This window comes from Salvia miltiorrhiza, chromosome 3 (genome assembly GCF_028751815.1).
Source record: "Salvia miltiorrhiza cultivar Shanhuang (shh) chromosome 3, IMPLAD_Smil_shh, whole genome shotgun sequence".
Classification (NCBI taxonomy): Eukaryota; Viridiplantae; Streptophyta; class Magnoliopsida; order Lamiales; family Lamiaceae; genus Salvia; species Salvia miltiorrhiza.
Window position 1 is genome coordinate 3713319 of NC_080389.1, and position 71247 is coordinate 3784565.

Genomic DNA, 71247 nt, shown 5'->3' on the forward strand with positions numbered 1-71247 from the left:
TTTTGGTGTTATTGTGGCTGTCCCATGAATATGATTTCTGTATTATTTGTGAGATAAAGTTTGGTTTATGCTCATGTTGTGGTTATGATTTCTGTATTACTGGTGAAGTTCTGAACTTCTGATACGTCTTGTTGGAGTCTCGACTTGGCATTGTTTTAGGCTGTTCGGTGCCTGCTGCATAGCTGTGTTTCATGCTTTGGTTTCATTATTATCTTGTGCATAATAATTTGTCCAGTAGCTTAGTGCAACTTAGACATTCCTGCTTTGGCTTCATTACCATCTTTCGCCATGTGCCGAGTGCAGGTTGACAGCATACTTGGCGCCCGTGGCGATGCTTTTGAGCATGAGGCAACTAGAAGAATGCGTAATGAATTTATGGTAGCTTGGGATGGCTTGAGGTCAAAAGACAACCGGAGAATCATAGCAGGTTGATTAACTAGTTCTTGAGGACTTGGTGCTAGAAACATTGTATGATAGATTTTTGTTTTAGCTATAAGGTAGTTGGTATTTTCAATTTTGAATCGGAATATGCAATGATGATGTATACTTGATATTTGGTTCATTCGTATAATAATGTATGAATATTTTGGATGATATATAATATTGTTATTGTTGATTTTATCATTTTGTCGTTTTATAAAAATTGCAAAATTTAAAAATATACTACAATTATAAAAAGTGCAAAAAACTGTTATAAAAGGTGTAAAAAATCGTTATGTATTCTAATCAAAGATAACGGTTAAAATCGTTATAAAAATTGCAAAAATCGTTATAAAAAGTGCAAAAAATCGTTATAAAAAGTGCAAAAAACCGTTATGTATTCTATCAATGATAACGGTTAAAACCATTATAAAAAGTGCAAAAAACTGTTAACTATGATAAAAAAAAAATAAAAAAAATTAATGCATAACGGAAAAATCTTAATACATAACGGTGAAAAACCGTTATGTATTCTATCAAAGATAACGGTTAAAACCGTTATAAAAAGTGCAAAAAACTGTTAACTATGATAAAAAAAATAAAAAAAAAATTAATAGATAACGGAAAAATCTTAATACATAACGGTGAAAAACCGTTATGTATAACCTTTATAGATAACGGTTGCGTACTGTTATGTATGACGCATCGTACCGTTATCTATGCTACTATACATAACGGTTTTGAAACTGTTGTGTATGACGTATAGAATAGATAACACCACTATACACAACGGTTTTTTTGCTCATAGATAACGGATAAAATCCGTTATCTATGAGCGTTTTTCTAGTAGTGTCTGTAAATTGGATATCCATCTTACCTTGTTGTGTGCTTTCACAATATGGTCGTGGATAATAGCATTTGTATTTTCCTTTCACCATACAAGGATTATTTAGATTTTTCTCTCCACAAGGTCCATGCATCATATATTTTATCACCAATATTTCAAACAATTCGGAATTGTTTTCTTCATCGGAAAGTTCGACACTTACAAACTTATCTATTTCACCTGTTGTATTCAACTTATACGCAGACTTGAAAATTATCAGTATATGGACATGTGGTAACCCTCTTTTATGAAATTCAACTACATCAACATGTGCAGCTACATGTTCAAAAAATTTCCTCTTAAATAATTTATCTTCCAAGTCTTGCAGTTTTGCTCGAAATACTCATGTGGTTAAGTCTGGACGATCTTGAGCTGTTTGACAATCATATAATGCTTATTGAATTTCTTTCCACTCTGGATTGCAAGTCATTGTAATGAATAGATCTGGTTTTCCAATTTTTTGTACTAATGTCAATGCATCAAGATATCTACGACGCATATCTCTTGGTCCTCCTATAAATGTTGCTGGTAGAACAATTCTTTTTCCAACTTCATTCCCTCTTAATTCTCCATTAAAGACAGTATCCACAATTCCTTGATACAATTATGCTCTCGTATTTGATTGGTTTTGACGAAAAAAATCATGTCTTGTTGTCTCTAATTTTATATACATATCCACTATATATTGCTGTAATAATCTTCCAGCTAATAAAAATATGGATTGTCTTGGATTTCTAATCTATATCTTATAGCAAATATATTCTCTGCACGATATATTCTTAACGTTTTCTCTTCTAACACCTAAAAACATAGAAAAATACAATATAAAAATAAAAAAAGTTATATTATAGTGATTAGTGAAATAAAGTAAATATAACAATATACAAAATAAATATATATGTCAACAATTGCTTAATTATATAAAAGAATCTCAAACCAATTAACAACTATTTTCCATTTAATCTATGTTTAGAAATTTAATTAAATGTACTCATTATCACATAAATACTCTAACTACAAATCAACACTTTATCGATTCAACTCATTCATAGGTAGGATTTATAGATTATATATGATTAAGTAGGGATTTCTGTAACACCCCGCCTATTTATATTAAGTTTAGAATTTATTTTAAGAGTAGATTAACTAATTTATGCCGGGAAATAAAATGAATTTATTTTTAATGCCAACAAAATGATTTACAAAATCTTTTGAAAAATTCATGTATTCAAATCTTTATGCATTTCATATTATTTAAAGTGATCATATGTGATTTATCTCCATGATTAAGTATTTATGTGTACATGATTTAATTTAAGTTTATGTTGGATTTTAACTATTTAATTGTGTTGGGCTTGATAGTTATTTTTTTTTATTTGGGCCTTTTAGCTAAGGTTAGTTGATATATTTATTTAGCATTTAATCCATAGCCAAGCCCAACCCCATTTCTCTTTATACCAATACTCCCAACCCAAGTACAACAGCAACAACAACAGCTACGCAGCTCACCCCATGCGCCACTCCTACAAGTCATACAAAATCCCCTAATCTCAGGGATTTTGGGTAAATTTTTCAATGCTCACTTCCCTCTTTTCAATCCTTCACGCATGCTTCAATTCTCCTATAAAATATCCTCCTCATTCATCTTCTCTTCTTACCACAACAACACAACTTCTACGGTAAAGAATTCTTCTTGTTTATTCAAACCTCAAACCCCTAAAGGTTTCATCTTTTAATACCTGCTTATTTCATTTCACAGTTTGATTAAGAAACTCACTTCATTTTGTGTAAAGATTTTCACTGCAAGCAAGAATCACACACATACTTTCATCTCATCATTTCGGTGCATATACACATTTCATAAAGAGCAACAATTTCTTAAAATCACCAAGTGTTAAGGCATACAATTTATGTGCATATAGATACATACATGAAGCATGCCTGTTTTTAAAGAAAAGAAGGAAGAAAGGTTGAGTCTTGGTTGTGTGTTTACTGTCGAGTCGAGAATCGAGGGAGGCAGGGCACGGCGGTTGTGCCGCTGCTGCCCGGCCACGGTTGGAGAGAAGGAGGTGGGCTGGTCGGAGCTGGTCTGGGTGGAGGGCTGAGCGGAGGACGACGACGGCTCTGCCCGCTGCTGTCGGCGGTGGCGTGGTGGCCGCGACGCCGATGGATGGCGGCGGCTTCTCGCCGGAGAGAGAGTGGAGAGTTCAGCGCGGCGGTGGCGGATAGCTACTGCTGCTGCTTTCCGGCTGAAACAGAGGGAGTGGGGCGGCAAGGTCAGAGAGAGAGATGGGGCGGAGGCGGCGTCGTGTGTGGCATCGTCGCTGCCGGAAATTGAAGCTCGATCTAGATTTTGGGGATCTAGGGTTGGAGGCGGTGGTGGCCGGCTCTTCGCTGCTGCTGCCGTCGTCTACCGGAGTCGAGAAAAGGGAGGTGGCGCGGCTTACGGCTGTGTCGTCGCCGGAGCAGCAGGAACAGCGGCGCTCCTCGCCGTTGAAGAAGAAGAGGGAGGGGGGGTCAGAGTTGTGTGTGTGTAGGAAAGAGAGAGAGAGAGAGAGAGGGGGGTGGTGGCGGCGGCTGCCGTTGCTCCGCTGGGAGTTTGGAGGCGGCGGCGCTGGCTGAAGAAGGGAGTATCGCCGTTGCCGTTCGAGGAGAGAAGAGGGCAAAAGGGGGGGGGGCGACTGTGTGGGGGTGTGCGTGTGTTGTGAGAGGTGTGTGTGTGTGCGTGAGTTGTTTAAGAAAGAAGAAGGGGAGAAAATAGAGTTGGGGGTTTGGGCTTTGTTTGGGCCGAGTGTTTGGGCCGGGTATTAATTAGTTTTGGGCTGCATTTTTTTATTTGCTTGGGCCGATTTTAATTTGAATGTTGGGTCTTTGTTTTAAATATTAATGGGCCGATTTTTATGAGTTTTGGGCCGAGTCAGTTGGGCCATTTTCAAATTTTAGCTGGGCCCTTATTTATTTAAAATTTTGGGCTGTCTTCTATTAATTTATTTGAGCTATACTAATTTAATTAATTTGACTATCATTAGTTTGATTAATTATTTTAAAGAATAATTTGCATAATAATATTACATTATTATTATGTGCATATGTTAAGTGTGATTACTTATTATATGATTAAGCCTGAAATAAATTTGCATATGCATTTTTGCAAATAAAAGTATTTATGATTTAATTAGTTTTAATTATAATTCCAATTATTAAAGAAAGTCGAGTAAGAATATTGTTGGTGTTCTTAACTCAAGAGAAATGTTTTCAATTATTTATTCATTAAATTTTGAAAACCCGGCTAAGTGAATCATAGAATATTAAGCACTACACCATGACTTAAATATTAGATTCAGGAGACCTATTAAGATTATAGATTTCTTGTAGGCTTTGTGGATCGTGAGAAGTAGCACTGCTATACCGATTCAGAGTTAAGAATAAACGACAGGCATTGCCTAATCAGGTGGGCTTATTTTCCAAATGTATGGTTTAGCTATTGAGCTTAAATGTTTCAATGAAATGAAAACTGTTTATCCGATAAAATATTTTGTGCACTCTGCTCTGTTTAAGGCTCGCAACAATGAATCGATCGAGGTTCTCTCTTGACCTAACACGTTATTTGAGAATTGTGTACACCTATTAGCTGACCTGGTGGGTTGATCTCCATCGGGCACTAATCATGTATGAGGCGTTATAAGGGTGCTCGACGGGATGTGTTCCGGAGCATTGGGTCCCAAATGGGAACTTGGCTGGGTTACGCCCTCAGTCCAAGTAAAGCAGGAGTAATGGATCCGTCGGTGGCTAAAAGGTCCGGGATCACAGCGAGTAACGGAAAGGGAGTGTGACAATTGCGCGCAATATAATAAAATGTTTTTAGCATGCTTAGAAGTTATTTCAATTTAAAAACCTTCTAAGTCATGTCATGTATAATTGGATAAACTGCTCTTATGATTATGAAATGTTTATAAAAATGCTAGCCCACTAAGTACATTAGTACTTAGCCCAAAATTACTTTCAAATGTTTTCAGGTTGATTGGTCGGTGCTGACGGGGCAGAGCTGAGGCTAGGGTTCAACTCCGTATTTTGTCTTCCGCTGTTGCATTAGCTCTTATTTGTCTTATGTTTCTCTATCTTAAAACCTTTATGTTAAATTATGAATTATGTTTCTTATCGAGCGTAGACTCTCAACTCTAGCACTATGTTATTTAATATTGGTTATCAGAAGCATGAAACCAAACTTGTGATCCTAAGATTTAGAATGTTATTAATTGATTACTATCAGTTGATTTATGTCTTTCTTCACTCAAAGGGCGTTGCCCGACTTCTTATCCTATTATTTGAATTTCACAAGGTCCTTCCCTTGTTCATTTCTATGATTTTAGTCGCAACCCGATTATAGTTTATTCCTTCAAGAATTGGGGTGTGACAATTTCATTGAGACATATGCATAATGAGAGAAGTAAATAGCCTTAAGCTAATGTGGTGAATAAATATTTGCAATTTGTAATTGTAAAATTCTGAAAATCAATTTATATAATTGTTTATATGATTAGTATGCTACAGTTAATGGGTGGGAATGATAAGAATGTTCTCTACTCATAGCGAATTATAATCTCATGATTGGAATAATATAACTTTAGAAGAATAAAATTATCCAAAAATTTAATACTACAACTTATCAAATTAATAAAATCAATTATAAACATTATACAATCAATTTATAAAAAGCTAATAGAGATACCTTATTCTTCATTGGAGATAATATCGCCTGCAATTATGGTTCTTGCTAATAAAGTAGAAGTAGAAATAGAATTTGTGTTACGAACCAAAGACGTTGGATCAATCTTTCTAATGTTTTGATGCCAACCTGTTTTGCCCATTGAAAAAAGAAGTAGATATTGCAATGGATCATAACATCCATAATAATGCTTTATTCTATGTCTATCGCCGGAATGAGCATGAACTACAATATCCCGCTCCAATGGGATATTTTCATTATTTCCCTCATCCCATATAGCCGCAACTTGATCTGCATGTGGAGAATTATATACTCGTTGATCTAAGTTGACATCTTTAGAAATATGAAGCTGAACATTGTCCATTGAAGGATAATCTTTCAATCTTCGAAAGAATTTTGCGTACGGGTTGATCTCTAAAATTTTCATGAGCATTTGTACAACTGCTTCTGACAAAACTTGACTTTGCATTATGTTAATTTTGTTCTCAACCTCACTTTATGTGTCATAAAAATATAGTTGAAAAAACATTGGAGACGTATATTGTGGGATCAATCCAAGAAGATCAGCATAAACCATGCCTTGTGTTGGAAAAAAATAAACTCCCAGTCTTGCAGATGCCAATTCTTTATCCAATTTTACACCGAACGAAGTAAATGAAAATATACTATTATAAGCACGAATATTCTTTCTGAAATTAATAGCTTCTTCTGACTGGGCTGTAAACAATTCATCCAACTCCGGATGAACTTCAGAAAATGCAAGTTTAATTTTTACATTATCACAAAAAAAAGTATGAGGTTCATATTCAAATCTTCTTGCACCATAATGAATGCAATCAAACACATTTTTCAATTCATGTAGCAATGAACCTAATAGATAAACAATATAATTTAAAAAATGGTTAATTCGCTCTAAATCCCTAAACTATAGTCATTTTCCCATTTTCCCCTCAATCTTTGAACTTTCCATACAAAACACCAACTATTAATTTCTCCTAATTTTCCCATGACGGATTTTCCAGCCAATTTCGATCACACGTGGAATCGGAATTAACTGACGTGGACACGCCGGATACTTAATAAAATGACATAGTATCTAATGTACATAAACGGCGCCGTTTGTCGCTTGTTCTTCTTCAATTAAAATTAGGGCTCGCGCAAGTCAACCCTCATTCAACAAATCTCACGAATTCCTTGAAATCTTGTAAGGATTGAAGAAAATTTCTTATGCGTTTACTTTAACTGAAGAATTCGCAGGTATTTATGGGGTTGAATCGCTCTTTCGGCAACTCCACCACAAAATACGATTTTGAGAGAAATCAACAGAAGATGTGTAAATGCTTGTTGCCTGCCGTGATTTTGAGGTCGAGGACGACGGCCAATTCGTTCTGACGTTATTATTGTTGTGGGTATTATCACCAGGTGAGTTATTAGCTTGAATTTGTGAGCAATTAACCTAAATAGATAAACAATATAATAAAAAAATATTGATAGTTTATCATAATATATTAAACGTATTTTTATCTTAAAAGATTATATTGTAATACATACAATTCAAATCACTTGCATTTCGTTTACGTTTCTTTTGGCTTTGTAGATTTTTTTCGTTGTCTATATACCTCATTAGCTGCAATATATAAATATAAGATTTGGGGAATGGATCAAAAAAGAAAGGTAAATGTAGGAAGAATAAAGAATTAATCCTATTCATTGATGCACGATGATCATACGGTCCAAATTGGCGGATTTGATCTCTTTTTTTTTGGCGATAAGGGTTAAAATGTAATTCCCTTTTTCAATCTAACGTGTTCCTATATTTAAGTCAAACATGATTAGTTTATTTTTGGAAGATATTATGCATGCCTATCATTACGTTTTTAATTGTTTGTTATTTTTTTATTTTTATTTTCATTCAACATACTTTTTTATTAGTAATAAATTTAATTTCAACAATTCTGCAATTCTTTTTTTTTTACTAATATTTCGCTTATTTGTTTTAATCCGTAAAACATTGTTTTTTATTCATCCAAATTTTCTTTTTTCTTCAAATAATTTTAATGTGTAATCACAAACTAATAAAATCTTCCCCTAATTTATATATATTTTTATCCATTAATTAATTATGCATGCAGAATTTAAGTCCTAATCGCTCAAATAAAATTAGTAATTTATGTAGCATTTTATTTTTCTTATTAGTGTGTTTGTACCATATTAACTTTTTCATTAGTATGTTTGTGTATCAAGAGTTATTTCAAAACTTGTAAATATTAATTTTCGTTCTTTATGCAATAAATAATACTAATTGTATTGTATTGTTCAAAATGTACCTAAATAAGAATTATTTTTGCGAATAAGGATATTAATTTGCAGAATAATTTTCTTTGTGCGATAAACAAAAATTATACATTATAGAATATTGTTCTAAATGTACCTAAATAAGAATTATATATTTGCGAATAAGGATAGTAATTTGTTGAATAACTTTCTTGGTACGATAAACAATAATTATATTCTATTTGAATATTGTTAAAAAACGAAGAAAATAAGAATTATATTTTTGCGAATAAGAATAGTAATTTGTTGAATAACTTTCTTGGTATGATAAACAATAATTATATTCTATTTGAATATTATTCAAAACGTATCAAATAAGAATTATAGTTTTGTGAATATGGATATTAATGTGTTGAATAACATAATCGTGACTCATAAATTGTGAATAAGAAAAATAATTTGTTGAATAAAGTAGTATTATTCATGAATATATCGTATTAGAATATTGTTCAAGACGTATCGAATAAAAATCATATTTATGTGAATAAATTGTTTCTGCCTCAAATTTAATTATATAAATAATAAATAAACAAACAGGACATTACCACACATAATTTATATACATTATAGAATTATTAAATGAATAAAGATCAAATTTATTTGAATAAACTACAAAAGTTAATTAATATACTTGGAAAATTTAATAATAAACTACATAATATCCTGATAATAATTAATATTATTTTTTTTAGGTGCAAAATGATTTATAATAAATTTCGCAAATACAATTATAAATTATACTGAATAAATATATAAATTTAACAAATAAACTACAATATATACTGAATAACACATAAGCTAATTGTATTATTCACTAAAATTATAGTGAATAATATTGAAATTTCATCAAATACCACTGTGTTATTAATTGAATAAGTAAAACAAGAAACTGAATAAATTAACTAATACAACGAATACAGTACAAATATGCATCATTAACATATGCTCTCTCTATTAGCAAAGAGTGAACTTCATTACAGATACTGCTATTAATTAATATTTAACAATGAAAAGCAACACCATACACCTTTGGAACTATAATAATACATAAAAATGATTTCGTATATTCAATCTCTCGTTCGAGACAAACCAATTGAAGGACTACAAACAAGAAATAGTTAATGTAAAATTCAATGCCCTATGATTATGAGAAGACAACATCAAAAACCTTTCAAATAAATGCCTGGCAAATTTAGAAAACACAAAATCGCATAAAGACACTTAGAAAACCAAAAACAACAATATATATGTTATTTTTAAAATAATCGACGGTGATGAAACGACGATTGTACTGCTCCGCTGCTTGTGAGCGCGGCCACGGGGATTCATTGTCTTGCCTTGCTTGGTGAATTTGGGGTTCTATCCGCTCACCTTCCGAGCGCGAGCCAACGATCGGTGTACCTTACCTGTAATGTAGCTTGATTTTTTTCTGACTGTGAGTCTGTGAGAAATTTCTCCTTCTTCGATATGAATGGCTTTGACAGTGAGGTTGTAAAATGATGGAGAATGTAAAAATGATATGGGCTGCGTGAAATTAGGGATTGTGATGAGAGAGAATGTAAAATAATAAGAGTAATTGTACAATTCTACCCCAATATAGTGTGAAAACGGAAATGTTGACTATTTAATTGTTTGCTCCACTTATTTTTCTTATTTATTAGTAGCCGTCAGATCAACATTTATCTAGGAACTAGATTTATTCTTTAATCTCTACACTAAGAGGATTCTTTATAGATCTCCACCCTAAGATTTGTGCTCATGTTGTGTGATATGTGGTGATTATAACATAGACAACTAATATATATATATATATATATATATATAAATACTTAGAAGCTTGTGCGCTCATGCTATAGAAAATACCTGAAGATGAGCTTGGTTTGGGCAATGTAACTTCCATGCTCATAATTACTGTATATAAATTTTAAAATCCTGCAAATAAATATTTGTTCTGTAACGCGACAATAATAAATAATAATAAACAAACAACAACAAAAAGGAATGTTAATAATAATTATAAGTATAACTCTAATCAAATAAATATAAACATATTGATATGACAGCAAAACAATTATATCATTGTATTTTATCAAAGCCTAACTATCTATCACCAATTATTTATTATCATCCCAAACCATCATAGTATTGTATATGAGATTAATCAACGGAAGAAAAGATTTGTTCTCGCGGGTCGGAAATTTTGACTTCGATGTCAACAGAAAGAGGATCAAGGTGAAAATTCTCAGCCTTTGATTCATCATTTCATTTGTATGTAAAAATAAAATGTTGATGAATCTGTACCGGCAATGCAGCTGTCATTGGAGAAGAAAGGATGGTCTTCAGAGAATAGTTTTTTATTTATTTGAACACCACCCAAAATTCAGTTACTTCAATTTAGTAATGTCATTGTATACTTCTACATGTTATAATGGATTCACCGGTTTCAAGGATTCTTCACATAGAAGAGATATTACAAGACATGCTTAATGATAAAGGAAGTTGAATATCAAAAAACACAAAAGATTCCAGCGAATATATAATAAAAATAAGTAATAATAATAATACAACTAAATTATATAAAAAATAAAATATAATGCATGGAATAACACAGCAAGGATTCTTGACCGGCCTGTAGCATCAGACAAAATGCAGTCATATTAATCCCTTCGGTATAATAGCACGAGAGCCTTAAAAGATGAAAAACACACATATATGATACTGATATACATATCCCTACTCAGAACAATCACATGAATGTACCAATGACCTCAAATTATAAATTTTACACAGCAGAACAGTTTTAAAGCCGAAAAACATAATATACAAAGGACTTAACTTCTTTCAAAATATATAATTGGCTATCATAATAATGTGCACATAACATATCTCAGAAACATCCTTGCTGCTATAGTTATCTACATATCAGAAACTCAATGGAAGGAATATAGCTATAAATTCGAAAAAAATTAAATATTCAAACACCAGATTACAAATAAACAACATGCCGATCGAACCTTTGGTTGGCGAAATATAAAACAAAGAGAAGGCGATGCTACGAATGGTATTGAAACGGTATCGAAACTCTTGCGGTGAATCTATAAAGTAAACGAAGCGAGAATCAAAACTAACCTCAAATTAACGGCCTTCGAAGAGGGGAGGCGGCGACCAGAAAAAGACTTAGAGCGGTGGTGAAGCACGGCGGACAGAAGGCTCAGAGCAGAGGCGAGGTTGTATGCGATCGGAGAAAGACTAAGAGCGGCGGTCATTATGAACTCTTTTGATCATGCTATTTATTCAGGAAGCAAATCCAATGGTTAATATGTTGTCGTCTTCTCATCTCAAAGATAAAGATTTTGATATATATAAATATATACGGATATATACAATTTAAAATATACAAATTAGAGTGAATATCATACACATTGCACCTCCAAAGTTACAAACGCGATTAGCTCTTACTTTCTTCCTAGCACCTTTCTAGAGTTTTTAATTTCAATAGCGCAACCTATCCTCTAATAACAGAGAGCAAAGAAGAGGGCAGCTCAATTTGAGCACGCAGCTTGTGGAAACAGCTCTTTCGAGAACTTGTGCCTAGCTCAATCAATGAGATCAAGAATTAAGCCAATATTTACGACAACACAAAACTTGAAAAATTTTACACTAAACTTCGAATGGAGAGAAATACAATATGCAGAAAGAGGCTAATGTTAAGGATTGCAAGTCGACCTTTTTTCATATGCAAATTATTGTTTTTGTTTCTATTTCTACTTTGTCCATGTATCGAACTGTCAAAGGAACTACTCAAATTATGAAGGACGAAACTTGAAAAATTTTACACTAAACTTCGAATGGAGAGAAATACAATATGCAGAAAGTGGCTAATTAATGTTAAGGATTCCTGGTAATGCTTTTGTTAATGCTACAAACAACTTGTATCAGAGCACAAGAAGCTTAATTTTTTCGTTGTACCCAACAGAACTAAATACATTCTTTCTCCGATTTGAACCCGAATAAGAAAGGTTAGATTTAGTTTACCAGAAATAATTATAAACATACGGAAGGATTTATATAATAGATTCAAGGAAGAGAATTCACTCTATTCTAATAATGCTTATGAACAGATGGAGCGAGAATCAAAGTTGACATCCATGTACCAAGAGAAACTAAAGTGATAGTAGCTACAGCTTGGGCCAATTCCAACGCAATGTTTTGCTTCTGCACCAGTAGATTTTGCCGGTATGTTCGCCTGCGCACGCCAACACATAATCATCATGGAAATCAACATCTGACAAAAGAGAAGAACATATGAATATCTACCTCAGATCAGCAATGATAATACTGATGTTACCTTGTGAATGTCGGTCTGCGCGACCATAAAAAAACTAAGAGAAGTTCAACATAACAAAGTCGAGCATAATGAGAAGAACAAATTGAAGTGCAGCAGTTATTCAAGCAAAGCCACACTGCACCAGCCATACACCTCTGCAATTGCAAACATCATGAGTTGTGTTAGTTCGATCGAATCTTTAAGCTAAAGCACATACACATATATATATTCGGAACTTAATTCCACAATGAAAAAATTGAGCCTTTAGCAAGGCGAAACAATATTTACTTACCATCAAAACAATTGAGTCCATTGCTATGCTTTGAAACTTGAACTCGTAATTCTAGCCTAAATATATATGCATTGAACATATATAGACTATTATGGTTAATTACTATGATTCTTTCAAAAGTGTCTACCTCAGATCAGCAATGATAATGCTGATGTTATCTTGTGAACGTCGGTCCTGCGCGACCAGAAAAAGACTAAGAGCGGCGGTGAAGCACGGTGGACCAGAGGCTCAGAGCAGCGGCGAAGCACGAATATCTGCTGATTCTCTTGTGCAGTGCGTCGTGGAGATCGGAAGCCGAAGGGGGGTGGGTTTTGGCGAGGAAGAAGAGGATGTCGTTCTTTGTGGAAGATTACGTCTTGCTGTATAACGTGGTTATAGGGTAGAGGAGATTTGATTTATAATAATATAGTATTAAATAGATGAAAACAAAAGGGATTATGTTGATTTGATTGAATTGAGGGATTATTGATGGAAAGCAGCAAAAAGAAATCTGGTGGCGTTGAAATTCGATGAAAACAAAGGGGATTGTGTAGATTTGATTGAATCGAGGGATTATTGATGGAAAGCAGCAGAAAGAAGTCTGGTGACGTTGAAATTCCTAAGAAAATATAATATGTAGAGGGGTAAAATAGGCAATCCACAAGTGGTGGCGTTGAAATTCGATGAAAACAAAGGGGATTGTGTAGATTTGATTGAATCGAGGGATTATTGATGGAAAGCAGCAGAAAGAAGTCTGCTGGCGTTGAAATTCCTAAGAAAATATAATATGTAGAGGGGTAAAATAGGCAATCCACAAGTTGTCCCATATAATGCTTAGGCTCTTTTTCTATTAGTATAGATAAAGAACACACTAATCTTTGTCTGTTGGTTGATCGTGTTCTTGAAAATACTATACACAAATTACTGCTTTATTGCTTTTGATAAGAAGGATATCATTTTCACAAATAAAATACTATACACAAACTACATTTGCAATATAACAATGGAAAATTATACAACAATAATCTTACTTTACTTCACATAAAGGTAGCAATTTCACTTCTTTAATAGGATTCGGCACTACAGTATGTCTTCTGCTTTCATAACTGTTCGTGTTCTTAAAAATATTATAATCTAGTCTACTTTTATTTTCTTCTAGATGACATTAGAAAAATGAAAAATCAATCAAGCAAAACCAGTTTTTTGGATGCCACAACTTTTCAAAATGATCTGTATTGTCATTTTCACAAAAAATACTCGATGAATACTGATCATCATCAATCCTGCTGTTGTTAGTCTTCCTTCATTTCATTTCCCAAAAACTAAAACAAAAGAAACCAAAAATTGTCCCTGAGAGATGGCCTATGCTGCTCTTGTCTCCCTCACAAACACCATAGATCGATTCCTTAATAGCAATTTATATTCCATCTCTGTTGAAGAAGAACAACAAATTAGATCTCTCCTTGAGTATGTTACCCCCTTCCAAGACTTCCTCGATAAATTTCCAGACAAGTTCAAGAGTTTGGAAGAGCGGATGAGGGAAGCGGCAAACGAAGCAGAAGATATCTTAGAATATCTTGTGTTGGAAAAGGTTTTCTTGTCTTCTGATGAAGAGTCTGAATTACACGATGAACTCGACCGAGGCACTGTGATTAAGGATATTAATTTGAAGATGGAAAACATGTGGAAGGAGTGCGGCCAAGATTTTCCAGACGACGAAGCTACAGACAACAGTTTGAAAGGACGAATTCGCAACGTAGTAAATGAAGCAGAAAAAATCAACAGCTTCTTAAAGTGGGAGAGAAATCACATTCGTTTCAGAGACAAGTGGAGATTTTTACCACCGAGTTCGCTATGTTCAAGTCCAGACTCCACTTCATAAACCACTTGAAAAAGATGGGAAGTGAAATTGACTCGATCATGGCGGAGGCAACTGCCGTGAAGTATAACAACAGCGACAAGGCTGCTTCCTCATCTGGACTTGCACCGCCCGACAGGGTTAGTGATGATGAGAAGCAGGAGGAAGAGGAGACTGACTGCTACCGTAGTTCAAAATACGAACTCCAGATGGAAAGGGTGATGGAGGAGATTGCTTTGGTTGCTGCACAAGTGAAGGAAATCAAGGATAGCTCCAGCAGCAAAGACGTTGAACGTGGTGGTGCTGACACTCCTGCTGCTCCTAGTTCATCACCCATCCACAAAGATTCCATGGTTGGTTTTGAAGATTATGTGTTAGACGTGAAGGATCGCCTCTGTGGAGAGCCATCCCGACTCCAAGTCATCGCAATCTGTGGTATGGGTGGCATCGGCAAAACTACTCTTGCCAGGAACGTTTATGATGATCCATTAACGGTGGGCCATTTTCTGATTCGTGTTTGGGTCACAATATCACAAGATTACAGTGCACACAGAGAATTCTTTCTAGCCTTCTGGAGTCCTTGAAGGAATACAACACAGGTGGATTGGGAAAAAGTGATGATGAAAAAGTGCACAAAATTTTAACTCGGAGGAGATATTTAGTTGTGATGGATGATATGTGGAGTGGTGAGGCATGGGATGTCGTCAGAAGGGTATTTCCTGATGATGGCAATGGAAGCCGTGTTGTGCTAACCACGAGGTTGTTTGAGGTGGCTTCTTATCCGGATTCTTCAAGGCTTCATGAGATGAGCTTGTTGAATGCAGAGCAGAGTTGGAATTTGTTCAAGCATAAGGTGTTTGTAGATAAAGAATGTCCTTCCAATTTAGAAGATGTTGGGAAGGAGATTGCAAGAAGCTGCAAAGGTTTGCCCCTCGCGATTGTGGTGATTGCGGGGCTTCTATCCACAGTTAGTAAGAATCCATCTTCATGGCAGGAGATTGCAGAAAAGGTGAAGTCTGCAAAAACTACAGAGCATGACCAAATCGAGGAGATACTATCTTTGAGCTACGTCGAATTACCTCAATATTTGAGGCCATGTTTCTTGTACATGGCTACCTTTCCGGAAGATGATGAGATCCATGCAAAGAAACTTATCAGATTATGGGTAGCTGAGGGCTTTGTGAAATATCCAAGCAACTCTGAAAGCTTTGAAAAGGTGGGAGAAGAGTGTTTAGATGAACTCATGAAGAGAAATCTTGTTTTGGTCAAAAAGAGGAAGTCTGATAACAGAATCAAAAGCTGCAGCCTCCATGATCTGATGAGGGACTTGTGCATAAGAAAAGCGCATGAAAGTCAGTTTTTCTTGAATCTGATGGATAAGCATGTTAAAAAGAAGCCTTTTAGAAAAAGGATAAAGAATCAACGCCGCGTAAGCATTAAATCTTCTCGTCTAAGATACCTTTCAGACGATGATGATTCAACCATCCATTCCATCAGATGCTCGGAATATGATTTAGTGAAACTGAACTTTGTCAAGGGTGTGAGGTTGCTGAGGGTGTTAGATACGGTACCTGCTGACGTGGAGAGCTCACCATCAGTGCATCAACTATGTGAGTTATTTCATTTAAGATATCTTGCTATTAACTATATGGAATCTATTCCTAAGGGATTATCGATGCTTAAGAATCTGCAAACCTTAATCATTGATAGAGAAAGGCGAGAAAAATTCTTAATTGCAGTAGTTCTTAATCTTGTGTTGGGTTGGGACACGCCACAATTAAGACATGTTCACTTTCACGGCACAATCTATTTTGAGGATCCAAGTGAAACAACTATCTCTCTAGAGAGGCTTCAAACACTGTCACTACTACAAAAACGCTCATAGATAACGGATAAAATCCGTTATCTATGACCCCAAAAAACCGATAAGTATAGTGGTGATATCTATGATATAGTCATACATAACGGTTTTTTTACCGTTATGTATAATAGTATAGATAACGGTACGATGCTCATACGTAACGGTACATAACCGTTATCTATAATAGTTATACATAACGGTTTTTCACCGTTATGTATTAAGATTTTACCGTTATGTATTAGAATTTTTTTTTGTTTTTTACCATCATAGTTAACAGTTTTTTGTACTTTTTATAACGATTTAAACCGTTATCTTTGTAAGACAAACATAACGGTAGGAACCGTTATGTTTTAATATTTTTACCGTTATGTATTAGAGATATATTTATTTTTTTTCATCATAGTTAACAGTTTTTTGTACTTTTTATAACGGTTTTAACCGTTATCTTTATTATTTAATATTTAATATTTTTTTTCAATTTTATGTTATTTATCTCAAGAAATAAATAAATAACTTATAAACAATAAAATGATAAAATCATCAATAACATATATTATATATAATACAAAACATTCATACATTATCATCCAAAACCTTCATACATAATGTTTTGAGCCTAACTCAAAAAAAAAAAAAAAAAAAAAAAGAAACTTCACAGAAGCACCTTCATGCTCCAACTTTGATGAGTTTCAGCAGCTCAACAACCTCTCTCAAGCTTCTAAGGGTAGAACATGTGACTCAACAAAGTGCAAGTTAGGATCAGTGCAACCAGAGAAAGATGGATTAGCATTAACTTAATAAGTAACCTGCAAGTTCTTCCTGTGAAAAGATATAGATAACGTGGATTAGTATTAACTTAATAAGTAACATGGATATAGATAACTAACAGCATTACGATTTCTAACAGCATTACGATTTTCTTTTTCTTTTCACCCGTTCCTCGACAATTTTACCTAATAGCTGGAAGGATGCATGTCTCCCAACACATAAGCATCAACAAATTCACTAGTAATAACACTATAACATTCAGAATCAACTAAATAGAAGCAACACAAACTCAAGTTTATATCTATGACATTCAAGTTCATGGTGAAGATTATATGCAGTAGCAAATTCACTAGTAATAACACTATGACATTCAGAATCAACTAAAATTGAAGCAAAACAAACTCTCAAGTTTCAGGCAAATAATCTTCACCATCAAGCATTCAAGCTTACCCATCAGGAGTCGCGAAACGCGCAAATTGGAAATGCAAAACAACACAAGTACTGCTGCTGCTGCTGCTGCGGCCGTGGTCGCGGCCCCTGCCCCTGCCCCCAAGAACCATGTAAAACAACAAACATTGAAAAGGAATTGCCTTCAGTCATATCCAGTTCACCAAACATAAAAGGTAAGATTGTAAATATAGCACATAACTAGAGACTGGTGATCACCTCCACTATATATTGCAGATAACTTTTGGGCTCAATTTTAGGAATTCCCAGTAAAGATTGAAAACAGATAAGTTAATGCACCAGATATAGGCAAGATAAGTAGCATGATAGCAAATATGACTCATAAAATAGAACTTATAACTCATAAGCTCACCAAAAAACCCCCTACAGATTGCTTTTATCAAACCATATTCCACTTTATGACATATTCTACTTGAGCACAATCACATAAATGCAACCTTTTCCACTATACACGTCTAGAAATTCAGGTGATACATCAGGCAAGAATTCAATGGAAAGAGACTGAAGGAAAATGTTCTTGACATCAACCTTGTTTCCACAAAGCACAATTGGTATAGTGAGTCCGATTACAATAGAAAATGTATAAACGGGTAAGGAACATAATTTATTTGAATTTTAAACAATTCAAATAAATATTTATTTATTATCTATGAATATTCACATAAGCATCCGTTCCTCGACAATGTTACCTAATAGCTGGAAGGATGCATGTCTCCCAACACATAAGCATCAACAAATTCACTAGTAATAACACTATAACATTCAGAATCAACTAAATAGAAGCAACACAAACTCAAGTTTATATCTATGACATTCAAGTTCATGGTGAAGATTATATGCAGTAGCAAATTCACTAGTAATAACACTATGACATTCAGAATCAACTAAAATTGAAGCAAAACAAACTCTCAAGTTTCAGGCAAATAATCTTCACCATCAAGCATTCAAGCTTACCCATCAGGAGTCGCGAAACGCACAGCATAAGTCTTCGGCTTCGCTTTATCTCCATAGAGGGACAGTCCAGCATTATAGTCCTACAAAATCCAGTAACACAGCAATCTATGAAATCAATCAATAAAATGAATCTATAATCCAGCAGGCATAAAATGCAGAATCTCTTGAACCTGAAATGAATCTATAATCCAGCAGGCATAAAATGTAGAAAGAAATACATAATCAAGCGAAGAAGCTACCTGAAATGGAAAAAATAGAGGGGAATGCAAGAACTGGATCTCCCAAACTGGAACTGAAACATGATAGTAATTCTAGGATGTCCAAATTGATCAGAAATCTTAAACATGCTGGTTTCTATTTCTTAGGTTGTCTAAGCTGCGAATCAAGCAAACAACTGAATCCCAACAACAATTCTCACAAAAAAAAATGATTGTTTATGCAGTGGAAAATATAATAACTAGTTCTAACCCATATTAAATCAAACAATTTTGTTAATAACTTTGAATCTAGTAAATTAGGATACGCTTGCAGAATTGCTCCAAGAATGAGGGTTACAATGACTCAAAGTGGCAGACAAAAAAAAAGTTTCAATCTTGCGGACAATATGTCATAAATTTCCATGTAAAACTGGTAAATCAGTGGAAAATTAGATGAAAAGCAAAGGCAAAAATAGCAAACCATGAAATGGTCGAGGTCCTTGTCGTGGAGGGGCTGGTGGGCGTGTCCGAGAACAGAGTACTTGGCGAGCATCTGGTGCTGGGCGAGCTGGGCGTCAATCTTGGGGAGCTGGTCGACGGGCGTGGCGATGCGGAGGCAGGCGACGTGGGCGGAGAGGAGCTGGTCGTAGAGAGGGTGGGAGAGAATGTCGGCCTTGCACCGCTCCTTCTCCCAGGCGCAGCGCAGTGGACGGAAACTCAGGCGGTGACGAAGGCGCGCAGGATGGAATAGAATCGAAAGAGAAAAAATATCAAAACCCTAGAGATTTAGGATTCTTGAGATTTAGGAAAAGAAGTAGAAAATGATGGAGGAAAAGAACCACCACTCCCATCACCGTGCCGGAGGCGGCGAGAACCGGCGATCTATGCGCAACCCCGCGCACCAATTTTCGATTGCGCGCTCGTCGACGGTAAAGGACGAACCAGAGCAAGCCCAACACTCGCCTTGCTCGGCCTGCTTTGGTGCTGCGAACAGAGGGCGGCGGTGGCCGGCGTCTCTGACGGCGATGAGAGCTGAGAGATAGAGAGGGTATTGGGCGGCAGCGGCTAAGTGAGAAACAAAGAGGGTTCAATTTGGGGAAATTTGGTGGGGGTTATTAGGGTTTTGATATTTTATAATAAAATATTAAATTTAAAAATAAATATAAAAAATACTAATACATAACAGTATTGAGGCGCTCATATATAACGGTTAAAACAACCGTTATAAAAAGACGCTAATAGATAACAGTTGTCTTAACGGTTCGATAATACCGTTATGTATGCAACTAATAGATAACGCTCATACATAACGGATTCACTAAAACCGTTATCTATTTCCATGGACAACACTACATAGATAACGGTTTTTTGTCAAAACCGTTATCTTTTCAAAAAATGCGCTCATACATAACGGTTTTCTAAAAAACCGTTATGTATGAAGTGTTATGTATGTGTAATTTTGTAGTAGTGTGTCCTATGTGTCACATTTGAGTTGCACTGAAAGGATCTTGAAAAAGATCCCAAACCTTAAGAAGTTGAAGATTGATTGTTCTGGGGGTGGTCATCATGAAGATGCAGCGTGTTTGAATGATCTGGTACATCTACACCAGCTCGAGAATTTGGAAGTATATGCTGGTAGACGGGTTGGATCTCGGCCAAAGCACTACAAGATTTCTTATCCTAGCATGCTGAAAAAGTTGAGTTTGATTGATTTGAGACTTCCTTGGAGCCACATGATTGTTGTTGGTTCATTGCCAAATCTACAAGTACTTAAACTAAAAAGTTGTACTTGGGTCGATGGTGACACATGGGAAACAATCGAAGGAGCATTCCCAGCGTTGGAAGTTCTTCTAATTGGAGGTTCAGGGTTGGAGAATTGGACAACTGAAAGTAGCCATTTCCCCAAACTCAAACGGCTACTGCTTCGTTCTTGTTGGGATCTCAATGGGATTCCAAATGATATTGGAGACATTTCAACTCTTGAACTCATTGAGGTTACTGGAAAAGTGAAAGAGTCTCTAATGGAGTCGGTTGAATTGATACGAGAGGAGCAAGAAGAATATGGAAACAACATCCTTCAAGTTGTCTGCAGTGCTAAGACCTAAAGATGTGGATTTGGATAAGGTACTGCCTTTCATCCCTTGAATTTGCTATTGGTCACAACTTTCCAAACTTAGTTTTTATATGATAAGATACATCTAGTAATTAAATTTACTATTGTTTGCTACATGCATCTTATCCTATTTTTATTCAATTTTGGTTATTTCACAGCCGGTGTTATGTGTGTTTTGTTGGCCGATCATCGGGTTTCAAGCTTTCAGAGTTTTGAGTTGATGATGATGATGACAAAAACATGCTGATGTATCTTTCTCATTATTCAGATTGAAAAAGAAAAGAGGATGGGAATGTGTTCTCATATTGAAGAGGTCCTCTTAAGCAATGAAGTTTGGAACTTGTTTTGATTTGTTAGAAGTTTTTTTCGCGTGTGAGTGGATAATGTTTTGAAGAGTGATAACATTGTGTCATTTATCATGTGTATATGTCAATGTTTTTAGAAAGAATGTTGATATTTCATATTTAGTTTCTTTTTTCCAAGATACTTTGTTGCCATTCAATCAACTAGGGTCCTTTATGAAGAATGTTGACAAAGTTAGAAATATCTCAAAACAGAGGTGATTGCTGAAATTGAGGGAAGAGAGTGAGGGTCATCTAATGACTTTGCATATTTCAGTTGATTATAATACATGTTGTAGGCTAATTAAATCATCTACTTGATGTTATAGGCTTAATCTTCTCTATCTAAGCATGTTGAGAATATGAAATGATACTGATATGGGCACTTAATTTGTAAGATTCCATACTTTCACTTTGTGTAGTTTTGTACCATCCTTTCTAAAAATAATTCATATGATAAATCTCATTACTCATTCTTGTTCATAGGATATTAAGTTAGCAATAGGATGTGAGAATTTTCTAAGTAATTAAATCACTAAATATGAAGCAGTTCATTGGATATCAAGAAGCTCTAACCTGGATAGGAAGTCGATTAATTCATTGAAGCAATTCCTCGAACACTTGCAGTGCACTGGTCTCGCAGCCTCGAGTCCTCTATCTGGCATTTTCTCGAACACCTGGCCCTCAATCAGATTCCAACTCCGATCCTCATTCATCGGAATTAGAAGGCTCTTCATGATCATAATCCGTAAAAAACTCCAAAATTCCATGCCCAAATCTCAGACTTAGCACAATTTTTCGGCTCAGAGTTATAAGCGCGTGCTATCTCAAAGTATATGTAGGAGTATTTATCTCAATCTTAAAATAACTCCAATTAAAAAAAAAACACAAAAAAAATCTTAAAATAACTCGTTTAGTCATTGTATACTTTATTTATATATTAAAAAAAATATATTAATTCATTAGATATATGATTACTTGATCTCATTTATCTCTAATAAACCATGCTATGTTCCAACAAAAACTAAGAAATAGTGTGCGTATGTTGGTCTAGCGGTAGGTGATTAATGTCTAAGGTGAAGTTCTGGGTTTGAGTCCACCGTAATGCGGTCATTAAATTTTTATATATACTAGCAGAGGAAACGTGCGTTGCACGTGTTATGCTTGATATTTAATATTATGCTAAAATTTAACATCCTATTTAATGTAATACTCAAAATATCATTGTAAAAATTATTATATACCTACTGAATTTTAAAAATAAATAATCGATTGCACTGCTTTGCTTTGCTTGCTCTTGTTTTTAGCCTTTAGGTGAGTTGGATGTTACAATATGATAATCAGATATTGTAGTTCCTGCTTCACATTATTTATAGCCTATGCATTTTCGGCACAAAGATTAAGGAGAACAAAATTAAGATAAAGATGTGCGTGTCATACATGTTTAGTATTGTGTTTAAGGAATTTTTTATTGTTCTTAATCTTACTGAGGAAAATGAATTTTTTTCCCTTTCACTTTACTTTTTAGTTATATTTTCAGATTATTTAATTATTGTATTTTCGAAAATACAACATGGCAATTATATGAAATTTAAAGGAATCCGCACACACTGAAATTTAAAGGAATTAAAAAAAATAAACTGAAAATTTTCATTTCATTATGGCGCTAGTTTTTGGCTGCCATTATCCCCAAAACCAACAAAAAGAAATCTGCCAATCTCTAAAATTTCATTCAAACAACTTAAAATTTTCAAATTTCCCACAATTTATATGTTTTGAAGAGTGATAACATTGTGTGCTTTATCACGTGTATATGTCTATTGTTTTATGAAGAATGTTGATATTTCATAGTTAGTTTCTTTTTCCCAAGATACTTGGTTGTCATTCAATCAACTAGGTCACTCATACAAGAAAAAAGCTGTCCATAAAAATCACAAAATGGGTGTTAAAATGAGACAATGTTAGAAATATCCCTAAAGCTTATGGATGAAGAGCAAGTTAGCGAACACTAAACAAAGGTGATTGCTGAATTCGAGGGATGTGCAACTTTTATACATTGAGTAATTTTAAATAGTTTAAACTTATTTAAAAGTGTGACTGGAATGAGATTATTGTATGTGTGTGATTAGAATAATATTAATAATATGATATTATTACATTATTGGCCTTAAAATAGATTAAAAAATAAGGAAATAATAGGCAAACTAAATTTGGTAAAACCAGACACTTTTATAGTAGGTATAGATTATAGATACTAATTAAACATATGATTTTATGTTGCTAAAAATTAAAAATAATTAAAAACAAGCTAAATATAAAGTTATAAGGAAAATTAATCACTCAAATTAGTATATTCCCACATGCAATTGAATTCCTCATCACATCAAACTAGACGAAAGTTGGGATCAATTAACTATAACATGAAAGTTGGGATCAATTAACTATAACATTAAACTACCTCCATTTGACTACACGAAAGCTGGGAGTTGCCAAACTCTGCAGTTCTTGGCTGACGTAGTATGACTCAACTAGAACATGAAAGGATGGGTTCCCTTGTAATTCCTGTTGTTCGTCTACTATCTTTTTCAAAGACACAACCATTGATTCACTGCAATACTCCAATTGAATTGATTTGAGTGTTGCTATTTCTCCAATTTCTGAAGGGAACTCCTCCAACGACTCCATCCCCCAGAGATGAAGTTGCTCAAGGCGTGGCAAGCAGGAGCCCTCTAACGTCCAACATTCCATATTCATACACTCGTACAACCACAAGTATTTGAGGCTGGGGAATTGGCCTTCAACTATTTCCCAACTGCGTGTTGCAAACTGCCCTTTGCTCAGTTGGAGCTTCTCAAGAAGTGGTAATGAACCTATCTTTTCCAGAATTTCCTCCCAATGGAACTCTTCGCAATAAAGAAACAGCTTCTTGAGTGAGTGCGGGAAGCTAATACTCTGCAGATACTCACCACATCCATCTTCAATAAAGCACCTCAAGCTTTCCAGCTTACTCAGACATTGAAGATAGCTGAGGCACTTCACTCTCTCCATTACTTTATGCATGTATCTTATATACAGTCTCTTGATATTGGGAATTCTCTTAACCATTTCTTCATTCAAGTTGAAATCAAGCACTCCTTTGAGCGTCTCTAGATTCTCCATCATAACATCACTATGCCCGCTCCGAGGATCTGGGAGATACATTCCTCCTAAACCTACGAACTCGACATGCTTAAGCTGATGCATTTTCCAAATTTCTACTGGTGCAGTTGTAGGTTCACCGTCACAAGTAACAATTAGTGTGTGTAGATTCCAGAGCAGACTAATTGAAGAAGGCATTTGGAACCCCTCCCAAAATTCAGCCGAAAGATACCTCAAGTTCACCAATTGAAACACATTTTCTTCTAATAACCCTCTGGAATAATTATCTGTAGTCAATATTGTCCTCAATAGTCTAAAATTTAGCAATTTTTCTGGCACTTTATAATTATGACTTATGTAAGAACGAGCACATGACATAGTTCCCATGGCATCCGTCTCAGAAGTCCATCTGCGAATAACAATGCGGCGTTGGCTATTTATCCCTTGAGGACAATGTTGCCCTAAGACATAATAAAACCTCTGCTTTTCAGCTTCTTTCAAACATAGATCTCTCAGCAAATCATGCATTTTGCAGTACTTTATATTCCCAAGTTTCCCCAACTCATCAACTAGAATGAGGTTTCTGTCAATTAGCTCCTTCAAATACTCCTTGGCAATTGTTTCCAAGCTTTTATTGATTACTAGCAGGAAGAACGTGCGATGCACGTTGAACACGTTTGATTTTTACTATTTAAATAAAAAAAAGGAACCAATGCAACTATTAATGATTAAATTTAAAAGTAATAAAGTAATATTCATACTTCTAAATAAAAATGCAAAAAAATCTATGAAAAACATCCTAAATTATCTAAGTAAGGAGTAAGACGAATTTTAAATCTTTTCTTGTTTGATTTTGACGATTGGGGAGCTCTTCTTGTTATTTTTGGTTTGCAAAATGCTGTTCAGCGGCAGATCGTCGTCACTTGTAATGTCAATGTAGTCATGAAACTTTTTCTTGGTTATCCTTCTTTTTTTCTTTTGCGATTCGGTGGGCTGCAACTCCATCGTAGATTTTTTCTTTCTAGACGGAATTTTATTTTTTGATTTCTCGGGTGAATGTTTCTTTTCCTCCACTTCAGTCGGCTCTTCTTCAATATCTCCAACATCGATGCTTTCCATTGGTTCCATTTTTTCGATTGCATTTGCTACGATATTGAGATTTCCTCGTTGATCAAATTTTATAGACTTGAGCATCGTCATGAAGCGCATTTCTGTGTACGCTTGTGTGCTTAGTCGTCTATAGTATGTGGATTCTGTTTCACCCTGTGAAAATATATAATTGTTATAATTATGTAATATTGAATTTTGTAATATTAACAATTTAAATTATAGTAAGTGATTAAGTAAGAAATCATAATTTACCTCTTTGATTGAAGAAAGATATTCATCCACAGAGCATCCTACATATACCTCTGCCACTTGACCGAATAGTGTAATACGTGCATTGCAGTCGCCTTGTATAACATTTATTGTGATTCTGTATCTAGAATTATATAAAATGATAAAAATTAGTATATTTTTGTTATTGTGTCATTAACTAATTTTGAATTGGTAGTAATTTTAAATTTGATATGTACCTGGGCGACGTCTCAAGAACTTCTTCATTGCATTTTTTGCATATTGCACTCTCATCAATTTTGGAGAAAGATGTGTTGCAATTTTTACAAGAATCATACCATATTGTTGCTTTATTTTCAACTTTGTCGATAATTCCCGTAAAACAATACGAAACACCCTAATATATGATAAAAAAAATAATAATATTATAGAAATAGTCGATTATGTACTTTTGAAATGCATCATTAATTATTTAAATATCGTACCTCTGATAATAAATGTTGATTGTCTCTGAGATCTTTAAGAGTGACTTGCTTTGCTTGTTTTATTTTTTGTGCCATTGCTAATTTAGCAATTGCTAATGCATCATCATCAACATCAGAACACCTGCATATAATATTAAATGATATGTTTGATTTTTTTTAAAACTATATAATTTATTTATTTTTTGATACGTACGATTGGATCAGCTGGATCTCTTTGCATGTTGGTGTAATTTGCAAGACGGATCTCATTGTATTTTGCAAGAGTATACCACCTAAATAATATATATATAAGTAGTTTACAAATAAAAAAAATGAAGTATTTTTTTAAGAAAATATATATAATATGTTTGTTACCAAATTTCCTTTTTGCCACGACATAGGAATTGCAACAGTTGGCTTGCCTCCAGTTATTTGTTCAAGGTCATGTCCTTCATTTTTCGCCATATCTTCCCATAAAGATATCTCTACAAGTTCAGATCTACGAGAAATATTGAGTAAATTCAAATATAGTTATTTTTCTAAGGTTATGAACAAATTATAGTATATGCATGAAACATTAAATAAAAATAACATATGCCTATATATATATATATATGCATTGGAAATTGAAAGATGGATTCAAATAATAAATAAAGAACTTACTTTTTGTTCATGAGAGTTATGTTTCTCACAGCCTTGTTCACTCCTTTGATAGGAATCTGTTGACTTTTTTGTACTTGTACTAACATTCCAGAAATATCTGTGACAATTTTTTTGTTTTTATTTATATAATTATATATTTAGAGTTTAATGTATGTTTTATTTGAAGGAATATTTTAAACTAATTTCACTTTCCAAACTCTTCTTCCTTGTCAAGCTTTTGTTCCACATCGTTGAACTCCACAAAATTATATGGTATTTTATACTCTATCTCGTCGAATGCTTCCTTTATATCAGAGTATCTATTGAGTATGATCTCTTTTTCTCTATGGATGCTTGGATACATAGTATTAACGTTTCTAACCTCTCCATTAGAGATTAAATACGTTTTGTTGGATTCAAACTTTTTTCCAAATTTGCTTATTTCATTATTGAACATTGTCACTCCAATTTGAACACCCTGCAAATTGAGTGATAAATATATAAATTGTAAAAATTAAAGTTATAATTAAATTTGTGACTTACCTCTTTGTCAACCATTATCAATTTCCAGATTTTTGTGCTTAAATTAGGTTCACAATTTACTTCGTGGCCTATTCTCAAAGCCTTCAATGCAATTGTAAATGATCCTTCATTTACTTGCAGAGTTTCAATTGTCGTCATTGTTGAATATTATATATCCTACAATAAAAATAATAAAATTATGTATATATAACATCTCATTTAACGTAATATAACGCGACAATAATAAATAATAATAAACAAACAACAACAAAAAGGAATGTTAATAATAATTATAAGTATAACTCTAATCAAATAAATATAAACATATTGATATGGCAGCAAAACAATTATATCATTGTATTTTATCAAAGCCTAACCAATTATTTATTCACTTTTAATCTGTATTTTATTTTATCAGTGTATTTACGTATTTATTTATTTTAGTGTTCTATATATGAACTTAAAAACTAATAATTAACTTAGGGTTTGGCTTATCTTTTAGCCTAAATTACAATTCACACGTATTCATGCTAATCTTAAATTATAAAGATAAAGAAATCAATGCTTAGATATGCAGGTAAGCACGAATTCATTACGGATAAATAAATGCACACATTCATAGACCTCTAAAATTCGATCAAATATTAAGCATGAAGAAAATCAAAGAAATAACTTCAAGATAGGGAAAAATTTTACAGTAAATTCGTCGAACACGTAAGAGTCAGAAGGAAGAAACTAATTTTTCTAGAACTATGAATGATAGAACTTACCAAGAATTCGTTCAATCGCAGAAGATAAACAAAAACGCAGCAGAGAAAGAAAATTAGAGGCGGATATGTTGTAATTTGATTGTGTACAAAAAAATTATACACCATTATATAATGTGGATTCGAAAGTTTGATTCCTATTACAATTCTAATTCTAATATTGTAGATTTCTATAACAAGTCTTTGATCTATTAAATTATTTTTATCCTTATCCTAACCATATTTGAATTACTGTCTAACTCGGTTATACTACTAACTTTTGGGTGAAAATTGCAATTCTTAATCAACTCGGTTATACACCATGACCCCTTTATTTTTGTTTTTTGTTTTTTTAAATATTGCAACATCATATTAGAATTTCAATGAGACAAAATAATTTCCTCATATTAAAAAAATGTATATTAAAAGCAACAAATATTTTAAAAATTAACAATGCATATTGCTATCTCGAAAACAACATAGACAATTAAAATGATGAAATTCCAGTTGCGTACCGAGTGTCTTGAACACAATGCGAATCATCAATTGCATCTTTCTGATTCTTCATGATTTTGTTGTTCTGTTAAACACGTAAATATAATATTATCAATGCAAAATAACATCATATAAATTAAATTTTAAATTAAATAATTACCTACGATCAAAACTTGAGTGTAGACAACATTTTTCGTCAACATTTTTTGTCTTGTATCTGTTGTGTTTGGCTTAATCAACACTTTAGTAGTAGACATTGAAGTTCCTCGTGATAGAGCAACATATAATTGTCCGTGAGAAAATACCGGAGAAGGCAAATATACACCAACATTTGGTATAGTTTGTCCTTGAGCTTTGTTTATTGTCATTGCAAAACAAAGTTTGATTGGAAATTGTTTTCGTCTAAACTGAAAAGGATATCCTTCATTTTCAGCTGGCAAAAGAGGAATTCTTGGAATGAAGACATGCTTTCCCATATATTGGCCAAGCATTATCTCTGCGTTTATGACGTTGCCCTTAAAGTCCTATCTATCATCTATTGTAAATATTATCTATATAAATACCACCAATGAGAACATTAGAAGTACAAAAATATTGAGCAACAAATTACGACTGCCGAAGAACGCATCTCTGCCATCCTCAGCCGGAATCCTCCGACGACCGCATCTCTGCCATCCTCAGCCGGAATCCTCCGACGACCGAGTGCCCCTCCAACAACAGTACACATATTTTGCCCGTGTTTTTGTTTATCTCTCTCGAACGCACTTATTTTCCCTAAAGATGCGTATTTGTTAGACTTAAAAGAATTATTGGACAATTTTTCTTCAAGGCCAACTTATGTGGAGGTAATCCATTTGGAGTCAAAGAGTTCAAAAAATCGACGTCATAGTTTATGTTTGTCTGGTCAATAGCTTCATCGAAACTGTTGAAAATTTGTTCTTCTCCAGGAAACATGGATATCAACTTATCATTCAGCTTATCCACATGCTCATTTTTTGGCGTTACTATTGCTCGATTCGTCATGTACTCCGCCGAATATGCATTCCTTGCTAAACTCGGAAAAATGGCTGCGATAAGTCTTTTCAAAGAATTTTCTTCATTGTCATACTCAATTACCATATCATCTGGAATTTTGATATTACCTTCATCATCCATCGGTTCTTCACCATTTCCAACACTTAGTAAGAATTTGATGAATTGTGGATCATTCTTTGATGATCTCATATTTATGGACAAAGTGATCTTTTTCATTCTGCCCCATAAATAAGAATTAACCAAACTTGCTAATATAGTCTGGTAGACTGTAGCTTTAGGAACAACCGGCAATACTTGTCTGAAATCTCCTCCAAAAACGATGACTTTTCCATCAAAATCTTTATCATTCCCCATGACATCTTTTAACAACTTATCTACATTTTCAATTGCCCATTTTTTTGCCATCGGTGCTTCATCCCATATAATCAGTTGTGCTCTCCGCAATAACTCGGCAGCTGCACTTTGTTTTGAAATTGAACATTCACTTGTTTCATCAGAATTTATAGGAATTTTAAAGCGTGAAGGTGATAGGACATCCAATTTGGAAACAAATAAATGTTTAAAATTCATGCTGCAAAGTTTATGTTCTTGAGAGAAGTTATGGAGATATAATTTTGAGAGAGTCTGAATCTATATCTTAGTTTATTATTGGGATTGATAATCTTAGATATTGAGCAATGAGAAATACAAACCATCAAATACCATAAAATCGCAAACTATTTTGTAGCATATTCATACTGAAAACAAAATATAATCTCCTGAAATTTGAATATAATATCATAGGCGTACCCATGTGCGGAGGAAATTATGAAATTCCAGTCGACGGCGGCGACCTGCGGAGCAAATTGGCAAACAAAATATTGCTTCTTTAATCCATAATAATGTCAATATATCCTTCCATGACCAAAACATGGATATCCTTACCTTGATAGATCACCTTCAAGCTTCTCTGCCCGACTAATTAAGCGAGAAATTGAACGGAATGGTTCTCTTCGAAGTGTTTAACTTGTCGGGTGACCTGGACATATTATAACCAGAAAAGTATTCAAAGGGCGAGCAACATTATAAGCTCGCTGGAAACTTATGAGGAGTCCATATGCCAGCATATGGTTAGAAAGCCTAAAACTCTTTAAGTCAGTCTTATCTTGGTAATGACAGTGAGAAATAATGCGATGCTATTGGTTTAACTCAGCCTTTTGTTTTATAAAAGCTATAACATCAACTAAATTAACTACAACTTTAATACATATATAAAAACTTTCCCAACAGTTCAAACCAATAATTTATTCACAGAATAAAATATCCGAACTCAAAATTTTGACATAACCAAATTTTTTTGACAGCCGCAATTGAGAATATTGCTTACGAATGCACGACGCTTGCTTCGGTAGTGAGGACATGCATGCTCAATTCTCAAACAAATTCTAAAAGCTGATATCTTTTTAGATATTATGATAACTTGAACACATATACTTATTTTTTTAACATTCCAATTAGCCTGATATCTTTGAGAACAATCAGTAGGACCATAATAACAAGCTTTATTAACACCTATGATATTTTATAAGGATACACAAGAATTTACTTGGATCTCAATTCAACAAAGACAAGCTGCTTGCTTCTCATAGTGGCGCTGGTGTAGACGACATACGAAGCGAGAATCAAAACTAACCTCAACCGGCCTTCGAAGAGGGGAGGCGGCGACCTGAAAAAAGACTAAGAGCAACGGTGAAGCGCGGCGGACCGAAGGCTCACAGCGGCGGCGAGGTTGTATGCGATGGTGCGGAAGGATGGCTTTGAGGTTAGTTGCGAGGAGATAATTGATTGAGTTGGAGAAGAATTAGAACTTTAATTAATTTTTATTTATATTTAGAGTTTAGTTTAGTTAGTACATAAGATAAAGATTTTGATATATATTAATATATACGGAATTAGAGTGAACTTCTTCCATAGATAATTATATTATATCCCTTAATTTAGATAATTATGAAGTCAATGGATTGAAAAATCGTGAGTCATTCTCTTTAAAAAGGCAAAAAAAGAAAGGAGTCAAAATTAATTGAAAAATCGTGATGTTGATAATTATTAATCTATACTAACAAATTTATATTTTAGGGGTAAAATAGGCAATCCACAAGTTGTCCCTTAAATTGTCATTCGCTCTTTTTCTATTAGTATAGATTGGTTTAAGAAAGCCTTCAGAAACCCATAGGCCCATGAGTCTTGAGACCCTAATTTTCTCATCTTCCCCAAACATCCCCATGTACAAAAAACAAGGCTTCAGATAGGCAGGCAAATGGTCATAGCTCAGTTTCAATACTGTCAACCAATATTCATCATTTTCCGAAATCACAATTGAGCTTATGTTTTCCTCTATGTGCTCCTAATATTCCGGTGTAAGTTTGGACTTTGCCAAAAGACCCCCAATCACAGCAATCGACAAAGGAAGTCCGTTACACTTCCCCACAATTTTCTTTCCGATTTCCTCGAGATGAAGAGGAAAACCCTCATCCCCAAATACAGTTTTGGAGAACAAACTCCAGCTACAAACATCATCTAAAAATCTCATACCAATGCTGTTAGAGTTTGTCAACTCAGTAGCCAAGTTTGAGAGCCTAGTCGTTACAATTACTCGACTCCCATCATTGTAATCGGAAAAGAAAAACCTCATCTTGTACCACACTTCTACACTCCACATATCATCCAATATTATAATATACCTCCTACCCCATAAACACTTGTGCAATTTTTCTCCCAATTCGTTCTCATCACTAAAGTCATCCCTCGAATCTCCACTCACTTGGTAAAGAATTTCTCTAAGTGTTTCTCTAACATTATAAGTTTGAGAAATTGTAGTCCACGCACAAATATCAAAATGTTGCTTAACAAGGGCATGCTCAAATATATGTCGGGCAAGAGTGGTCTTACCAATCCCGCCCATCCCTGTGATTGGGATGATTTGGCGGTTACGGTTCCCTCCAGTGAGCCAATCCAAGAGTTGAAGTTGCACGTCATCAAAGCCCACCATCTTGCTTTCCTTCGCAGTGGAAGAGCACGTCAAGGAGCCAGCATGAGTCGAGGAGACCTTTCTCTGCAGCTGAGCTTCAGCGGAAGTCTCCATGGCTTCCTTCTTGATCACATTCATTTCTTCTATCACTTGCTGTAGATCTTGATAGAAGTCGATGCAACTGACTTCCTCTCTAGAATTCACTTCTTCAGCCGCATGAGCTGCATCTACAACATAGCCTTGGAGAAATTCCTGCAAGAAGGTAATTAATAATTTGAGTTAGAGATTCATTTCTTCAATCACTTGTCGTAGATCTTGATAGAAGTTGATGAAACTGACTTGGTTGGGACTCATTGATCTACCCAGTTCATTTTCCATGGCTTCCTTCTTGATCACATTCATTTCTTCTATCACTTGTTGTAGACGATCTTGATAGAAGTTGATTTGTTCATCAGCTTCAGCTGTATCAATTTTGGCTTTTTTGGATCTTCTCAGATGAAGCTTGTCCACAATATGAGATTCGATAGCATCTTCAGCCGCATAAGCTGCATCTGCGATACGTTTGGATCTCCTCGGCTGAAGCTTGTCCACAATATGTGATTCGATAACATCTTCAACAGCATGAGCTGCATCTGCGATACGCATCTCCAGCGGATCAGCTTCATCTCCATCGGCAACAGGGGACTTATAACTTTCAAGAAATTCCTGCAAAAAGGTAAGAATTTGAGTGAGAGATTCAAGTTGTTGTTTGTGGATAGAAATTGGAGGGGAAGGGTGGTGCTCGATCTGATTGATGGTATTCATAAGAGAAACTATGGCTGCATAGGCTGCCATGATCCAAGGAAAAACAGTGTATATTTTTCAGAGAAAGAATTTGATAGAATTCTGAGTTTAGGTTCAGCAAAAACAATGTGTAAAATGGGTATATTTCCTCTTCTCAATTATTATCAGAAACATTATGTGTGCAGCTTTTCATCCACCTTTCAGAATCACATTAATGCCAAACAGCTAAGATAAGAGAAGACTTGTGGGTTGACCCTACAGTTTACTAGTCTCCTATCACATTGTGCTAATTATGCTAATTATGAAATAATGACTATGCTAATTATGAAATAATGGAGCTAAAGAGTTGCAAGCTACAATTGAATTTTTTTTAGGTAGGTGATCATTTAGTGTAGCATGCATTATGCTATGCTTAAATGTGCATAATAATAAGATTCAAAATAAAACCTTTAGGAATATGATTTGTCTTCTCGCAGTGCACTACTTAAAAAGAAAAAGAAAAAAAGGCGGGCAATGTCCAATCCTCATACAACTGAGAAACATTAAATTACATGTAAATTTAAATAAGAACACTATGGTGTCAACGTATTCCAACCATTCTGAATCAAGTTCAATAAAAATTATTAATATGAAATTTTACACCACCTTAACCTAAATTACCATTTTTTTTGTCCTGCTTACTCATAGCATGAAACTTAGGAAGCTAACACTCACTCAATCTCATTTGATTATCTCATATAGTTTGGGAAATATATACTAGTATAAAATTATGATATAGAGCTTCATTTTCTCAACTTTTTTTTCAATGAAAACCAGCTTGTTTTCTTATTCTCGACTAGGCCCAAGCCCATCCCATGAACATATATAGAGAAATAAAGGTTATTTTTGCTTTTTGGATCCAACCGAAGAAATAAAGGTTATTATTATCCCTATCAAAGCTATTGAATATTTTTGACAGCTCAAAGGCACAATCAAGATATGTTGTAGGGTTAAACATATGCAAATTACTTGACATGAAAAACACCTCAAGAAAATGATGCACTCCAAAAAGGCATAGGTCGCCAACCTCACGTCAACTTTTCATGAAATTTCATCAAATAAAAACTTATACAAAAAGACAATCTATTTTAACTCTCAACAAAAAATTAACATATAACTGGCAAAAATTGTTGAGATTATTATAGTTGGAACTGTATCCCCAATTTATTTTGATCAAACAAAATTATTTAAAGAACAATTTATATAAATAACATTTCATATACTATGATTATAAATAATGTAAAATAATAATTATGATGTAATGTGATTTCCCGTCGAATTTCGACGGGTTATAAACTAGATTTCTCAACTGATAGTATAATTATTTTTCACAATTTCTGATTTATTCAAAGAAATGGGAATCTAAAATTACGGGTGATGAATGGATCTTATAGCTGAATTCATTTACACAAAAAACGCTTAGATTTTTTACATGGACTAGCAAGAGGTAACAGCAGTCCAAAACTTAAATGAATAAATTGGGCCAAATTCAATTAAAATCGCAGCCCATTTTCTTTTAAAAGTAAATCTGCCAACTAATTAAATAAGGGAGATCAATCCCAACACACCCAGCCCAATGAATTAAATAGAAAACAAAATCAGGTCCAGCCGAGTAAAAATAAAAACCGGCCCAAATACTATTGTATACGTCAGGCCAATCAAATAAAAATAAAGGAAATTGGGCCAGCTAAATTTAAAAGGAAACAGCCCAAATAGAAGCCCAACCCTCAGGCCCCAAATGGAATTGTTTGCGTTTGTAGATGCTTGTATGGTGGTATTTTGCATGCTGAGTGATTCTTCGCATATTAATTTGAAGCTGGACAAAATGTTGGAGGAATTCGGCCAAGATTTTCAAGATGAAGCTAACGTCAACAGATTATTAGAAGGCCGAATTAGCGATGTAGCAAATGAAGCGAGAAAAGTAAACAGGTTTTCAATGTGGGAGAGAAATCACATTCGTTTCAGAGACAAGTGGAGATTTCTACGAGCGGAGTTTGCTATGTTCAAGTCCAAACTCCAGTTCATAAACCACTTGAAAAAGATGGGAAGTGAAATTGATTCGATCATGGCGGAGGCGATCCCCGTGAAGAATATCAGTGAGGCGGCCGCCGCCTCCTCATCTGGACTTGCACCGGCCGACCGGGTCAGTGATTCGAGCAGTCGGTGATGAAACTTGCTTTACATGATGATGATGAAGAGGAGGAGGCAGAGAAGACTGAATGCTATCGAAGTTCAAAACACGAACTCCAGATGGAAAGGGTGATCGAGGAGATTGCTTTGATTGCTGCACAAGTGAAGAAAATCAAGGATAGCTCCAGCAACAAAGATGTTGAACGCGGTGGTGCTGACAAAATAAAAATAAAATAAAAAAATCTAGAACACAATAAATAATACTGATATAATTAACAAAAATAACAAAATTAGATAAATTCTAAAAGTTTTTAAATTCAAAACATGTATAATCTATAGTATATAAATTAAATTATGATATTAGAAAATATCAAAGTGGTAACAAATCAAATTGTATACATAGGTTATAATGAGAACTAGTGAGAATGACGAATAAGTCATTATATTATGTTGAATAAGTTGCTTGTAATGTATGATTAGCTGTGCAATTTAGCTAATTAGAGAAATTTCCCCTCCCTCTAGCCTTTAGGATTCGAACCCAAGTTTGAATGATTATCCATGCATTACCAATAGCTTATACTGACTTATTGATATCAATTCTTATTCTCATAATATATGATATATATTATTTTTTCTAATTTTGTGATAGAAGAGAGAAAAAAAGAGAAAATAAATGGAGGGAAGAAATTAACTAATCTTTCATATGTTTATATAGATCTGTTAGGATTTTAAGATTATTTTTTATTTTATTTTTCAATCTAATTAATAATTAATTAACTAACTAAATATTGCATTTCTTTCTTCATCTTTCTATCCAATGACTTCACTGCATCATTAAATGAAGAATGCTAAATTGTTTGATGATTTTGCATTCTCCAAATTATTTGATGATTTAGCCTTCTCTATTATATTCACAGTTACATCTTGTAATGAAGATTGAAGGGTTTGTATAGATTATTTTATTTTATCAAATTCTGAAAATTGAGGAAATATTAATATACATACATTTGAAATGTTAGCACTTAGACCCATTGAGTAGGCCCAATGGGACTAAAGCCACCCAACAGAAAAAGGAGTGGGTTGGATCAGATTGCTAGAGAATAAGCCGTCATATTAGATAGCCCACCCCAAATAGAATTTGATAGGCCAAACTATAGGTGAAATTAGGATTTCAGAAAAATAACTGAAATTGAGTCGATCCAAACTGAAATATTAAATATGGTTTAATATCTGTTATAAACATGTCATGTTAAATTTCAGAAAATGAGAAAAATTTGTGTATTTACATGCTAATCTATACCTATTATTCCCTCATTCCACAAAGATTTTGTGTTTATTACTATTTCCATCCGTCCATATAGATTGTGTGTTTTCATTTTTTTAGAAATCTACTTTAAACTTTAAACCCCATTCACACTCAATAATCAATATTTACAAAATACTCTCTCTCTTTACTTTTACGATTTGGTGGGCTCAATACTATACTTTAACACTAAAATCACATCTATCAACTTTTTCATTAAAATCTATGCCCTCCACTCCATCACACACTCTTTGTGGACGGAGGGAGTATAAAAATGTCATGTTTTACAAAATTTGATTTGCCTATTTTGTCCATATTTTTAAATCTATTTTAAGGGCAACAATATAACATTTAAGCTTATTAGCTCAATCATACATTTGAAAAGTAAGCCCACCTGTATAGACAATGGCAGTCGTTTAACCTTAACTCTGAATAGGAATAACAGTGCAAGTCCCCACGATCCACAAAGCCTACAAGAAATCTATTATCTTAATAGGTTTCCTGAATTTATTATGAGGTTATAGTGAAGTGTTTAACATTCTATGATTCACTTAGCCAGGTTTTTAAAATTTAATGAATGAATAATTCAAAACTAAAATTCTTGAGTTAAGGACACCAATAATATTCTTACTCGATTTTCTTTAATAATTGGATTTATAAATAAAACCAATTAAATCATAATTACTTTTTGTTGCATAATGTACATGCAATTTCATGTCATGCTTAGCATATACTCCCTCCGTCCCACGAATCTTGACACGTATTACTTTTTGGGTCGTCCCACGAATCTTGACACGTTTATAAATATAGTAACAATTATTATCTTTTCTCTCCTATTTTATCACATTCTCTCTCATACTTTATCATTTTATTACATTCTCTCTCCTACTTTATCACATTTTCTCTCCTAATTTATCACTTTTATACTTTATTACCTACACACTTAAAACACTAATCTACAATTTCTTAATTCCTGTGCCAAAACTAAACGTGTCAAGAGTCGTGGGACGGAGAGAGTAATAAGTAATTACTTAAAATATGCACATAATAATAATATAATATTATTATGTAAATTATTATTTAGAATAATTAATTAAACTAATGATAGTTCAATTAATACAATGAGTAGTCCAAAATTTGAATGAATAAATAGGGCAAATTCAATTAAAATCACAGCTCATTTTCTCTTAAAAGTAAATCTGCCAACTAATTAAATAAAGGAGCCCAAGCCCAATACACTCAGCCCAATGAATTAAATAGAAAAGAAAATCCGGCCCAGCCAAATAAAATAAAAACCGGCCCAAATACTATATGTACGCCAGCCCAATCAAATAAAAATAAAAGGAAACGGCCCAAATAGAAGCCCAACAGCCCAACCCTCAAGCCCCATTTGTTTCATGTAGATGGGGTCCCTATTCTCATCGTTTACCATTTGCTTCAAGTCATGTTTTCTAAGATATATTGCATCGAAAATTATTAAGTTTGAAATTTGAGATTGTTTATATGGTAAGTTCGCATTTGAGCTAGCAAGTAGTACTATTATACTATGCTACAGTAGTTAATTTATTGCCATGATAGATTTATTTTCTACTTTAACCACAAAAAAAGGCATGCAGGATAATAAATGCCTTGGCTATTTACGACCTGCACATAATCATATGATGATATTCTTCACATTTGATCTAATATTTACCATTTTTCTTTTCTATTCATGAATCATGGGAACTATTGTTTCTGGTAGTCATTTATGTACCATCAGATCAATATGTTAAATTGGGTGTCTCCATTGTGTGCAGGGTTTTGATGTTAGGCTGGTCGATGTGAATAGGACGTGTAAAGTTACAAAGGTAATATAGCCTCCTCATTTACGATTCAGTAGCCATTTTTTTTTAACAATTATGACTGATAAACGAGACAGGGTGGACAAGTTATCAAATACACTGCAATGTTAGCTTGTGGGAACTACAATGGTGTTATTGGTTTTGCTAAAGCAAAGGCTCCTGCAGTTCCGCTTGCTCTTCAAAAGGTATCAGAACTATACATGCATTCAAATCCATACTGTCATGCTTCTTTATGCTGCACGTGTGTAAATTTGGCTTGAAAACTAGACATGCTTATATACTATTGTCTGAGAATGTGCAGTCAACTCTAAAAGGTATTATGCCACTGGATTGTCTGTTCAAATAAGAAAACGTTTCAATATTTATAGAAACTCATCGCGGCATCTGTTATTTATAGTTTAATATGTTAATGGCCTATTGCCACAGGCATATGAGAAGTGCTTTCAGAATCTGCACTATGTAGAGCGGCATGAGGATCATACAATTGCACATGCAATTCAGACATCGTATAAAAAGACTAAGGTATCGTCAAATTTCTAGTTGTATATCTTTGTTGATGGTTGAAATTGATAGAAAGCTGTTTCCTTCTTTAGGGATTTTGGCCTGAAATTTTTAAGTGCTTGTAGGTGTATCTTTGGCCAGCTCCTACACAATCAGGGATGAAGGCAGGCAAAACTGTGGAGTTGATTCTTAACTTAGCTGGTTACAGGAATGTGAAATCAAAGGTATGAAACTGGCTCGAAAAATATGTTCTTTCGTTTCCAACTTTGTCCTGATGGAAATACTCTTGTAGGTTGTTGGTTCAAGGAATCCCCACAACACTGTGAAGGCTCTCTTCAAGGCATTAAATGCGGTAAATGGGAGGAATTATATTATATACATTATCTACATTGATATTATATTTCACCATTGTTTATCCTTTTCTATTCCTCTTTCTTTTGCTCGCAGATTGAAACTCCCAAAGATGTTCAGGAAAAGTTTGGCCGAACTGTGGTTGAATCATATCTACTGTGATAGGTATGATCTTCATCTTTTCCTTGAGTTTCTCTATTTTTGTAGGGGGGTGGTATGTGAGTGGTGAACATATTTGAATGCACTTAAGATGTGAGGATAAGTTAACTTTCATGTCCTACTTCATTGGACTTGGGGTAATTGCGCCTATATACATGAACATTTAGCGAATTCTGGTTTTCGACATGAACTAAAAATTCCGCCTCCAAATACACGAACTTTTAATTGTTCCGATTTTCACACGACTATCAATTTTCGTCGATCGTGGCTAGTTAAAGTGACAAATTAATATAATCGTGACAAGCTGAAGTAGCGTATGGAAATCCAAGTACCTCGTCTAGCACATCAATTGTTTAAACCATGTAGGCATTTAAGGCATCCACCTCAACATTAATTTGGGTGCAATTGATAATCGTGTGAAAAATCAGAACAATTGAAAGTTCATGTGTTTGGAGGCAGATTTTTTAGTTTATGTGCAAAACTAGAATTGGTTGAAAGTTTGTGTATTTAGGCGCAACTAACCCATTGGACTTTGCAGTTGCTTAAATTTTAATTAATTGCACAATTTTCATCAAATTTGCCTCTTGAATTGAATAACATGGAGTAGTTTTTTGAGATAATTGAATAACACAGGTCTAGCAGATTTTTGTTGTCTCATATGAGTACTACTCTTGTTCAATCTCAGGTTTACAAAGAAACAATATTGTCTGTGGATAGATTAATCTCTTGAGCATTTGGGATGACCAAGCTGTTATTTTCTGAATCGAGGTTATATAATAGGGAAAACAAACGACGCAGTGCCGGTGGCAAAAAGATGCTGAAAGGAGAACCACTTTGCTTTTGTTTTTGAAATGTGGAATCAAAATTGCTGAAATTGAGGAGCATAATCAATAAAATGCTTTTAGTTTTGCATAGTGAACTATTCATACCAAATCATTTTTCTTGATGCAGTTGCATATTTTAGTTGATTATGGTTTTAGGCTTATGCTCTTTCTCTGTCTCTCATGAATTGTGTTGAGGATAGGAAATAACGTTGATATGGGCACTTAATTTGTAAGATTTAGATTCCATTCCACAGCTTCACTTGGTGTAGTTTTGTACCAGCTCTTTTAAATATGTATTTTTCCTTCAAATTATTAAGTTTTTATAGTCTTGCTGATCCATTCATTGAGTATGAATGATATATAGACATTTCTCTTTTATAGAGAGGAACAACGACATCAATAAAACTAAATAACATTTCAACTAAATTATTTCAACTTAGATAAATGAAAAACTTGATGCCATATTTGGATTCTTGCGGTGCCACCGGGTTTTCTACAACCTTTTTTTTTTTAATGTAATTAAACGGGTCCGGGTTTAAACCTGAATTTGCTAAATGAATCATGATTTGGCGTGGGTATGACCTGGTGGCACCGTGCCACCAGTGATACACAAGTATTTGTGAAAAGACAATGCATATGTTGAATGCATTTGTAAGTGACAAATAAGATAGTGAAAAGCATTAGCAATGAAAACCACACATTAATCTTGTCTATTTAGTTATATATGTATTTAAATAAAGAACACACTAATCTTTTGTCTGTTGGTAACTTCACTTTCTTCGGTCGTGTTCTTGAAAACACTACTGCTTTATTGCTTTTGATAAGAAGGATACCATTTTCACAAATAAAATACTATACACAAATTACATTTGCACAAGATAAATAATCGATTGCACTGCTTTGCTTTGCTTGCTCTTGTTTTTAGCCTTTAGGTGAGTTGGATGTTACAATATGATAATCAGATATTGTAGTTCCTGCTTCACATTATTTATAGCCTATGCATTTTCGGCACAGAGATTAAGGAGAACAAAATTAAGATAAAGATGTGTGTGTCACACGTGTTTAGTATTGTGTTTAAGGAATTTTTTATTGTTCTTAATTTTACCAAGGAAAATGAATTTTTTTCCCTTTCACTTTACCTTTTATTTATATTTTCAGATTATTTAATTATTGTATTTTCGAAAATACAACATGGCAATTATATGAAATTTAAAGGAATCCGCACACACTGAAATTTAAAGGAATTAAAAAAAATAAAAAAAATAAACTGAAAATTTCATTTCATTATGGCGCTAGTTTTTGGCTGCCATTATCCTCAAAACCAACAAAAAGAAATCTGCCAATCTCTAAAATTTCATTCAAACAACTTAAAATTTTCAAATTTCCCACAATTTATATGTTTTGAAGAGTGATAACATTGTGTGCTTTATCACGTGTATATGTCTATTGTTGTATGAAGAATGTTGATATTTCATAGTTAGTTTCTTTTTTCCAAGATACTTGGTTGCCATTCAATCAACTAGGTCACTCATACGAGAAAAAAGTTGTCCGTAAAAATAAAAAAATGGGTGTTAAAATGAGACAAAGTTAGAAATATCCTTAAAGCTTATGGATGAAGATCAAGTCAGCGAGCACTAAACAGAGGTGATTGCTGAAATCGAGGGACGTGCAACTTTTATACATTGAGTAATTTTAAATAGTTTAAACTTATTTAAAAGTGTGATTGGAATGAGATTATTGTATGTTTGTGATTAGAATAATAGTAATAATATGATACTATTACATTATTGGCCTTAAAATAGATTAAAAAATAAGGACATAATAGGCAAACTAAATTTGGTAAAATCAGACACTTTTATAGTAGGTATAGATTATAGATACTAATTAAATATATGATTTATGTTGCTAAAAATTAAAAATAATTAAAAAAAAAAGCTAAATATAAAGTTATAAGGAAAATTAATCACTCAAATTAGTATATTCCCACATGCAATTGAATTCCTCATCACATCAAACTACACGAAAGTTGGGATCGATTAACTATAACATGAAAGGGTGGGTCCCCTTGTAATTCCTCTTGTTCATCTACTATCTTTTTCAAAGACACAACCGCTGATTCACTGCAATTGACCAATTGACTACACGAAAGTTGGGAGTTGCCAAGCTCTGCAGTTCTTGGCTGACCTTGCTTGACCAAACTAGAACATGAAAGGGTGGGTCCCCTTGTAATTCCTCTTGTTCCTCTACTATCTTTTTCACAGACACAGCCATTGATTCACTGCAATTACACAATTGAATTGATTTGAGTGTTGGTATTTCTCCAATTTCTGAAGGGAACTCCTCCAACGACTCCACCCACCCGAGATAAAGTTGCTCAAGGCGTTGCAAGTAGGAGCCCTCTAACGTCCAACATTCCATATCCCTACACTTCCACAATTTCAAGTATTTGAGGCTGGGGAATTGGCCTTCAACTATTTCCCATCTGCGTCTTCCAAACTGCCCATCAATCAGTGTGAGCTTCTCAAGAAGTGGTAATGAACCTATCTTTTCCAGAATTTCCTCCAAATGGAAGAACTTTCCGCATACAAGATACAGCTTCTTGAGTGAGTGCGGGAAGCTAATACACTGCAGATACTCAGCATCACTTACATATTCAGTACTGCACGTCAAGCTTTCCAGCTTACTCAGACATTGAAGATAGCTGAGGCACTTCACTCTCTCCATTACTTCATCCTGGTATCTTATATAAAGTTTCTTGATATTGGGAATTTTCTTAACCACTTGTTCATTCAAGTTGAAATCAAGCACTCCTTTGAGCGTCTCTAGATTCTCCATCATAACATCACTATGCCCGCTCCGAGGATCTGGGAGATACATTTTTCCACCTACGAACTCGACATGCTTAAGCTGATGCATTTTCCAAATTTCTACTGCTGCAGTCGTAGGTACACCCCAACAATAAACAATTAGTGTGTGTAGATTCCAGAGCATACTAATTGAAGAAGGGATTTGGAACCCCTCACGAAATCTAGCCGAAAGGTACCGCAAGTTCACCATTTGAAACACATTTTCATCTAAATACCCTTTGGAATACTCATATGTACTAAGTGTCCTCAAAAATCTGAAATCTAGCAATTCTGGAGCCGTATCAGCATCACATATGAAAGAACGAGCACGTGACGACATAGTTTCCATGGCATCCCGGACTGTCATAGCTGAAGTGCTTCTGGGAATAACAATGCGGCGTTGGCTATTTATCCCTCGAGGACAATCTTGCCCTAACACATAATAAAACCTCTGCTTTTCAGCTTCTTGAAATGATAGATCTCTCACTAAATCATGCATTTTGCAGTACCTAATATTCCCAAGTTTCCCTAACTCATGAACAAGAATGAGGTTTCTATCGACTAGCTCCTTCAGATACTCTTTGGCAATTGTTTTCGAGCTTTTATTGATATTTGGTTTAAGAAAGCCTTCAGAAACCCATAGCCTCATGAGTTCTGAGACTCCAATTCTCTGATCTTCCCCAAACATCCCCATGTACAAAAAACAAGGCTTTAGATACGCAGGCAAATGGTCATAGCTCAGTTTCAATACTCTCAAGCAATATTCATCATTTTCCGAATTCACTACTGAGCTTAAGTTTTCCTCTATGTGCTCCCAATATTCCAGTGTAAGTTCGGACTTTGCCAAAAGACCGCCAATCACAGCAATCGACAAAGGAAGTCCCTTACACTTCCCCACGATCTTCTTTCCGATTTCCTCGAGTTGAAGAGGAAAAACCTCATCCCCAAATACAGTTTTGGAGAACAAACTCCAGCTACAAACATCATCTAAAAATCTCATACCAATGGTGTTAGAGTCTGTCAACTTGGCAGCCAAGTTTGACAGCCTAGTTGTTATGATTACTCGACTCCCATTATTGTTATCGGGAAAGAAAACCCCCATCTTGTCCCACACCTCCACACTCCACATATCATCCAATATTATGGTATACCTCCTACCCCATAAATACTTGCGCAATTTTTCTCCCAATTCGTTCTCACTCAGATCACTACCCAAATTTCCAGTTACTTGGTGAAGAACTTCTCTAAGTGTTTCTCTAACATTATAGGTTTGAGAAATTGTAGTCCACGCACGAATATCAAAATGTTGGTTAATAAGGGCATGCTCAAATATATGTCGGGCAAGAGTGGTCTTACCAATCCCGCCCATCCCTGTGATTGGGATGATTTGGCGGTTACGGTTCCCTCCAGTGAGCCAATCCAAGAGTTGAAGTTGCACGTCATCAAACCCCACCATCTTGCTTTCCTTCACATTGGAAGAGGATGTCAAGGAGCCAGTATGAGTCGAGGAGACCTTTCTCTGCAGCTGAGCTTCAGCTGAAGTCTCCATGGCTTCCTTCTTGATCACATTCATTTCTTCTATCACTTGCTGTAGATCTTGATAGAAGTTGATGCAACTGACTTCCTTTCTAGAATTCACTTCTTCAGCCCCATGAGCTGCATCTACAACATAGCCTTGGAGAAATATCTGCAAGAAGGTAAAAATTTGAGTTTGAGATTCATTTCTTCTATCACTTGTCGTAGATCTTGATAAAAGTTGATGAAACTGACTTCATTGGGACTCATTGATCTACCCAGTTCAATCACGTTCACAATATATGATTCGATAACATCTTCAACAGCATGAGCTGCATCTACAATACTCATCTCCAGCGGATCAGCTTCATCTCCGTCAGCAACAGGGAACTTATAATTTTCAAGAAATTCCTGCAAAGAGGTAAGAATTTGAGTGAGAGATTCAAGTTGTTGTTTGTCGATAGAAATTGGAGGGGAATGGTGATGCTCGATTGTATCGATGATATGCATAACAGAAACCAAGGCTGCATATGCCGCCATGATCCAAGGAAAAACAGTGTATGTATATTTTTCTGAGAAAGAATTTGATGGAATCTTAGTTTAGCTTCAGAAAAACAATGTGTAAAATGGCTATATCAGAAACATTATTGCCAAACAGCTAAGATAAGATAAAATATGTGGGTTGACACTACAGTTTACTAGTCGTTGATGTCGCCTAGTTTTTCTTTTTAATATTTTATTTATTTTATTATTATTTTGCTTGGTTTATTAGGTAATTGTTTCCTAGTATTTTTATTTGTTTGGAATTCTATCCTTCACCTTATTGGCTTATTCCCTTAAAAACAGAAGGATTCATCTAGTCTTAAGTAGTAGGCTCATTAGTGCGATGCACAACAAAAATCGAAATTAAAAGATATATTTAAATAAATAAATATAAATATGAAATAAAATCAACATATTTATAAAATCGAAAAAGATAATGCATTTGCGCGTGACTAATATGATAATGAAAAGTATTAATTAACAATGAAAACCATTTATTTATTTATTTAAATAGAACACACTAATCTTTTTGTCTGTTGGTAACTTCACATTTTTCGGTCCCATAATTGATCTTGTTCTTGAAAATACTATACACAAATGACTGCTTTTTTGCTTTTGATAAGAATGATATCATTTTCACAAATAAAATACTATACACAAACTACATTTGCAACAAAAATAATTGGTTGCACTGTTTCACTTTGCTTGCTCTTGTTTTTAGCCTTTAGGTGAGTTGGATATGTTGCAATATGATAATGGAAATTTCACGTAAGTATTTACTAGTATTTGCTATGAGAAAAATTCAACCTGATTGGCTCGAAAAGTATCGCCCTTGCTTTAGTTTTGTCGGCCACTAGATCAAATAATTGAAGTCAAGAATCTTCACAAGACAATGATTCGATGGGCATATTTACCACTTTATTCGCTTCCTTTGATATGCAAACAACACTTATCTTCAGCAAAAAAATATATAAATTGCCTATTATCTCTATTATATATTTAACTTTAAATATAATTATATAAATTAGATATTATATATCTAGAAGAATATAATAATTTATTAGACATTATCTTATCCAAATTAATTTGATTTGCATAATATGTCCCTATTTTTAAATCTATTTTAAAGATAATAATCTAATATCATATTATCATTATTCTAATCTATTTTATTTAGTATCATAATCATGAACATAAAAGAATTCAACTCCAATCACAATTCTAAAGAAGTTCGATTTATCTATTTATAACATGTAAATCTATTATTTAAATCTAAGACATTAATTAATCTTTTGAATACAAATTTATTATATGAATTCAATATATATATAAAGAAAAACTCAACAAAATATGTATGCTGTTAAGTCCACTAAAACCTAAATCTATGTATACAAAAAGATTCGAAAAATACATAAACACATTGAGGAAATATATGTTAGTAAGATAAGTAATATCAAATAATAGTGTATTGTTGTCCTCCTAGGGAAATAAAATTAGTAAAATTAAATTACATAAATTTTTTGATTGGAAAAATATATAAAGGCAACAACTTGGGTGAGCTGGGCACGAGTTGGGCGCGGGTCTAAGGCCGGTTGAAAAATACAAATAATTAAAAGTAATTATTATTGTCATGGAAAGTAAAACTGAAGTAAAGAGTTGAAATGAGTGAATGAATGGAAGTTTTTGAACTCTTGTATCTATAGATGCATGTATCTATAAATTCATCGTGATTGATGTTACTGGATATATATATCCTAATGATGATAAACCAAAGACCTCTTTCTAAGAAGAGACTTTTGTGCCTCAACTTTACCATAAGCTAAGTCTCATGATATCATATTCTCACTACAAAAAATCAGCCGATCAGCGACAGAATTTTCTGTCGCTAAAAATGAAAATTCTGTCGCTAACGACAGAATAACGATGGATTTTTTCCGAATCTAGAATCATGGTCGCTAGCAAAAATAGCGACGGAAATGCATTCTGTCGCTAGTTTAACGACAGACTAGCGGCGGAAATTTTCATCGCTAAAACAGTTATTGTCGTTTGGTTCTTTATTTATATCTACGGATTAGTGACGAAAAATTCTGTCGCTAGTAGCGACAGAATAGATTCTGTCGCTAAATTTGTTTGAGCATTTCTGTCGCTATTCTGTCGCTGAAGACAACAGATTTTGTAGACTATTTTTGGTATTATTTATAGGGCGAAGGTGCAGATTCCCTCCTGAACTACACCCCCCTAGAGCTTTTAGCCCCCCATAGTCGGTCAAAGCGCATTGACCTCCCCAAAGTCTCGGAAGAACGGACGTTTTAACACCGTTCACTTAATATATTTTTTTTTCGCTGGGCCCCACCACCCCAACCACAATGCGCGGGGTTTCTATGCAAATAGAGCAGATGAAGAGTTTCTTTCATTCCATTCGAAAACTCAAAGTTTCAGAGGGCAAATCATCGAAGAAGAAGGGAGGTTTGGTTGCGATTTTGTTGATTCCGATCGGTGCTTCTAATTTTCATCGAAGTAGACTCTGAAAAATAGGTAAGTAATGGCTAATCTTCATTGTTTAATTTTCTTTTTTACAGAACATGCAAGTATTGTTGGATTCCGAATTTTGTTGCTTTCTTGTTGTTTTTTATTTGATGCATGAACGCAGAACATAAGTTATATTCTTGTTTGTTCTTGTTGTTGTGCAGCATGTCGAATCCTGAACTTTTCTTTATTTTCAATTGGTGGGGTGTTTGGAAAAAAGATGATGAGAATGGTGAATGGATGTATGATGGTTTTAACCATAAGGAAATTAAATCCACACTGGAAAACATTGTTGGAATATAAAAATAAACTTGATTTTTTAAGTGAAGATATTTGTATTAGAAATATCTAGAATGAAGATATTTGTATTAGAAATATCTAGAATCAAGATATTTTAAGAAGAAAAAGAAAGAAAGAAAAATATAGAGAATTCTAGAAAAAGTGACTAAGTGAAGATATTTTGTAATAGTAAAATAAGTATAAAAATCTAGATAGAAATCAAGAGAATTCTAGAATTCTCACTTGACTACTATATATATGTGGAGGTTGTATCAATTGTTTAGAACGAAGTGAATTGAAGAAAGATTGTGCTAGCAAACTACAATCCTCACATTCAAATTCCTAAGCACACACGTCCACAACCAATTTCTCCAAATTTCCTTCTACCAATTAAATAAATCCTCCATTATATATACTTATATTCCAACAAAGTGGTATCAGAGCCACAAGATTCTACTTGTGGTATGGCGAATTTACAATCGTTTCAAGTCCCCATGCTCAACAAGAGCAACTTCGACAATTGGAGCATCAAGATGAAGGCGCTATTGGGAGCCCACGACGTTTGGGAGATCGTGGAGAACGGCTACGAGGAGCCGCAGGACGAGGTCGCACTATCCCAACAACAAAAGGATAGATTGCGAGACGCGAGAAAGAGAGACAAGAAGGCTCTCTGTCTCATTTATCAGGCGCTAGGGGACGACGATTTCGAGAAAATCTCAAACGCGAGCACCGCCAAAGAAGCATGGGAGAAGCTCCAGAACGCGTGCAAAGGAGCGGAGCAAGTAAAAAAGGTACGACTTCAAACTTTAAGAGGAGAGTTTGAGTCTTTGCATATGAAAGAGTCCGAATCGATTTCGGATTATTTTTCAAGAGTCTTGGCGGTGTCTAATCAAATGAAAAGAAATGGTGAAAAATTGGAGGATGTAAGAATTATGGAGAAAATATTGCGCTCACTAACCCCAAAGTTTGAGCACATTGTGGTGACGATCGAAGAAACTAAAAATTTGGAGGAGATGACGATCGATCTCTTGTTGGGGTCGCTGCAAGCATATGAGGAGAAGCAAAAGAAGAAGCAAGAAATTTCAGAGCAACTTTTAAAGTTGCAAGTAAGCCCGAAAGAAAAAGAAGAAGGTTCGAGCAATGGCCATGGACAATTCGGGAGAGGACGTGGTCAAAGACAAGATCGAGGCAGAGGCCGTGGACGTGGACGAGGACGAGGAGGCTTCGTCAACAGTGGTGAAAGAAATGAGTTTACAAGTGGTCGGGGGAGGAGCAACCCGCAGTCGAGGTACGATAAGTCTTCAATAAAGTGTTATAATTGCCATAAATTTGGGCACTATGCTTCCGAGTGCAGAAGTGAAAAAGTAAGGATTGAAGAGAAGGCCAATTACGCCGAAAGTACAAATCAAGATATTGGTAGTGTGCTTCTGGCATATAAAGGAGAAGCTGGAAGACAAGATGACACGTGGTACCTCGACACCGGTGCAAGCAACCACATGTGCGGGAAAAGAAATATGTTTGTGGAGCTCGATGAGTCGGTAAGTGGCAACGTTTCCTTTGGTGATGAATCTAAAATTCCAGTTAAAGGAAAAGGGAAAATTTTAATTCGCTTGAAGAATGGAAATCACGAATTTATTTCCAATGTTTATTACGTGCCCAATATGAAGAATAATATATTGAGTTTGGGACAACTCTTAGAGAAAGGTTATGATATTCACATGAGAGATTATAACCTTTCAATAAGAGACGGCAAAAATAATCTTATTGCCAAGGTGCCAATGTCTAAAAATAGAATGTTCTTATTGAATATTCGAAATGACATGGCAAAATGCCTGAAAGCGTGTTACCAAGATAAGTCTTGGTTGTGGCACCTACGGTTTGGGCACTTAAATTTTGGCGGCATGGAGTTGCTATCAAAGAAAGAGATGGTGAGAGGCCTACCATCCATCAAACATCCCGATCAACTCTGCGAAGGTTGTCTACTCGGGAAGCATTTCAGAAAGCCATTCCCAAAGGAGTCAAGCTCAAGAGCTCAAAAGCCACTGGAGTTGATTTATGCTGACGTGTGTGGGCCGATAAATCCAAGCTCCCTCGGTAAAAATAATTATTTTCTGCTATTCATTGATGATTTTTCTAGAAAAATGTGGGTATATTTCTTGAAGCAGAAGTCAGAAGTATTTGATGCATTCAAGAAATTCAAAGCTGCCGTCGAGAAGGAGAGCGGACGACAAATCAAGGCCCTGAGGTCCGATCGAGGCGGAGAATTCACATCAAAGGAGTTTCTAGAATTTTGCGAAGCAAATGGAATTCGACGGCCCCTGACAGTTCCGAGATCCCCCCAACAAAATGGAGTGGCGGAAAGAAAAAACAGAACAATCATGGAGATGGCGAGGAGCATGCTAAAGACGAAGAATCTGCCTAAAGAGTTTTGGGCCGAAGCAGTGGCGTGCGCGGTGTACCTATCCAACCGATCGCCGACAAGGAGCGTGTGGGGAATGACTCCACAAGAAGCCTGGAGCGGGAGAAAGCCAGGAATTTCCCACCTAAAGGTATTTGGGAGCAAAGCCTACGTGCATGTACCAGATGAGAGAAGGAAGAAGCTCGACGATAAAAGCGAAGCATTCATCTTTATCGGGTACGACTCTAACTCTAAAGGCTATAAGTTATATAATCCAAATACCAAGAAAACAGTGATAAGTCGAGACGTGGAGTTCGACGAAGAAGGAGTTTGGGATTTCAGCTCCAACGGTGACTTCACCTTCATCCCACAATTCGATGATGAAAGGACAGTCGAGCAAGTTGGAGAAGTCCAACAAGAGGTAGTGACTCCGCCAGCTTCACCTATACAAGTTACTGAAGACTCGCCACCATCTTTCTTAAATGAAAGAGCCACACCACGAGCAAGGAATTTGGATGAGATATATGAAGACACTGAAAGGTTAGAAGATCTCACCTTGTTTTGCCTATCTGCTGATTATGAACCTGAAGCAGCAAATAGTGAAAATTGGCGAGTTGCAATGGACGAAGAGATCAAAGCTATAAACAAGAATGATACGTGTGAGCTCGTGACACTACCGGAAAGGCACAAGGACATTGGAGTCAAGTGGGTGCATAAGGTTAAGAAGAATTCCAAAGCTGAAGTTGAAAGATATAAAGCAAGGCACGTCGTGAAAGGATTTCGCCAAATTCAGAAGTTTGCTCGGAATGAAAAATCAAGTTTAAGGGGGAGTGTTGGAATATAAAAATAAACTTGATTTTTTAAGTGAAGATATTTGTATTAGAAATATCTAGAATGAAGATATTTGTATTAGAAATATCTAGAATCAAGATATTTTAAGAAGAAAAAGAAAGAAAGAAAAATATAGAGAATTCTAGAAAAAGTGACTAAGTGAAGATATTTTGTAATAGTAAAATAAGTATAAAAATCTAGATAGAAATCAAGAGAATTCTAGAATTCTCACTTGACTACTATATATATGTGGAGGTTGTATCAATTGTTTAGAACGAAGTGAATTGAAGAAAGATTGTGCTAGCAAACTACAATCCTCACATTCAAATTCCTAAGCACACACGTCCACAACCAATTTCTCCAAATTTCCTTCTACCAATTAAATAAATCCTCCATTATATATACTTATATTCCAACAAACATGACTTTAGAAAGAATCGTATCCGAATTTGAGAAGTGTTATGGTTCTAAACCTAAACTAGTTTATGCGGCAGATGCAGACTATACCATAGATAAGGGTCTAGTTCCCCTAAGAAATCCTATCCAGTGTCATAAGGTTCTTGATTACCTAGAATTGCTTGGCCATGGAGAGATTGCGTTTTATGCAGATCATGAGGTTGATCCTATGCCTACTTTTGTAGTGAATGAGATGTTTTTAGAAGGGAATGAAAATAGTGATTTAGAGGGTAAACATGGGGTTCAGATTACTGGTGAGGATAAGGGAGTTCAGAGCACTGATGGTGGGGTAGAAGAGGAAGATGATGTTGAGTTAGAAGAGGGAGAGGAGGCTGAGGTTGTAGAGGGAGAGCAGGGTGAGGTTGAAGGGAGAGAGCATGGTGATGATGACAATTCAAGTGTATACAGTGAGTGTTGGGAGAGTGATGATGATGTTAAGAGCTTAGAGCAGTTGGTAGGGAGTGTTGAAGGAGGAGAGGAGGGTAGTTTTCAGTTAGGAATGACCTTTGCAGGAGCAAAGGAGGCTAGGGACAGCATAAATGCTTATGCTGTGAAGTTTGGCTACAAGTTAAAGTTTCTAAAAAATGAAAAGACTAGGATTAGAGTGGTTTGCATCAATGACCAACAGTGTCCATTTCTGATGCATGTCTCTAAAGATGGGGATATTGAAGGCTTAGCTATCAAGACCCTAGTTGCAGACCACACATGTTGCAAACAAAGGGAAGTCCCTAGTGCTAGCCAATCATACTTGGCCAAATACTTTAAAGAGACAATCTACAGAAATCCTAGGTTTACTTCTAAGGATATGCAAGGTCATGTTAAAGACCATTTGAAGCTTCATGTTAGTTTACACAAGTGTAAAAGGGCAAAGAAAGAGATAATATGCAAGCTTGAGGGTAGCTACAAAGAGAAGTTCAATAGGCTAGTTGCCTATTGTAACATTGTTAAGGAATGTATGCCTGGGAGTAAGATGGAACTCCAACTGTCCACCGAGCATATCCAGAACCAAAGAAGAGTCTTTAAGAGAATATTTGTCATGCTAGAACCTTGTAGGTTGAACTGGCTAGGGGGGTGTAGGCCAATAATCTCTCTTGATGGTTGCCATTTGAAGGGTAAGACATTTGGGTGTCTATTGACAGCAGTAGAAAAGGATGTGAATGATGGAATTGTGCCCATTGCTTGGGCAGTTGTAAACAAAGAGAACAAGAATAACTGGAGGTGGTTTCTCATGTGGTTGAGGCAGGAGCTCAACCTTGGAGCATGTGATGAAGTGACATTGATGTCAGATATGCAAAAGGTATGGCTTTCAAATTATTTGCAATGCTTCTGTGTTTGATTATTGAAATGTCAACTGATTATGGAAATTATGTTTAGGGGTTGATGGAGGCTGTAAAAGAAGTGACTCCTGCAGCTGAACATAGGTGGTGTGCGAAACGGCTTTGGGCTACTGCATGGAGCTCTTTCCAGCAAGAGTTCAAGTTCAATCTAGCCAAGATATCTTGTCACGACCGGTCTTAACTAAGGATAGGTAAGCCGGGAAACCGTGACTAGGGAAGGGAAATTAGGAGAGGGGACAGAAAAGGGGTGATAAATAATAATAAAGGAATTGAACTAAGATTGAGACATCATATGAGAAAAAAAACACACATAAATAGATAAGAGCGAGTAATCGGTCAAGAGTATCCGATTTAAGTGTTTATACAATAACTTGATTTGACAATCCAACATAATAGGATAATATGCATCATAACTGAGTGTTCGCAGCGGAAATAGAACGTGATACATGTATGAAGACATGTATCGCCAAGAGTTTATTTAGTAAATATGACAAAGCTCCGCACGACACCCCATCATCACTCATCACTGCTCAACCTGCACATTTAGAAATACATGCAGGGCTGAGTACAAAGTACTCAGTAGACATATGCCGAAAATCATATACATACATAATAAATGTAAATTGTCATGCCATTTCAATAGTATAACCAAGGGTTTTTTTTTACTTAAAAAGGCCCTAAGCATACTAAATTCATTTGTGATTCTAAAGTTCGTCTGATCAGACTAAGTTCTTTTGTAATCTATCATATCTGAAACTGTGTGCCGGAGAGGTGGCCACCTCTCACGGTCACTTGACCGGCCAACCCGCTAGATGACTCACGGTCACTGGTGTACACTAGCCAAGGCAGGATAGCTATCAACTGCTCAAGACCCGAATTCGATTACATGATAACTGGCAAAGCCATATCAGATAGATATCATACTGAAATTAAAACATTTTATGGCAAGACAATACTTGAAATAACTTCAACTCAAAGATTTTGTCATGAAATAACTTGCTTGAACGTAACATTTAAGCTCATTTGATATATACGAAAGTAATGCCTACCTGATTGCCGTGTTTTGCTACTTAAGACAATGATTCTCTTTCCTTAGCGCGATAGGTTACTCAGGCGCTTTTGTTTATTTGAACCTTTGATAACACGAAACATGTGTTCGAGTGAATAATAGAAAAGATAACAACAAATGCAGTGAATCACTATTCACTCATTTCTCTAACTACCCATATTTCCTTAAACGACTGTATCTAACTCATATACAATCGTTCTTCTTTTATCGAAATACTTCATGTACCTTTGAGGATGTAGGAAAGCCCATTTTATATTATTCCTTTATTTATCCATTATAAATAAAGAATAATTTATAAAATATTTTCCTTTTCCCCATTTAATAATGCCAATCAATATATATATATTGCTACTATTAAAAGAACTAATAAGTCATTAATAAATTCTAAACATTAATTCCTGATGAAAATTTCATTGTGAGATTTTAGGAACATTTGTAAAAATATTTTAAAATAATAAAAGGAGTTAACTATAAAAAGAAATTTTCGAGAAGATCTAATAATTTTAATATTTTAACCATTTAATTAATAAATCTTTAATATTTCATTTATCAACTATTCCATCTAATATAATTTTACCAACAAGTTCTCATGAAATCTTTTTCAGAATATTTATATATCTCAATAGCTCATTTATAAACTAAAAGTGATATTTTATCAACAATAAAACTTTAAAATCCTTAATAAGAATTATTTTGAATCATTTCCATCTCAACAAAACTGTATATATTCAACTTCAACTAATAAACTGCTTTTACTCCGAACTCGTATGGAGTCTAATTTTATATCAATAGAAACCTCTTTGAGTCTAGTTTAATTAAAAAAAAAGTATGTTGAAAAACTCCAAGTAGTTTAAGAGATATAGCGATTTTCCCATCGCCTACCAGATTCGGCAGTTTCTGCCAACTGAAAGTCCAGATTTTTGAAAAATAGCAAACGTTACCTGAATGAGCTCAAATTTTATATGTAGATAGCTAACACATATATCTTCATAGAATAAAAATTTGAGAGCTAAATATCAACATATGGTTACTGAAATAATTAACCTAATCATCTGCCTCACGACAGTTTTAGCAGATACGGGCAGTAGACTTCTCGAATTTTAAAAGGGTAGTAAACGAAGTTCAAATGATATGAAACTTTGTACGAATATTTACCACACTCCCATCTATACCCCAGAAATTTCTCATAATATAATAGAAACGGGAATGCATCGAAATAAGGGCGTCAACTTACCCTTGTCCAAGTGAGCACTAATGGAAGTTGTTCGCCGGGGGTTTTTTCTGGTCGTCGTTCCGCGATGGGGTTTAGCCGCGAAGGTCTACGACTTAGTTTTCCTCGTGCGAGATAGATCAGGCTACACAACGGTGGTTTCTCGATCCTTTTTCGTCGTAAGGATAGTGAGAAACAAAGGCCGTAAGTTGGCCGGTGGCTAAGTCGGGAATTCGACGTTGGCCTCCGAAGGATATTGTGGCCTTTGGTCGGGAAAATATAGAGAAGGTTTCGGCCTTTCGATTGTTGGGTTTGGTAGCCTAAAGATGGAGGAACGAGTACACGTTCTCGGTTCAGAGCCTAGTGGCCGGTCGACGAAGAAATGGTCCGGCGAAGGGAGCTCACTTGAGCTCTTGCAAACAAATCTCCTAAACTCTCTCTTGCCTCACACCTCTCGCTGCACTTCTTCCTTCTGCAGAACTCTCCTCAATTTATAGAGGAGTTTCTGCAGACAACAGAATCAAAATGGTGGAAATTTTGGTACCTGGAGTTGCAACTTTTGAAGATTTGATCGTTGAAATTTACATCCTTTGACAATTGTGATCTTACCGTGAAATTTCTTTCTCGGCGTGCTGAAGCTTTTGAAAATTGTGGATATTGGCGTGATTTTCTTCTCCTACAGGAGACTTTGGGGTGTGATGGAGTTCAAATATACTACAGGAAGAAATCTGCAATCTTTACAATCTCCTTCTGCAGTAATGGTGTATTGGAGGGGAAGATGAATAGTATAGGGAATAGTGTAGGGAATAGTGTAGGAAATAGTGTAGGAATTGATGTGTTGGATGAAAAATCGAGACATACGTGTAGTGCCGTGATCTAGTTTCTCCTAGTTCCTGTAATAATTCTCCAATTCTCGTTTAATAAATACTCCTCGTATTTACATAAATTAAATCCTCAATCTTGAGATTTAATACGTGAAAGTCGGAATTAATTCGTGACTTAATACCTTAACTCATATAATGCGAAATAATAAAATTATTATGCATATGATCTCAAGTTATAATTTTAGCAATTTGATTTAAATAACACGATTTATAAAATCGGTTATAAATCTAAATTTTCTAATAATATTGATTAAATCAATAAACTGGTAAAACAAAGTCTCAAACGTATAGTTAAACCAATAAATTTAATTATTGGTTTCATTCATGACTGAATATTAAATCGCAGCTCTGTATCTCTTATACAGACTTTTGCTGAAATAATATTATCTGAACCAAATAATCACCATAAATAATTAAAAGAATTTTATAACTAATGCACATATTTAATCTAATATGTATTTAAAAGAGCGGGGCATCACATACTACCCCCCTTAAAATAAATTTCGTCCCGAAATTTGCATACCTTCGTTAAACAACTCTGGATATTTTTCTTTCATCTTGTCTTCGAGCTCCCACGTAGCTTCTTCTTGTCCATGGTGCCTCCAAAGAACTTTCACTGAGGTGATTGATTTATTTCGGAGTTGTTGCACCTTTTTATCTAAAATCGCTTCGGGTCTTTCTTCATAGCTCAGGTCTGGATTAAGGATCATCTCATTTTGGTGTATCACGTGCTTTGGATCGAAAACGTACTTCCTAAGTTGTGATACGTGGAAAACATTATGGACATTTCCTAGACTTGGCGGTAATGCCAGCCTGTAAGCCACTGGGCCTATTCTTTCTAGGATCTCATAGGGTCCTATAAATCGGGGTCTAAGTTTCCCTTTAACTCCGAACCTAATGATCCCTTTTGATGGAGAAACTTTCAGAAAGACTTTTTCTCCATTCTCAAATTGTAAGTCAGTTCGGCGTTTATCAGCATATGACTTTTGTCTATCCTGGGCCTCCTTAATCCTCTGTCGGATTTGGCGAACGATTTCAATCATTTCACCTATTGTGTCTGGCCCTAGGATTTTTCTCTCGCCCACTTCATCCCAATAAAGTGGCGATCTACACTTTCTCCCATACAGTGCTTCGTAGGGTGCCATAGCGATAGTCGCTTGGTGACTATTATTATATGCAAACTCGATGAGTGGCAAAATGTGCTCCCAGTTTTCACCCTGGTCTAGCACTACTGTCCTCAGCATATCCTCCAATGTTTGAATCGTTCTTTCAGACTGACCATCTGTCTGTGGGTGAAAAGCTGTACTAAAATTCAATCTTGTGCCCAGTTCTTTTTGTAAACTGATCCAGAATCTGGATGTGAACTTGGAATCTCTGTCCGATGTAATTGACTTTGGCACTCCGTGCAAACGCACAATTTCTCTAACATAAAGTTGAGCTAACTTGTCGGATCCATGGGTGATTGGGATTGGTATAAAGTGCGCACACTTCGTAAGTCTGTCCACAATGACCCATATAGTCGTGTTACCTCGCTTGGATCTTGGCAATCCTGTGACGAAGTCCATTGCTATATCATCCCATTTCCATTCTGGTATCTCCAAGGGTTGTAGTTCCCCGTAAGGCCTTTGGTGTAAGGCTTTCACTTGCTGGCAAGCAAGACATCGTTCAACAAACGAGGCTACATCTCGTTTCATTCCTTCCCACCAGAAATTCTCTTTTAGATCTTGATACATCTTAGTACTTCCCGGGTGGGCAGTATAAGGGGTATCATGGGCTTCGCTCAAGATTTTATTCTTAAGTTCTTCATCTTGAGGAATGCATATCCTTCCTTCAAAGAGTATGGCATTGTCTGGTGCTTCTTGGAAATCTTTGAGATCTCCTAATCTTATCTTTTCCCGTAATTTTTCCATCTTCTCATCCTTTCTTTGTGCTTCTAGCACCATTTTTCTTAAACTAGGTATTGTCTCAACAACGCCTGCTATAGTTCCAGGTGGTTTAATCACTTCTATCTTCATCTTGTCAAATTCTTTTATAAGCTCAACTTCTCTCGTGAGAAGATGTCCTAATTTTGACGAGACTTTTCGGCTTAATGCGTCGGCTACTACATTAGCCTTGCCTGGGTGGTAGTTAATACCACAGTCATAGTCCTTTACTAATTCGAGCCATCTCCTTTGTCTCATGTTTAGATCTTTTTGCTCGAAAAAGTACTTCAGACTTTTGTGATCAGTAAAAATCTCACACCTAACTCCATATAGGTGATGTCTCCAGATTTTTAATGCATGTACTACTGCAGCTAGTTCCAGATCATGAGTCGGATAATTCAACTCATGAGGTCTAAGTTGTCGTGATGCATATGCTATTACCTTGCCATCTTGCATCAACACGCAACCTAATCCATTTTTGGACGCATCCGTGTAGATTACATATTCTTTGTCTGGTTCGGGGACTGCTAAAACTGGCGCAGTAGTTAGCATCTTCTTGAGTTTTTGGAAACTCTCCTCACACTCGTCCGTCCAAGTATACTTGATCCCCTTCTTGAGCAGTTGCGTCATTGGCCTTGCTATTTTCAAAAATCCTTCAATAAACCTTCGATAATAGCCAGCCAATCCTAAGAAACTCCTGATCTCGTTTGGATTTGTTGGCGACTTCCATTCTTGTACTGCTTCCACTTTAGCAGGATCTACCTTGATTCCTTCTGATGATACGATGTGTCCTAGAAATGTGACTTCTCTCAGCCAAAACTCGCATTTGCTGAATTTGGCGTAGAGTCGTTCATTCCTTAGCGTTTGTAGAGTGGTCCTCAAATGCTCTTTATGTTCTTCTTCATTTTTGGAGTAGATGAGGACGTCATCTATGAACACTAAGACGAACTTGTCCAAGTAGGGGTGAAAAACCCTATTCATGAGATCCATGAATACAGCTGGTGCATTTGTTAGCCCGAATGGCATAACTACGAACTCGTAGTGGCCATACCTTGTTCGAAAAGCTGTTTTGGGTATATCTTCTTGTCTGACCTTCAGTTGATGATAGCCAGATCTCAAGTCGATTTTTGAAAATACACTCGCACCCCTAAGTTGGTCAAACAAATCATCTATCCTTGGCAAAGGATATTTGTTCTTGAGTGTTAGCTTGTTCAGCTCTCTATAGTCAATGCACATTCTCAAGGTGCCATCTTTCTTTTTGACAAACAAAACTGGTGCTCCCCATGGGGATACACTAGGTCTGATGAAACCTAGGTCCAGTAGTTCCTGCAATTGAATTTTTAGCTCCTCCAATTCTTTTGGAGCCATCCTATACGGTGCCTTTGATACTGGCGCCGCTCCCGGTTCTAAGTCTATGGTAAATTCCACTTGCCTATTAGGTGGCAATCCTGGCAAGTCTTCTGGAAACACATCACGGAATTCTCGTACGATATCTACATCTTCAATTGCTCTTTTTGTCTCAGCTTTCCCGTTTAGGTACACGAGGAATGCCTGAGAGTCCTTCTTATTCATCATCTTTCTTGCTTGTAGGGTGGATATAATTGGTATTCTCCTACCCATTCTTGTCCCGTGAAATTCCCAAGCATTTTTTTCTGGAAATTTGAAAGAGATCTTCCGCTCCTTGCATAAGATTGTAGCGTAGTTTTCAGCTAGCCAATCCATTCCTAGGATTATATCAACGTCCGACATCGGTATAACATATACGTTGTTTGCTATGACCTCTAGTGATCCTATGTTCAATTCTAAGTTCGAGCAAACATGCGTTACTGTCATTGTTCCTCCTATTGGTGAAGAGATACTCATGTCCTGATTAGATCTTTCTATTTTGAGTCCTAGGGTGTCCACACATGCACTTGCAATGAAAGAATGTGAAGCACCCGTATCAAACAGAAGTACAACAGGTGTGTTGAGTAGCATGCCCATACCTGCCAGGTTTCCCTGGTTTTTCTCGGGCTGGTTCTGTTTGATAGCATAGGCTCTTGCGTGATACGGTTGCATCTTTTGTTGCTGCTGACGTGGCTGTGGTTGTGGCAGCTGTGGTTGATGTGATTGTTGAGGCTGCGGCAATTGCAGATGACGTGGCAGGGGTAGCGCTTGGATAGCTCTCAGATGTGGGGCTTGGAATGGTGGGTTTGGCCTTAAGCTCATCCCGTGTTGCTTATTTGGGCAACGATTTGCATAATGCCCCTTCTGGTTACAGATGTAACAACTATCACTGCCAGCCTTGCAGATTCCACCATGGTTTTTGTTGCACTTTGGGCAGGGTGAAGTTTTCTGTTGGTTGTTCCCCGCCTGATTAGGAGCAACTTGCCTTCCAAAGCCCTGTTGCTGGGGTGGTTGTCCCTGCCATGGTTTCTTCTCAGTTTGGCCATTGTAATTGCCTTCCCATTTTCGTTTCCCTTTGTAGTTCTGGGATTGGGCTTGTGGGGGTGGTGGCATAGGTGTTGCCACTGGTCTTTCCCATGGCATTGCTGCCTCAATGTCTAGAGCTCTACTGAGGGATTCAGTATACGACAACCCTCCATGACTAGCCAAAGCCATCCTGATTTCATGCCTCAGACCGGCACAAAATTTTTCAGCCATTTTCTCGTCTGTATCAACTAGTTCTGGGGCATATCTGGACATGTCGCAAAACATCCTATCATACTGTGTAACCGTCATCCTCCCCTGTTTCAGGTTATAGAATTCCATCTCTTTCTTCTTTCGGTAACTTTTGGGTATATATTTATCATATATCCCAATCTTGAACTGCTCCCAGGTGAGGTTTTCTAGTTGATCAGCTGTCATTGTCTTCATTCTGGCTTCCCACCAGAAGTCAGCCGATCCCGTCAGTTGGAAAGATACACAGGTTAAACGTTCCTGGTCGGTGCAGCGCAGAAAGTTGAAGATGCGTTCGATTGCACGCACCCAAGTTTCAGCCTCAGCTGGATCTCCTGTACCGCTGAATACAGGTGGGTTTTGACGTAAAAACAATTCCTCTATTCTACGTTCTGGCCGTATTGGTTGTGGAGCTATTTCTGGTTCTGGCCCTGGTTCTGGACCTCTTTCATCATTTTGTGGGATTCTTCTCCCACCTCTTGGACGTCCTCTCTTTGGTGGCATTCTGATAAGTCAATATAATATGTTTATTAGTACATGGTAGATGTATTCTAACACTCGTTCATTGCTTCTTCAATTCCTTGTACTAGCTATATCGTATGCAAAACTTTTAAATCAACGAAATATAATAAGTACTTAACACACGAATTTACTGAAGGCGTGAATTTATATATAAGTACTTAAAGATTCTGCCTCCTAGAGGCCTCTTCGAATAATATGGAGTTATAGAACGGTCCATAGGTAGTTACCGTTCCTGTAGTAACAACTTCCTAGATAGATGAATATTACAACCCACGAGTTCGAGATACATCATACAAGCAAATACAACTGCCCTAGACTATCGATCCATGGGAGCTAGCAGACTTGCTCTTCTCCGGATCCTCTTCTGGGTCTTCCTCCGGATCCTCTTCGGAGTCGATATCCAGGTAGTAGTCCTCTGTTTCCTCACCCTCTGCCCCGAGCTGAACACGACCACCGAGAAGTCGGATTTTCACCACATCCTTGCAGGGCGTTCCTGCATCGGAGGTCGTAGCACCCTTCTTAAGGGAAAGAGGCTGAGCAGGTAGTGGCTTCCAACTCGTCTTGCCTGGAGTTTTCTTCCTACTTCCCCCAGTGTCATCATGGGCTGGAGTTTTCCCTTTTTCAGCAGTCTTGAGTGCCTGGCGCAAGATCTCACCTTCATCGTTGTCAGTGCCTGCCAGGGCTTTGCCCTTATCAATAAGTTCGCGTGCTTGACGCAAGACTTCTTCTAATTGTTTCATGGCCGCACTGTAAATGGGGTCCTCTTCCCCTGGTGGAGGTGGCTGTATCGGGGGTGTACCGACTGGTGATTGGGGTGGTGGCGTCTCTTTCCTTTGGGTTTTTGGATGTGATGTCCCGGCCTCGAAGTCGTTTCGGCATCGACGACCGAGAACAGACAGTTGTGGGGAAACACTCTGCACTGGGATGGGTGGATCTGCTGTTATAGGAGCCTGAGTAGGCATAAGTGGGGTCCTTTCTTCCGGACGAACTCCAACAGGAGCAAGGTCTCCTGGCCTCATATATGGTCCCCTGAATGCTCTGCCAAAGGCATCATAGGTGTAGTGAATTGCTGCGATGAACCGTGGAAAATCGCCTTCTGGATCAAACGACTCTTCTGCAGTGTGTACGTAGTCACCTGCGAGCTCTGTAGCCCATCCCTGCCAGTCTGGTGGAAGTAATAAGATCAAGCGCATGATCCCGTCATAACAGTGGCTCCATGGGGATGTGCAGCTTTCCACAGTCGATAATAATGGGCGAGGAACTCTCCTAGGTCATCTCTCCAACAACGTGTGTAGGTTCGGTATTCCCTGAGGATACTTTCAGGACTTGGTCGCCTCGTCATTTGCTTTCTAGCGGTGCGTCGTGTTCTTGCCATCTTTGAAAGAATGACGTTCTATAATTAAACTCATAATAAGTTATTATAGCAGTAGGTTTCTAATTACTCTCATGTATTAACAACACAAGTCGTGATCATATCATAAGTAATATTGGTCTTAATCTCTGACTTATGCATAATTAATAATTCACAAGTCCTAGATCGTGCAGTCATAATCCCAATACTTACATATGTATTGAAATTTTTAAGGGTTGAAAGAGATTCAACTCATTGCACAAATAGTAAATCATTCAATGCACTTTTGTCACTACGAGCTATATAATAAATAATTTTATTGGGTAAGGCAATAGTTGATATGTTTGAACAATTCGAACTATGCCCGTATCATCATGAGTGACACGCTCCGTCATGTCTCTATCTTTATACATCCTCGAGTGACGCCTGATTTTCTTTCTTCTATTGTGTTTTTCATTTCAACTGTAATGAATGATAACTAAACTCATGTATATGTTTTGCTTCTATGTTCTTTGTAAGAGTGATCAAACATTTCTAACGCATCTAAGTTCATCAAGGAATCTTCTCAATCATATAGCATGAGATTTAAGCACTTTGTACAAACATTTGAAAATACAACTTTCTCAACATTTAATAAATATTTACCTCTGTTTCTCTGTTGAGCAGGATGTTGTGATGAGGTGCTGAGCTTTTGTCAACTGACACTACTACAAAAATCATCATACATAACACTTCATACATAACGGTTTTTTTCAAAAACCGTTATGTATGAGCGCTTTTTTTGCAAAGATAACGGTTTTCACAAAAAACCGTTATCTATGTACTGTTGTCCATGGAAATAGATAACGGTTTAAGTTAAACCGTTATGTATATGCGTTATCTATTAGTTTCATACATAACGGTACTACAAAACCGTTAAGCCGACCGTTATCTATGAGCATATTTTTATAACGGTTATTTCAACCGTTATCTATGAGCGCCTCTCAATACTGTTATGTATTAACATTTTTTTTTTCTTTTTTTTAATCAAGTTTTTCAAGCTTCTGCACCACACTCTTAACACTCTTAACACACCCGCCGCCTCCCCCCAAGCTCCCCCCGGTGACGCCGCCCGGACGACGCTGCACGAGCAACCGGACGCCGATGCCAGTGAGTCAGTGACCGCCCCCCACCCACCCTGCGTCGCGTCGCCTCTGACGCCGCTCTTCTCGCAGCAGCAGATCGGGCGGCGGAGCACCCCTCTCCTCCGCTGACGCCGTTCTTCTCGCAGTAGCAGATCGGGCGGCGGAGCACCCCTCTCCTCAGCTGACGCCGCTCTTCTCGCAGCAGCAGCAGCAGATCGAGCTTTTTGCTTCTCCGTCTGCCACCTACCGCACCCGTCTCTCTCTCTCTCCGTCCGTTAACCCTAGCAGCCGCCGTCGGTCGAGCTCTCAATCGCAGACCCTAGGAGCTGCCGCTGTCGCCGCCGCCTTCTACAATAGCCACCACCAAGGTAGAATCCCTAATTTATTCATCCCTTACGCAAATCTCATTCCAAATCCCTAATTTTTGAACTTTGTTGGTAACAATATGATTTAGATTAGGGCTTTTGCTCGATTTTTTTAAATTATATGAAGCTATTTTGCTCAAATTTTTTAATTTTCTGAAGCTATTTTGCTCAAGTTTTTGAATTATCTCTTGTTATTGGATTATCCTCAATTGAAAGAATGAAACACATTCTCATACATAATCACTTTCATTTCTTCATACTGTTACTGAAACCAGGAGTATTCTGATTACAATGTTTCTTCGGAGATCAAATCTAGTGTTATGAATTCTGCTTTAAATTTACTGCCTTGCCTTTGAATTAGGAAAATATTTGCTGATGTGTAAACGATTTCCTATCTTTGAATCTGCATATTAGGTCATTTTGTCTTCTCTGTGTCAGGTAACTGAATATATAGCTATAACATTTATATATTTGCATAATTTTATTAGTATGATGATTGATATATATATGTGTGTCAGTTGTGAGCTGTGAGATGAATGGCTGCGTGGTGTTTTCAAGTGAAGTTGGCGTCGAAATTGTTGATTTGTGTAACGTTGTCCATTTATGTGATGAAAACTGATGTAAAGCATTGTACCCATATGATGAAGCTTGCTGTGAAACTTGTTCAGTTCATTATATTGGTTTGTAACTCATACTGGTCACAGTTATAGGTTTGTAACTCATATTAAATTTCCTAGGTGTGTCGAGTCAGGTGTATCATATCTCAACACTAAAGTGGAAAGGATTATTGAAGCTTCAGGAGGCCATAGACTTGTAGAGTGTGAAGGCAACATTGTGATTCCCTGCAGGTGTAGTCTGTACTCTGTAATGGAAAATCGCATGTTAAGGTCCATTAATATGTATATTTCAGACATGTTTTACTTGGCCTTTTTGAAGCAGGCAGATGAGATGATCGTTTCAGTAACTGGAGCCACTGGGTTCATAGGTAAAAGATTGGTGCAGAGATTGCTTGCAGGTATGTGTAGACTCTAGGGACTTCATATCCATGATCACCGAACTGATTTATTGCACGAGCAAAAAACCTTATCTGATCATAAAAGCAGTTGGTTAGTTGAGTGTTTTAGCACTATTTGATTTGTGAGATGGGACACAAAATGTAACAGCTCAATGAACTTCTATTTCATTCTTATGTATAGCCAGGGACTATCCAGGAATTAAAATAGCAGAGGAACCAGAATGGAGAAACTGCATTCAAGGTTCTACGGCTGTTGTAAATCTGGCCGGATTGCCTATAAGCACAAGATGGTCACCCGAGGTATGCCGTTCTACGACTTTCCTCAGAATGATTCTGCTACATCTCACATCATAATCTAGTTAGACATCAGAGTGCCACCACAATTTTTTCTGTGCACACATTAATCTCGAAGCCCATATTGCAGATCAAGAAAGAGATCAAGGAAAGCAGGATTAAAGTAACTTCTAAGGTATATTTTGTACGTCCTTGTTAAAATCTCTTCTTAAGTTTTGAATCATCTGCTAATCGCTTATTGAAAACAATAAATATTCTAGGTTGTAGATTTTATTAATAGCACACAGGATGACCTTCGCCCCAAGGTTTTGGTTAGTGCAACAGTCTCTCTTTTACTTTAGTATACTCTGTGAAGAACTTAGTTATCTCCATTGCCTGTGCCTCTGACTCACATTTACAGGCTTGCAACTGTAGCATCCGGGGCAGCCTCAGGGAAACTCCTAGAGTATGAGGTTGGGGGTCCGAGGGTTTCAGTCCAGACAGCCTATGGCATCGAGGTTGAGGTAGGAATGTTCAGAAGGTGTAAAATATCAAAGTTTCTGTTATCTAATACAGTACCTTCCACCAACTCTAATGACTTTATTTTAATATTCTTGCTGCTGGTGCACCGTTATCTGATCATTGTTTATATTAAATATACATGATGCCATTATACGGTGAAACAAATTGAAACCTCAACTAATTGTGTTGACAATAACACTTGCTACTGTTGAATGTTGTTGTTTGATCTTCTTAGCTAGAAGATTTGGATAGTACTTTCTTGAATTCAACATCACGATCACCATTTTGTATAACCCATTTATATATTCGCATATTTACTTTTTCAGGTGGAAAACAATCCATACGATCCCAGCCTGATGGTTTTTATGGATTATAGAGACTACTGGAAACATAAAGTTCAATTCTTAGAAGCACAATATCCAACATTTCTGTATGCCATGCCTGTGTCCCCAACAAGAGTTTTCTTTGAGGTTTGGTCAAACTTTATTATATATTATTATATATTGTGACTGAAACTAACACAAGTGCTAAGCAGGAAACATGCTTAGCATCAAAAGATGCAATGCCGTTTGAACTATTGAGAAATAAATTAATGTCAAGACTGGAATTTGGGCGATATTAAGAATCTAGTGCTTAATAAAGTGTTTCATTATGTGTGGATGTATATAGTTGGTAAAAAATCATGATTTTTTCTTCTGAAATTTATACAGGTATGCCTCTGGGACTACTTCAATAAGAAGAAGCAAACTATATTAATTCCATGGAGAAGATGGTGCTATTTTTGTCCCTGGTGGTGTAGTTAGTATAAAATTGGGCGATATTAAGAATCTAGTGCTTATATGGTGGAAGAATTGTTAGACATTAATGTATGTGATATTTGTGAATATTTGGATGACAATGTATGAATATTTTGAATGTTATATAATATATGTTATCGATGGCAATGTTATTTTGTTGTTTTATAATTATTTCTTTAATTTTTGAGATAAATAACAGGAAATTTGAAAAAAATATATTACAATTATAAAAAATGCAAAAAAAATGTTATAAAAAGTGCAAAAAAAAACCGTTATGTATTTCTATCAAAGATAACGGTAAAAACCGTTATGAAAAGTGCAAAAAATCGTTAACTATGATGAAAAAAATAATTTAAAAATTCTAATACATAACGGTAATATCATTAATACATAACGGTAGGAACCGTTATGTATAATTGTTAAAGATAACGGTTATGTACCGTTATGTATGAGCGCATCATACCGTTATCTATACTACTATACATAACGGTAATAAAACCGTTATGTATGACCATATCATAGATATCACCACTATACTTATCGGTTTTTTGGGGTCATAGATAACGGATTTTATCCGTTATCTATGAGCGTTTTTGTAGTAGTGTGACCTTTCTAACACTAGTATTCAGTAAAGAATAAATTTTGGGATAACTCTTGGGTTCAGAGCAAACGAACTGCTCTGATACCATTCTGTCACGACCGGTCTTAACTAAGGATAGGTAAGCCGGGAAACCGTGACTAGGGAAGGGAAATTAGGAGAGGGGACAGAAAAGGGGTGATAAATAATAATAAAGGAATTGAACTAAGATTGAGACATCATATGAGAAAAAAAACACACATAAATAGATAAGAGCGAGTAATCGGTCAAGAGTATCCGATTTAAGTGTTTATACAATAACTTGATTTGACAATCCAACATAATAGGATAATATGCATCATAACTGAGTGTTCGCAGCGGAAATAGAACGTGATACATGTATGAAGACATGTATCGCCAAGAGTTTATTTAGTAAATATGACAAAGCTCCGCACGACACCCCATCATCACTCATCACTGCTCAACCTGCACATTTAGAAATACATGCAGGGCTGAGTACAAAGTACTCAGTAGACATATGCCGAAAATCATATACATACATAATAAATGTAAATTGTCATGCCATTTCAATAGTATAACCAAGGGTTTTTTTTTTACTTAAAAAGGCCCTAAGCATACTAAATTCATTTGTGATTCTAAAGTTCGTCTGATCAGACTAAGTTCTTTTGTAATCTATCATATCTGAAACTGTGTGCCGGAGAGGTGGCCACCTCTCACGGTCACTTGACCGGCCAACCCGCTAGATGACTCACGGTCACTGGTGTACACTAGCCAAGGCAGGATAGCTATCAACTGCTCAAGACCCGAATTCGATTACATGATAACTGGCAAAGCCATATCAGATAGATATCATACTGAAATTAAAACATTTTATGGCAAGACAATACTTGAAATAACTTCAACTCAAAGATTTTGTCATGAAATAACTTGCTTGAACGTAACATTTAAGCTCATTTGATATATACGAAAGTAATGCCTACCTGATTGCCGTGTTTTGCTACTTAAGACAATGATTCTCTTTCCTTAGCGCGATAGGTTACTCAGGCGCTTTTGTTTATTTGAACCTTTGATAACACGAAACATGTGTTCGAGTGAATAATAGAAAAGATAACAACAAATGCAGTGAATCACTATTCACTCATTTCTCTAACTACCCATATTTCCTTAAACGACTGTATCTAACTCATATACAATCGTTCTTCTTTTATCGAAATACTTCATGTACCTTTGAGGATGTAGGAAAGCCCATTTTATATTATTCCTTTATTTATCCATTATAAATAAAGAATAATTTATAAAATATTTTCCTTTTCCCCATTTAATAATGCCAATCAATATATATATATTGCTACTATTAAAAGAACTAATAAGTCATTAATAAATTCTAAACATTAATTCCTGATGAAAATTTCATTGTGAGATTTTAGGAACATTTGTAAAAATATTTTAAAATAATAAAAGGAGTTAACTATAAAAAGAAATTTTCGAGAAGATCTAATAATTTTAATATTTTAACCATTTAATTAATAAATCTTTAATATTTCATTTATCAACTATTCCATCTAATATAATTTTACCAACAAGTTCTCATGAAATCTTTTTCAGAATATTTATATATCTCAATAGCTCATTTATAAACTAAAAGTGATATTTTATCAACAATAAAACTTTAAAATCCTTAATAAGAATTATTTTGAATCATTTCCATCTCAACAAAACTGTATATATTCAACTTCAACTAATAAACTGCTTTTACTCCGAACTCGTATGGAGTCTAATTTTATATCAATAGAAACCTCTTTGAGTCTAGTTTAATTAAAAAAAAAGTATGTTGAAAAACTCCAAGTAGTTTAAGAGATATAGCGATTTTCCCATCGCCTACCAGATTCGGCAGTTTCTGCCAACTGAAAGTCCAGATTTTTGAAAAATAGCAAACGTTACCTGAATGAGCTCAAATTTTATATGTAGATAGCTAACACATATATCTTCATAGAATAAAAATTTGAGAGCTAAATATCAACATATGGTTACTGAAATAATTAACCTAATCATCTGCCTCACGACAGTTTTAGCAGATACGGGCAGTAGACTTCTCGAATTTTAAAAGGGTAGTAAACGAAGTTCAAATGATATGAAACTTTGTACGAATATTTACCACACTCCCATCTATACCCCAGAAATTTCTCATAATATAATAGAAACGGGAATGCATCGAAATAAGGGCGTCAACTTACCCTTGTCCAAGTGAGCACTAATGGAAGTTGTTCGCCGGGGTTTTTTTCTGGTCGTCGTTCCGCGATGGGGTTTAGCCGCGAAGGTCTACGACTTAGTTTTCCTCGTGCGAGATAGATCAGGCTACACAACGGTGGTTTCTCGATCCTTTTTCGTCGTAAGGATAGTGAGAAACGAAGGCCGTAAGTTGGCCGGTGGCTAAGTCGGGAATTCGACGTTGGCCTCCGAAGGATATTGTGGCCTTTGGTCGGGAAAATATAGAGAAGGTTTCGGCCTTTCGATTGTTGGGTTTGGTAGCCTAAAGATGGAGGAACGAGTACACGTTCTCGGTTCAGAGCCTAGTGGCCGGTCGACGAAGAAATGGTCCGGCGAAGGGAGCTCACTTGAGCTCTTGCAAACAAATCTCCTAAACTCTCTCTTGCCTCACACCTCTCGCTGCACTTCTTCCTTCTGCAGAACTCTCCTCAATTTATAGAGGAGTTTCTGCAGACAACAGAATCAAAATGGTGGAAATTTTGGTACCTGGAGTTGCAACTTTTGAAGATTTGATCGTTGAAATTTACATCCTTTGACAATTGTGATCTTACCGTGAAATTTCTTTCTCGGCGTGCTGAAGCTTTTGAAAATTGTGGATATTGGCGTGATTTTCTTCTCCTACAGGAGACTTTGGGGTGTGATGGAGTTCAAATATACTACAGGAAGAAATCTGCAATCTTTACAATCTCCTTCTGCAGTAATGGTGTATTGGAGGGGAAGATGAATAGTATAGGGAATAGTGTAGGGAATAGTGTAGGAAATAGTGTAGGAATTGATGTGTTGGATGAAAAATCGAGACATACGTGTAGTGCCGTGATCTAGTTTCTCCTAGTTCCTGTAATAATTCTCCAATTCTCGTTTAATAAATACTCCTCGTATTTACATAAATTAAATCCTCAATCTTGAGATTTAATACGTGAAAGTCGGAATTAATTCGTGACTTAATACCTTAACTCATATAATGCGAAATAATAAAATTATTATGCATATGATCTCAAGTTATAATTTTAGCAATTTGATTTAAATAACACGATTTATAAAATCGGTTATAAATCTAAATTTTCTAATAATATTGATTAAATCAATAAACTGGTAA

General features: G+C 35.7%; 7 protein-coding genes and 2 long non-coding RNA genes across 12 annotated transcripts; 4 read left to right on the forward strand and 5 right to left on the reverse strand.

The window, feature by feature from the left end:
- Positions 1-12248: 12248 nt before the first annotated feature.
- On the reverse strand, positions 12249-13622 carry LOC131017100 (uncharacterized). Its single transcript, XR_009099418.1, has 3 exons — positions 13113-13622; positions 12684-12848; positions 12249-12612 (listed from the first exon to the last, which is right to left on the reverse strand). It is a non-coding gene; the product is annotated as an uncharacterized LOC131017100 (long non-coding RNA).
- Positions 13623-14461: 839 nt separating this feature from the next.
- On the forward strand, positions 14462-16707 carry LOC131018112 (putative late blight resistance protein homolog R1B-17). Its single transcript, XM_057946835.1, has 2 exons — positions 14462-15343; positions 15400-16707. The coding sequence occupies exons 1-2, from the start codon at positions 14819-14821 to the stop codon at positions 16705-16707; spliced, it is 1833 nt and encodes a 610-aa protein (XP_057802818.1). The 5' UTR covers positions 14462-14818.
- Positions 16708-20548: 3841 nt separating this feature from the next.
- On the forward strand, positions 20549-21665 carry LOC131017051 (uncharacterized). Its single transcript, XR_009099367.1, has 2 exons — positions 20549-21194; positions 21342-21665. It is a non-coding gene; the product is annotated as an uncharacterized LOC131017051 (long non-coding RNA).
- A 3645-nt stretch (positions 21666-25310) lies between these two features.
- Positions 25311-26734, reverse strand: LOC131018113 (replication protein A 70 kDa DNA-binding subunit D-like). The gene is made up of 5 exons (XM_057946836.1): positions 26679-26734; positions 26486-26606; positions 26240-26397; positions 26025-26145; positions 25311-25925 (listed from the first exon to the last, which is right to left on the reverse strand). The coding sequence occupies exons 1-5, from the start codon at positions 26732-26734 to the stop codon at positions 25494-25496; spliced, it is 888 nt and encodes a 295-aa protein (XP_057802819.1). The 3' UTR covers positions 25311-25493.
- A 2909-nt stretch (positions 26735-29643) lies between these two features.
- LOC131018114 (uncharacterized) lies at positions 29644-30309 on the reverse strand. The gene has a single exon (XM_057946837.1). It carries the CDS (start codon positions 30307-30309, stop codon positions 29644-29646), a length of 666 nt encoding a protein of 221 aa, XP_057802820.1.
- A 207-nt stretch (positions 30310-30516) lies between these two features.
- On the reverse strand, positions 30517-33782 carry LOC131016880 (putative late blight resistance protein homolog R1B-17). Its single transcript, XM_057945662.1, has 4 exons — positions 33251-33782; positions 31577-33163; positions 30829-30922; positions 30517-30737 (listed from the first exon to the last, which is right to left on the reverse strand). Exons 1-2 carry the CDS (start codon positions 33743-33745, stop codon positions 32288-32290), a joined length of 1371 nt encoding a protein of 456 aa, XP_057801645.1. The 5' UTR covers positions 33746-33782; the 3' UTR covers positions 30517-30737; positions 30829-30922; positions 31577-32287.
- A 5000-nt stretch (positions 33783-38782) lies between these two features.
- Positions 38783-41158, forward strand: LOC131016975 (uncharacterized). Its single transcript, XM_057945831.1, has 7 exons — positions 38783-39013; positions 39085-39192; positions 39434-39529; positions 39634-39732; positions 39801-39860; positions 39956-40024; positions 40704-41158. The coding sequence occupies exons 2-6, from the start codon at positions 39112-39114 to the stop codon at positions 40019-40021; spliced, it is 402 nt and encodes a 133-aa protein (XP_057801814.1). The 5' UTR covers positions 38783-39013; positions 39085-39111; the 3' UTR covers positions 40022-40024; positions 40704-41158.
- A 1640-nt stretch (positions 41159-42798) lies between these two features.
- Positions 42799-45905, reverse strand: LOC131016806 (putative late blight resistance protein homolog R1C-3). The gene is made up of 2 exons (XM_057945548.1): positions 45459-45905; positions 42799-45375 (listed from the first exon to the last, which is right to left on the reverse strand). The coding sequence occupies exons 1-2, from the start codon at positions 45741-45743 to the stop codon at positions 42940-42942; spliced, it is 2721 nt and encodes a 906-aa protein (XP_057801531.1). The 5' UTR covers positions 45744-45905; the 3' UTR covers positions 42799-42939.
- Positions 45906-64182: 18277 nt separating this feature from the next.
- LOC131016984 (epimerase family protein SDR39U1 homolog, chloroplastic-like) lies at positions 64183-67437 on the forward strand. 4 transcript variants are annotated; one of them, XM_057945843.1, is made up of 9 exons: positions 64183-64681; positions 65416-65526; positions 65618-65693; positions 65875-65993; positions 66118-66162; positions 66248-66298; positions 66402-66490; positions 66815-66958; positions 67199-67437. In XM_057945843.1, exons 3-7 carry the CDS (start codon positions 65627-65629, stop codon positions 66429-66431), a joined length of 312 nt encoding a protein of 103 aa, XP_057801826.1. In that variant the 5' UTR covers positions 64183-64681; positions 65416-65526; positions 65618-65626; the 3' UTR covers positions 66432-66490; positions 66815-66958; positions 67199-67437. The 4 variants fall into 4 exon arrangements, 2 of the variants coding, with proteins under 2 accessions (XP_057801826.1, XP_057801825.1); XM_057945842.1 differs by having other exon boundaries at positions 64192-64681; positions 66388-66490; XR_009099294.1 differs by having other exon boundaries at positions 64200-64681; positions 65879-65993; positions 66388-66490.
- Positions 67438-71247: the final 3810 nt, after the last annotated feature.

Excerpts from the sequence above, each read along its gene's own strand:
- LOC131018114 (XM_057946837.1), bottom strand. The coding sequence starts at position 30,309 with ATGGCAAAAAAATGGGCAATTGAAAATGTAGATAAGTTGTTAAAAGAT.
- LOC131016975 (XM_057945831.1), top strand. The coding sequence starts at position 39,112 with ATGTTAGCTTGTGGGAACTACAATGGTGTTATTGGTTTTGCTAAAGCA. Across the intron at positions 39,530-39,633 it reads CATCGTATAAAAAGACTAAG|GTGTATCTTTGGCCAGCTCC; the intron begins GTATCGTCAAAT and ends AAGTGCTTGTAG. Across the intron at positions 39,861-39,955 it reads TCTTCAAGGCATTAAATGCG|ATTGAAACTCCCAAAGATGT; the intron begins GTAAATGGGAGG and ends TTTTGCTCGCAG.
- LOC131016880 (XM_057945662.1), bottom strand. The coding sequence starts at position 33,745 with ATGGCAGCCTATGCAGCCATAGTTTCTCTTATGAATACCATCAATCAG. Across the intron at positions 33,164-33,250 it reads GATCAATGAGTCCCAACCAA|GAATTTCTCCAAGGCTATGT; the intron begins GTCAGTTTCATC and ends ACCTTCTTGCAG.
- LOC131016984 (XM_057945842.1), top strand. The coding sequence starts at position 65,627 with ATGATCGTTTCAGTAACTGGAGCCACTGGGTTCATAGGTAAAAGATTG. Across the intron at positions 65,694-65,874 it reads GGTGCAGAGATTGCTTGCAG|CCAGGGACTATCCAGGAATT; the intron begins GTATGTGTAGAC and ends TCTTATGTATAG. Across the intron at positions 66,299-66,387 it reads ACCTTCGCCCCAAGGTTTTG|GCTTGCAACTGTAGCATCCG; the intron begins GTTAGTGCAACA and ends TCACATTTACAG.
- LOC131016806 (XM_057945548.1), bottom strand. The coding sequence starts at position 45,743 with ATGGCGGCATATGCAGCCTTGGTTTCTGTTATGCATATCATCGATACA. Across the intron at positions 45,376-45,458 it reads GATCAATGAGTCCCAATGAA|ATATTTCTCCAAGGCTATGT; the intron begins GTCAGTTTCATC and ends ACCTTCTTGCAG.
- LOC131018112 (XM_057946835.1), top strand. The coding sequence starts at position 14,819 with ATGTTCAAGTCCAGACTCCACTTCATAAACCACTTGAAAAAGATGGGA. Across the intron at positions 15,344-15,399 it reads ATTTTCTGATTCGTGTTTGG|TCCTTGAAGGAATACAACAC; the intron begins GTCACAATATCA and ends AGCCTTCTGGAG.
- LOC131018113 (XM_057946836.1), bottom strand. The coding sequence starts at position 26,734 with ATGAGATCCGTCTTGCAAATTACACCAACATGCAAAGAGATCCAGCTG. Across the intron at positions 26,607-26,678 it reads GAGATCCAGCTGATCCAATC|GTGTTCTGATGTTGATGATG; the intron begins GTACGTATCAAA and ends TATTATATGCAG. Across the intron at positions 25,926-26,024 it reads ATCTTTCTTCAATCAAAGAG|GGTGAAACAGAATCCACATA; the intron begins GTAAATTATGAT and ends ATATTTTCACAG.